The sequence below is a fragment of the Gossypium raimondii genome, chromosome 5 (genome assembly GCF_025698545.1).
Source record: "Gossypium raimondii isolate GPD5lz chromosome 5, ASM2569854v1, whole genome shotgun sequence".
Lineage (NCBI taxonomy): Eukaryota > Viridiplantae > Streptophyta > Magnoliopsida > Malvales > Malvaceae > Gossypium > Gossypium raimondii.
This window is the reverse complement of record NC_068569.1, coordinates 46,076,613-46,148,701: the sequence shown is the minus strand read 5'-3', so window position 1 is coordinate 46,148,701 and position 72,089 is coordinate 46,076,613. Positions and strand designations below refer to the sequence as shown.

At 32.1% G+C, this 72,089-nt stretch overlaps 2 protein-coding genes and 1 long non-coding RNA gene across 4 annotated transcripts; all 3 read left to right on the top strand.

Annotated features, from left to right (window-relative positions):
• The first annotated feature begins 6,154 nt into the window (after window positions 1–6,154).
• Window positions 6,155–8,448, top strand: LOC105766225 (uncharacterized). Of its 2 annotated transcripts, XM_052630761.1 has the most exons (4): window positions 6,155–6,415; window positions 7,091–7,279; window positions 7,528–8,066; window positions 8,213–8,448. In XM_052630761.1, the coding sequence occupies exons 1-3, from the start codon at window positions 6,236–6,238 to the stop codon at window positions 8,053–8,055; spliced, it is 897 nt and encodes a 298-aa protein (XP_052486721.1). In that variant the 5' UTR covers window positions 6,155–6,235; the 3' UTR covers window positions 8,056–8,066; window positions 8,213–8,448. The 2 variants fall into 2 exon arrangements, with proteins under 2 accessions (XP_052486721.1, XP_012441057.1); XM_012585603.2 differs by having other exon boundaries at window positions 6,156–6,415; window positions 7,528–8,448.
• Window positions 8,449–19,961: 11,513 nt separating this feature from the next.
• On the top strand, window positions 19,962–28,718 carry LOC128041228 (uncharacterized). The gene is made up of 3 exons (XR_008195939.1): window positions 19,962–20,030; window positions 27,704–27,784; window positions 28,555–28,718. It is a non-coding gene; the product is annotated as an uncharacterized LOC128041228 (long non-coding RNA).
• Window positions 28,719–48,913: 20,195 nt separating this feature from the next.
• LOC105767679 (uncharacterized) lies at window positions 48,914–50,381 on the top strand. Its single transcript, XM_012587251.2, has 4 exons — window positions 48,914–49,444; window positions 49,545–49,688; window positions 49,785–49,943; window positions 50,095–50,381. The coding sequence occupies exons 1-4, from the start codon at window positions 48,989–48,991 to the stop codon at window positions 50,167–50,169; spliced, it is 834 nt and encodes a 277-aa protein (XP_012442705.1). The 5' UTR covers window positions 48,914–48,988; the 3' UTR covers window positions 50,170–50,381.
• Window positions 50,382–72,089: the final 21,708 nt, after the last annotated feature.

Below are 72,089 nucleotides of genomic sequence, written 5' to 3'. Positions count from 1 at the left end.
CTTGAGCTCCGGAAATTCTTTACGTTTCTGATCCAGAAACCTTTGACTAATAAATTTCTTACGAAACTCAAATTGGAAAATTTCCCTAGTGATCCTCTTTCTCGGCACTACAGAAGTCAATGTATTCCACCACTCGTAAGCTGAATCTTTTAGTAGAGATACTACACAGTTCACACATTCAGTCAGTGAACAGGATAGCTCGTCAAAAACCTTGATGGTATTCTCTAACCAGAATTCAGCTCTCTCAGGATCATCTTCAGCAATTGCTCAAAATTTTTCAGCCCCATACTTACGAATCTTATCAACAAGAGGCTTACTAATTTGGATTGGTTTTGTACATTGAGGAATAACGGGAACTGATTGGGGAACATGAGTGGATGGATGTTGTTGAGTAGCCGGGTTCATCCGTACGAACTCGGTGAATCATTCATTCATCATCTGGAAGAAGGCTTTCTTAGACTCTCTCTTTGGCCCTCAGATACGGGCCTAACATTGCTTGAAGCTACCTCGTGAATAGGGCTTAAGCGTTACTCTCTACTTCATCAGAATCAGCTCGGTTGGATGACATTGCTATATGAAAACATGTTTTAAAATGGTTAAAAGATATCGCACTATCACAGGTTATATAATGGCATGTATAGCAAGACTTATATACGCTACGTTAGCCCGAGAATCAACTAAACTGTAGCTCTGATACCAATAAATGTAACACTCTAACCCGTATGCATCACCAGAACAGGGTTACGGAACATTACCAGATTTACAGATCAGACATACAGAAATTTCAAACATTTTATATCATTTAGCATTCATGTCAAAAACCAACTGAAAACATGCATAATGTCCCTACAACAAGCCTTTGAAGCCCAAAATATAACTTAGAAACAAATCGGTACTAAATTAAAATTTCAAAAAATATTTCAAATATTTCTAAAATTTTTAAAACTGTAGGGGTCACACGGCTATGTGGCCAGGTCGTGCGACTCACACGGCCAAGAGACACGCCTGTGTCTTAGGCCATGTGAGCATTCAAAATAAAGACACACGACCGTGTCTCAGCCCGTGTCCGTACCCGTGTAACTCTTTGACTTATGCCACACGACCAAGCCGTGTCACTTGGTGAGCATACAGACTTGTACTTTTAAAAGATACAGAGGACACATGGCTATGTCACCTGGTTGTGTGTCACACACGGCTGAGACACACGCTCATGTCTCTGCCCGTATGGACGAAAATAGGTCATTTTTCAAGCCATATTTCTCACCCAAATTGGTACCAACCTAACCACAACAATTATTTTAAATTTTATGTACATGTAACATCTATACCATGTATCTGTATATCATATATAAACCATGTCCATGTAATTCATGTAAATACTTGTACTAGTTCGTATCAAACTCATATAAACTCGTAACAAAACTGTGCCCGTTGAGCCATTTAGAATATCGTTAGATACGCAGATAGTACACACGAGGTGTACTGAACTATAATTCGACAATTCCTGTACATGTATGTTCATACGAGCTATAAACGGTAACCTCATCCGAGCTGAATAAGGGTAAGCTCATACAAGCTAAAGATCGATAAGCTCATAAGAGCTGAAATCGATAACTCTAATGACATGTCATTTGTATCCTACGAATTCCTAAGGTTCAAACGGGGCTGTTACAAAGGTTATCTTCCCAACCACCTACTTATAGACCGAAATTATCTATATCGACCAAAGGCGAACCCCGACAACCACAATCTCGCCTGAAAGCTGAACCTAGAAAGAATCCAACGCATAACCGTCGATCACCCCAATATATTCTAACTGGCATATGCACTGATGAATTGTATATTGTATCATTTAAGAAAATAAATGTTCTTTTGAATCTTTTGATTATTGTACCATTAAACCCTAATCAAAATAGAAATTTACTTTGATTAGTTTTACATAGCATAGCAATAAGATTTGATTTGAAAAGAAATATAAAATGTTTTTGTTCAAAATTCACATAAAGAAATATCAATTTTAGTTTGGATTAACAATGGCTAACAAATCTCATGAAGACATATACTATAATGTTTAATTTCAATGTGGACATGACGACATTGTATGGCCCGAGTTCTTACACCACTTGCATTACCTTTGTTGGTTTGAGCACTCTCGAATATCCATGTTGTCGTGTATTCTAATCAAGTACAGTTGACCTTTTAGTTTGTGACGCAATTCTCTATCAGGTAACAACTTAAATGGAGCAAGCAATATAGGTGGTCACTTATATTTATCTAAGACTGGTAGAAATACATGTCTCCACACGTTGTACAAGTTTTTTAATTTGTACACTTTGTCAACAAAGCTCATGGGATCCAAATGGAGATTCATACAACCTGCAATTGTATGAGTGCATGAAAAATGAAGTGCGTCAAATATCCTATAGTCGTAAATCCTATGTCTCAGGTGTACCCGGTATACTTCCCCGATATTACCTCGATTCGGCTTGTCAAACTTTATCACTCGAAACCATAGGTCGTCACATGAGTGGCAAACTACGTGCATATAGTTGGCTCTTGTCTTACCATTATTAATTTGTTTCAGTACCGTCAAGCACCATACATGACCTCACTGCAATTGCCAGATATAACTCGCAGCTCGCTTTGGGAACAGTTCCACCAAACGAAAGTATGTCTCTTTCACAACCGAGGTTATTGGCAAATGATGCATTTCGCCAAGTTCTAGGTCATATGGCCATATCGTAGCCCGCCGTCATATACTTGTGTCCACTATTTGAATGGTATGTTAATGAGATATGTTGCCCCTGCCGAGTTAGTTGACCGTAATATTTCTAACATCTGGTGAAAATGGCCATTCATGATCTTGTACCTTGTCAATATAAGTGCATAGCGACGATTACATACCAAAAAATATAAAAATACAAATGAAATATTACAAACCAAATAATATTGGTGGCGGTTAAGTACCTAGGTTGGTCACTTATCATCACTCAGTGGTAGACCATTATTGCTGGTAGTAGTTGGACACAACATGCCTTAGACAGTACCGATGGTGTGTGTCCCAAAGGTTTTCCTGTTGTTTAATTGCAGATATTATTCCAATTCCCCAATCTGAAATGACGCATATATCAAGTTGGGGGCAGACATGCCTCCTCAACCTAGACACAAAGAAATCCCAATCGTCTGTTTTCTCTCCTTGTGTTATTGCAAACGCAATTGGAAGGATCTTCCGATTACCATCTTGTGACACAGCCAACAACAGTCGATGGGTATATCTACCATACATAAGGTATCATCTATTTGTACCAACGACTTGTAGTACTAGAATGTATCCCGATTTTGCTTGAAGGTCCAAAACAAACGCTTGAACACTCGGCACCAACAGAGCAAGTGATCGTTGTAGTATGCGAGACTCGTTTCAAGATTTGTTATGCAACCTGGTACGTACCTCTCTAGCACCTGACACCACTGCCATGCCTCGTTGGACAATACGTCCCACCCACTGTTCATCTTCTCCAAGGCCTTCTGCTTTGCTATCTATGCCTTGCGGTACGAAGGCGTGTAATTGGATTGACTACGAATATTGGCAATTAAAACCAACAAAACAGTTCTCAGATCCGCTTTCACTATTAGTACTATTAGGCCCACGATCATATCTGAATCCAACTTCAGATGATCCCGTGAAACACCTACAACCCCACGAGAACGTTAAATTAATTAGAAATAACCCTAAACCCTAATAACCCAGTGATACTATACTAGAGGCAACACATGCATACGGATCAGTGAACTTTTTTATCGTCTATAACCCCTTCTTCTTCTTAACAAAAGCCATGATTTTCCATGAGCAACTATCATCTTGCATTATACACTTCCCCTCAAACTTTTCAAATTTGGATTTAACCACATAGAAGTTAACCCTGTTCTTGATTTTGTATTGGTTCAATACAGCGAGAAAACCATATTTACTGGAAAACTCGTTGCCCACTTCTAAATCACTCGAATCTAACGATGTACTTTTGTGGCCAAGCCTCTTGTGTTGTAGTTCTGCAAACTCCAATGCATCCTCTGCCGAAAGATTGATATTATACATGTAGGCTGATAGTGAGTACACCGTGAATCGTAAATTTTTTTCTTCTTCATTTTCACCCCTTTCACCGTCATTAAGTTCAGTTGGAATTGGCTTCGGTTCAGAAAATAATGCAACTTCTGAACCTTGACATCGGGCCCCTAGGATGGATCCACATCAGATTCATTGACATCTTCGTTCTTCGACCCATCAACATCTGCCACGTAGAAGTCCCCTCGCAGGTGGACGTTGTACAGAGTACATTATCTCTTCTCGTGTACGTTTCAGAATGTCCAAAATCACATGTTGATTGCCAACCATTAGAAGATGATGTCGTTTCCTAGTAAGTATTCCCAGCGTTGAACATCGACCCACTTAGGTGCATATCCCATCCGCTAATTAAGTGTCGTACATGGGTTGTGTATTCCGTTCTACCACCAAAACCTAATGGTTCGGTGTTTTACCTCCCGCGATTGAAATCTAGGGCTGAGACAGATGAGTGGCTTCCCATTGATGATTCCTGGATATCATAATGGGAACTTTCTAACAAAGTGGTTGTCCTATTGACATTTTCAACCGTCCTCGCCTCTTGAACAGGAAGAGATGTTGAAGTCGCAAGTCCTTCATCTGGTCTTAAAAATTCCACATAGAACTCAAGAAACAGTGATCCACTTTCGAGGTGCGTCTGCACCATCGTCTCCAGGCCCCGAGCACCTTTGATATCAAATGAGTCATATCTCACGAGATTGATCGAAACACAAAATAAATACATAATAGATGAAACTCTCATTGTTATAGATCCGAAGATTTTTTTCGCCTAATTCTTTTACGAAGTTCTGTCAACTCTATGTTCTGGTTAAAATCCAATTGCGCTGTGTTCTCCGATAAAAAAATCACGTCGTTCTCGGTATCATGGACCTCACCGTCGCAATAAATAATATCACTAATTCGTCCAATTGTTTTCAGCCAATTTATTTATCGAGAAAAATTTGAAACACGAAAAATTAACACGAAAAATCAAAACATTATGCAATAAATATAATGCTTCATATAAATATTAACATGAAAAATAAACTTATACCTTCAACCCCAACATCTATTCTTCTGAACTTCTTTAATTTCTATTGCTCCAACTTATGCCACCAAATGCTAAAATATAGGTCATTTATAGCCTAAGGGATAGCATTCCACTCCTTTCTGTAAAATACCTCGGATAGTAGGGGTTGATATTTGTAGAGGAAAAATGCTCCAAGCAGGACGCACTATTAGAAGCAGTATTGAAAAGGGCGTCCAGCTAGAAGCGTTTTCAGTACTTTTGCTGACAGTGCATCTTGCTTGGAGTGTTTTTCCTCTACAAACCTCAACCCCCACTATTCGGGGTATTTTTCACAAACATTATCTCAAGAATTTCAGGATATTTTTTCAGAACCATCTCTTCAAATTTATTTTCTCAGAAGCAATAGTACTGAAAAGGGCGTCTAGTTGAAAGCGTTTTCAGTACTTTTATTGATTGTGCATCCTACTTAGAGCATTTTTTTCTCTACAAAACTCAACCCATATCGTCAAAATTACTTTTTCAGAGCCCATCCCCACAAAATTATTTTTTCAGAACCCATCTTGTACAAATTATTTTTTAGAACCCCTAAAAATTAAATAAAACCCTAAACACTTAAAAACTAAAAAAACCTTAAACCCTAATTGGTACTGAGAAAACACGAGTAAAAGCGCGCTGATGTGGGCGCGTTTTACTGGTCATCAGGGAAAAAAGCGTTGAGCTAGATACGCTTTTCTGCATTTCTCTTGAAAATGACGCCAACTCAACGCATTTTAGGGAAATCGATCCTTTCCAGTAATTTTTTAACAAAACAGCCCATTTCTGTAATTTATTTGGCCTTTTCTGATCATTTAATCAACTAAAGTATACATTTTCTTAATAAAATTGTTTACAATTTTTTATCACCTTATCAATAATTTTCAAAAAAAAATTATATAAATAACCTAAAAAATTATATAAATAAATTATATAACAATAACAATAATAATAATTTACGGAAACTCCAACTCACTTTTTTTTTTGTCTTTCTCTATATCATTAAAAGGAAATCTGTTCCATTGAAAATCTCATAACAGATTAAGCAGATCGGAAGAACTAGGTGACGGGTGATTATGGCGACGTCGTCGTTTAACAAGATCGAGAGGGCCCACCAGATGTATCGAGAAGGGAGGTATGAAGAAGCCCTTGCTTACTACACGGAGGCGTTGGCGGTTGCTAGGACCAAGCCTCAAAAGATCGCTTTGCACAGTAATAGAGCTGCTTGTTACTTGAAATTACATCATTTCAAAAAGGTTTTCCCTATTTTTGTCAATTGCCTATGATTTCGCTTCTTGGGTTTTTTTATTCAGTAGTTTTTTTGAAATAATCTTGGTTCTGATTGAAGTATTCGGACCTCGGGATCACCGAGAATTTCTTTTTTCATGGGCAGAAGTTGGTTTTGTGAGAGTTTTTCCAATCTTATTTTGATGGATGAATATGAAAACAACAAATCAATTTTAATTCTTGTTTCATGTTTCATTTGGGATATTATGTATTATAATTTCAATGCTTTTGGATATATGTATGTATATATATGGGTTTGTATTTGATTTTGTATAAATTTATAAACTAAAATCATTGTCATGATGTCGTAGTATTAATTGATACACATTGCAATTATATATGCTTCGTCATTGTATAAATTCATTGCCACATGTTTATTCTTTTTACCTATTTATTTTTGTACTATATCTTAAGGTCATATGTTGTCCTTTCAACATTGCATTTCTCATGTGGGATTGAGGCAGCCTTTCAACCTTCTTCCTTTAGAGGGTTTGCATAACTTAAGATGATGTGGTAAAACTAGTTATGAACAAATTATGTTTGCTTCTATGTTTTTTCCTTTTATATGTGTGGCATCATAGACCGTTTTACTTCAATGCGTGGAAAATGTTGTCTGCAAACTGATGTTAGTAATTCAACCTTAGGCAGCAGAAGAATGTACCTCTGTTCTTGAGCTTGACCACAAACATACTGGAGCTTTGATGTTGCGAGCGCAAACACTAGTCACGTTAAAGGAGTACAATTCAGCTCTCTTTGATGTCAACCAGCTCATAGAGTTGAATCCCTCTTCGGAAGTTTATTATAACCTTCAAGCTCGCTTGAGGACGCAAGTGGTACATCCTCTCATCACTGTTTGGTTGTAAATCTTTCTCAACTATTTTGTGTGGCGTCTTGTTTGTTATTGCAGTACTTTTTCGTATCATTTCACATAGACTCTGCCATTATTTGCTCTTGGCGAATATAAAATCAATTGTTTGTTCATCATCATTTCAAACGCTATTGCTTCATTTGGTTCCGATAGGTCTGTTTTAAGTTGACATGTATTTGATCTTTAGATTTTGTTTTCTTTGTTTAAGGGAAGGCTCTTGCTCCAATACCCGAGTCTGAAGCAGAGTTGGAAGAAGAGGAAGAACATGGGGAACCCTATGCAGTGGAGGAAGGAGAGGAACAAGATGATGCAAAGGAAGATATTGTACGGCCAGCTGTTCGGGAAGATCAGAATGCTGAGCCTAATGAGGATCTGGTAAAAGAAACAATGATTTTCCCCAATGCTAAAGGATCTGCTGAGCAGGAAGTAGTTGCTACACCTGAAGGACCAAATGAAAAATATTCCAAAGGACACGACAAGATACCTAAACCCAAGGGACACTCAGAACAGAAGAGTGTGGCTCAAAGAACTGTAGTTGCTGCTCCTATAGAACAGGGCATCAAAGATTCCAAAGGATGGCAAGCAATCCCCAAACCAAAGGGACACTCGGCTTTGGACTATGCACGGTGGGATAAAGTTGAAGATGACTCTAGTGATGATGATGATGACGACAGTGAAGAGGAGTCTCAGCCTCAATACCGGTTCCGGGTAAGAACTGTTGGCGTTCAACCGGTGAAGTGAAACGGGATGAGGTAAATAGATTGATATGAATGAATCTTCCAATTCCTGAACATTTTCGTAAAGTGGTTGTGATTGATCTATGATGTACATCTAAAGCTAGGGAACCATATTTTACAGTTGTCTCCCTGCTTTGAATTCCTCCATTGAAAAATTTCAGGTTGCGTTGGATATGTAGGAAATGGCTGCACATATTTATATCATAGTTGTCGTCGTCTTCGTCTTTTTTCTCCTTTCCTGGAAAGTTAATACAAAATCTGTATCTTATTTGTTTGTATAGTTGGTACTGAATATCTAAAATTCTTTGTTATATGATATGTATTTGATTACTATCTGTCACTAACCATTGAATCTATTGGCATCGCATTTAATAAACAATTCCTTTTCATTTTCATATATACGCCACGCTTATTTATATCATTCATATTTTGCAGTATATCTTATTTAACATTTGCCGTACTAATTTTGATTTGATTGTAGAATACGACAATTTCCATAAAAGCCGATATAATGATTTTATATATTTATTCATTTTCATAGTTTATTGCAATGGAGCTAAGTTTTATTTTTTAAAAATTATAAATAAATTAAATAATCAATTCAAGTTAATTAATTAATTAATTTCGTACCACCCAAACCTATGCTAGACATTACGGTCGAATCTGGAAGTGTTACGAAGAAACATTATAAATCCAACTTCCTTTTTATTTGAAATTATAGTAAACGGTTGTTACTTAGTAAGCCTGATTTGTTTGGAAAACGTGTAGATATACTTATTTAAATTAAAATAGTTGTTTGTTTACATCTTTCAATTAAAATTGAATATTTTGCAGCGGAGTTTCTTAAAACATTATATTTTGGTAAATTAATTTTTCTTCCTTGAAAACCGTTATTTTCAGACAAATTGTCGTTTTCATAAAAATTGTTTAATCGATCGTTATGCTAAACAAAAAACCGAAATAAAAGTTCGAAACCAAAAACAGTCCCAAAAGTCCGGAGAGTCCAAATTATACAAAACTCTCAAAACCGAAATTTAAGTAAGCCAAATTAAAGTAAAAATAGTTTTACGGTAACGTGGACACAACCGAACTCCTGTCGCACCAACCCGCCTAAGTCGGAGGGTTACTTGAAATTTTCAAACAGATAGAGAGTGAGTTTTGATAATTCAGTGTGTAACGCATACATAAACATAAATTCAGATTCAATCTCATGGCAGAACATATATAAACGTAAATCTTTTGCACAATCAGAATTATAACAGAATCACACAGATACAGATATGAAAAATCCTACCACCATCTTCTACACACCAACTCCGACCATCCCAACACACCACATGGGGCATAAAACACCCACCCAGCCCTACACACTTCATAGTGTTCATACGATACTTTTCAGAATAGTCCCAGCTTTGCTACCAGTATATTGGCGAAATATCGCCTTACATAGAATACTTCCTCCTCATAATACATAACCCGCCCTATAGCCAGATACAGATAGAACATTAGATAAAATAAAATAATAGATACCAGAACGTATATCACATGCATGCTCGTATAACAAATACTAAACATGTTCATACATAACAGAACAGATCATACATACCATGCTACACAATACTCATGTAGATATTATTTATGTCAATTTCAATCTAACAGAGTGATAGATTTCATACTTTAAGGCTTATGCCTCACATACCGACCCTACGGAAGGTCCCAAGTTGATTGGGACGATATGTACGACCCTAGGGAAAAATTCTAAAATTTAGGCCCACATGCCCAAAATGGCCTAGTCCGTGAGTCACATACGGCCTCGCACACGGCCTACGACACAACTGTGTGGCGTCGACAGACCCCAATTTCAGCTTTCGCCGATTGTTGATTTTCGAGTTTCTCGTTACACACTTGGTATTTTTCTGATGCTGATGCAACACAAATAATCCCAGAACCTAAATTGATAATTAACGTAACCAATTTAAATGACAATTCGCAGAAATGTAACTAATAACAACCCCCAATCAAACTAAAATAACCCTTCATAACACAACCACACACTTACTGATGAACGAGCCGCCAGTATGCAAATTCTAAAGTGTTGGAGGATCGCCCACTGCCTCTTGCTCTACTCCTAAAATGAATCAAAATTTATACAAGGTCACTAATTTGATTAAACACAATCCAACGACCAACACCTCTAGAAAATCGTATGGTATACTAAACTTAAATACTTACCCTTGAATTGCAAACAAAGAATCAACCTACGGCTTTAAAAATTAACAACAACCCACGCTAAAAGAAATTTCCCAAACAAAAATTGAAGGAATGGACAAGAAGATGAAAGCAAGAAAACTCAATTTTGAAATTGGGGTCTGCGACGTAACTAGGGAAAATGGATTTAATTAATCTTTTTCTTTTTTAAACAAGATGGATGAACACAAAGTAATTTAGATACTTAATTTATTTGTTTATTTCAAAACAAACTCAAGAGACACAATATTTAAAATAACCACTTGAATTATTATTAATATATATATTTTTAGCAAATTCATTTAAAACTCTTTAAAATTATTTTGACAACAAAACATAATTTATTTAAAATCAGATAGGAATTGAACTGAGAATCAAACCCAAGACCTTAGACACAAAATTAAGATACTTAACCACTAATACAGATATTTAATTATAATGAAATTTATAATACAGACTTTAATAAAGCAGAACGTTTATTCTTTTAAAGCTCAAACATAAAAACCAAATTATTTGAGCTAATATAATTATGGTAATGTTTGGAAAATTATTTAATAATTGTATTTGGGTAATATAAAAAAATTAGATGTAAGTGTAATTGTTTGTAATTACAAATGTGTGGCATGTTTGCTTAATCATTGTAATTCATGGATCTTAATGAATTGAGTGTAATAAGAAAAGCTCTTACACTCTCCCAATTATTAGGGGTTGAGAATTGAGGGTAATTATACGATTCATTACGATTAAATACACTTAAATATAAGTATCTTGTGACTTTTCAAACACTTATACATTACTTAAGTTTTGACAAGGGTAAATTACAGTAGAGATCACCCAACTATGGTTTCTTTTTTGTTTGGTCATCCAACTATGAAAAGTTACAAAATAGTTGCCCAACTCTTTTTTGGTTGCTCAACTATAAAAAGTTACAAAATGGTTATCCAACTATTCAATTTTGTCTTTTTTGATAACCAGAAGGCTAACATAACAATAAAAACACCCAAAAATCCAAGATAATTGCGTGACCAAAAAAGACAACATTAAATAATTGAGTGACCATTTTATAACTTTTTATAGTTAGATGACTAAAAGAAATTTACTAATAATTGAGTGACTATTTTAATAAATTTCTCATATTATAAAGACAATATTATAAATTTCTATATTATTCTTGCATGAACACTTATGTTATAAAGCCTATTCCACACTTTATAAAATCATTTTAATAAAGTGTATAATATAAATTTTATGTTATTTTTCTAATTGGCGTGAAATAATACTGATATAAAGATTATAAAAAGGATTTTGAAGTTAGTTTAGCATTGGACACTTCGTATAACCCAACTGCAAATTATGCTTATAAAAGTTAATATAATTGAGAGATACAAAGTTAGTTTGTGATTTTTTTCTTATATAATACTTATATATATTAAAGCAGGGCGTATCGTAAGATTTTTCTAAAATAAAATTTTTTTCATTTAAGTTGTTTATATTTTATAAAATTTTAAATTTTAATGATAAAATTATATTTTAGCCCTTCTAAAATGATAAAAAATTAATTTAATATTTTAAAATTATAAAATATAGACTATTAAAATGACGAAATTATATTTTTACTATCATAAAACATATAATTTAATTCCAAAAAAAGCTTTACCCTGCCCTGAAATCTTATTTCTAAATCCATATAAACAATCTTATTTCTAAATCCATATACTTACTTTTGTAGTTGTTTGACCATGTCTTTATGTATCTCTAAGAAGGTGACCTGAAATTTACAAAACTAAAAACATATTTTTCATCAATTCAAATAGCTAGTGAGTTATTTACTTGTCACAATTTAGATCCTTTTAACCTTGTTTCAATATATTTTCCCTACCTTTTTAACAGCTAGATGAAATGGTTGATATTGGGTACCTATGACCAATCAGTCCTAACAAGGGTATTATTAAGATCCCTTATTTACTTTTTTTTTCTTTTTCTTGTATGACTTTATATTGTTCAAACTCTTCCTTTCACTTAAAATATTCATGTACAAAACTTATGTCTAACACATGAATATGGGATATTACTTCCAAAGGCCTTCCGGGTACATGGAAAAACTTATGATACAAGTATGGGCCCAAATTTCAAGCCAATAACATATTGGGTTTAACCTTTCATAAGTCCATTTGACAAGCTTAAAAAATCACAAAACTTGAAGTCCAATTTTGGATATAATACATGCGTGGACGAGGTAAATCATCGAAGTTACTAATTTTCAAGCTCTAAAGATCAATAGACTTGCAAATAGTTTTTAGATGGGATCCATGAATTTATGAGTTGAGATGTTTTTATACCATTCAAAGAGTTATCTCTTAGTTTTGAAACGCACTTTGAATCACCCAATTTCGAGCTCGAGAGTTCAAGTTATGACTGTTTTAGTGAAAACTACACAAGCAAAATTTATTGACTAGATTATTAAGAAAAATTATGAGTTTTAGGCTTTAATTCAAGTTTAAATTATATTGGGTTCGATTGTAAGACTTACTTTCGGTTATATATGACTCAAATATCATATTTTTTAGGTTTTATATTATTATTATTTATTTATTTTGAATTATAGGTTATTTTTAAGTACTTTAAGTTGTTTAGGACTTTTATGTTTCTTAGTTAACAAGAAAATTTAGTTCCACTAGAATTACTCCTTGTTTAGATTAATTAGAGTTTCATTCTACTTAAGATTTTTATTTTGATGTAATTAGCTACCCTATATAAAGACTAGAGGTGATCATGGGCCGGGCCGACCCGAAATATGGGCATAAAAATTTGTCCAAGCTCAGCACGAAAGAAAATTTCTAAGCCCGAGTCCGGCCCAACCCATATTAAATTTTACAACACCAAAATAACATATTTTAAAAAGAAAATAGCATATTAAATTTTAAAAATAAAATTATATATTTAATATATAATTCGGGTCTGGCCGAGCCCGGGCCAAAAAAGTTTTACCTGAGGCCAGGCCCGTTTTCTAAACGGGCTTGATTTTTTTGCCCAAACCCATATTTCGGGCCTATATTTTTACCCGAACCCTCTCATTTTCCGGGCGGGCCGTCAAGCAGGGCCGAGTAGCCCAATCCATGATCACCTCTAATAAAGACATCTTCATTATTCACTAAACACACAATCATTGGATAAAGTTTATCAACTCTTTGAGTTTTTTGCAAGATAGCTTTCTTGTGATTTTTAGAAGTTTTTTCTTCTTGGTTTTTCTTAGTGAAGCTGTGAGAATCTCCTCACCTTCCAATTTACTAGGTGATTGGCCTAAGGGGTTGGTTAGAACCAAATGTAAAGCTTATTGGAGATCATCTCTTCAAAGGGTTTCAAAGGGCATTGTCTTTCATATTCTTCCATTCACTCTTTCTCCATCTTCTCTATATCTTTTTAAATCATTGTAACATCCCAAAAAATTTCAACTAGACACGTGGCCTTATTTCGGTAATGGATATAAAGAATCGGTGAGCAAATTTGAAAAATAAGTTAGATAAAGGAATCTTATGAAATAAAATATGATAATTGAGTTAAGATTTAATGAAAATAAATTCAAAAGAGGAAAAGTGATAAAAGGACTAAATAAAAATGCTTGAAATGTTCAAGGATTAAAATGCAAACTTAGTTTGTAATGACCTAATTTCCAGTGCTGTCAAAAAATGCAATTTCGAAACCTCATTTTCATAAACTGAGTCCATAAATGTTAAATAGGTATATTTACAAAGTTAGTGTATAGATATATTGAAATTTGGTTAAGCAATTCAGTCGAATATATGGTTAATTATGGTCTAGGGACTAAATTGTAAAATTTTAATTGCTATAGATTTAATTAGAAAAAATGGCTTGGAGACTTAGACAACAATCATCCAAAGGACCAAAATGATAAATAAACCAAATTAAAATAGATGATAGTGGGATTTGATGGTTGATGACATTATATTTAGTTAATTGGTGATTAAAGCATAATTAAGTATGATTAAATTAATTAAACATGTTTAATTATAAATTAAACCAACTATATAAACTAAAAGAAATTGGAAAAAGATGACTAAGTTATCATTTTCTTCTCAAAGCCATCGCACACCATGTTAGAAGAGAAAAAAACTTTAAAACCTAGCTTGATTGTTTACTAACTTTTCAAGTAAGTTTTATCCATTTTCTTTTGATTTTTATAGACTTTTTTTATCATGAACACTTAATTTAGCTAACCTATGTACGATTTGTTCAACTGGTGATATTTTGATAAGTTTCTGATTGAGATTTGATTGAATTAGGCTTGAAATTGATAGGAATTAAGCTTAGATTATGAAAAGGACTAAATTGTAAAATTTAATTATTAGCTTTGTTATATCAAAGATCAAATTGAATAAAATGCAAACATGTTATGAAATTATGGTAGGAATAAAAAGTATATGGTCTCTAATTTATTCTTTCAAGAGGAAAATAATTCTCTCAAATAGAAACTAGTAGAAATTGTAATTCCTAGAAAGTGAAATTTATTCTTAGGAAATAAAATCCCACTAATTTCTAGAAAAATTAAAATATATGAAACTTGTGTGTTAATAGCTCTACTAGTTCCATTATTTATAGGAAGAGATAGAGAATTCTGGTTGAAAAAGAATAGCACAAATAATATTTATTTAATAGAAAACACTCCTCTAGTCTAACTAGGAATAGAGGGGTGGCACACTCTAGGTAATAACACTAGAACTACTTCCCCTCACATGCAATCTGAGGGGTTTTGGATCTCTCCTATATCGGGTGCAATTATATGTACTTTCTGAACTTTTGACCCAACACTTTATAATTTAACACAACTAGATATTTGTTTTCTATTTCCAAAAATAAATATTATTTTATTTAATTAATTTAATTAATCAATTAACTAAATTAATTTCTCAATTAAATAATTTTTCAACCAAATTCTAATTCTGTCAAAGTCATGACAACTTTCTTTGTAAAATAATCTATGAGGAAATATATTTAAATTTCACATTCAAATGATTCATAATGACTAATAAATTTAATTTCATTTTCAAACTTCAATTATTTAATTATAATTAATTAAATAATAATTCAAAAATTTTAAATTAATTCTTAAGTCATTTCTATACTTAATTAGTGAGAAAACACATTAATTTGTGAATGCAACATATTTCTCTAACTTCATCATTTCCATTCATTTATGTTGTTTTGGTTCTACATGCAATTCATTTATGGTTTCAACGAGCTAGTGGAGAGACCAATTGGACATATATAATTAGTGCTCAAATAATTTATAATTAAGTTTTAACTTTTTGCCTATTAATTATAAACTTATTTAGTCACGAAGTCATTTGATCTGTCGTATTCACATATGTCAAATTAGGCTATTTAAACACTTAAAGAGCTTATTCTCGAGTATTTTATAGTGTCTTTTGTTATTTTTCAGCACTTTTTGGATTTCATGTTTAATTTTAGTTTTAACCGCATCTTAATGTTTTCTTGATTAAATGACAAACATATGTCATTAAAGACTTAATATTTGAGTTGAACTTGTTTCAAGTACTTGGTTAATGCAAAAATGAAAATAAATGTTTAATCTGGAGCCAAGGTTGGGACATTGAGGAGTCAATGTCACGACACCAATCCTTTACCATCAACTAGGGAGTTGGACTTCATCAAATGAACAATTTCTAAGGTCGCAACATCAAGGAGTTGGTAAAAGTTAGACTTTTGAAGTTGGATTTTGTTTAGATTTGAGTTGGATTTATCTTTTAGAGTTACATTAGATTTTTAAGTTAAAGAATAAATTTTAATTTAAATTTTATTAGATTTAGATCTCGTGGATTTGAACTTGAATTTAGACTTCAAGATTATTTTGGAGTTCAGATAAGGATTGTAGAATTAGAAACCTTAATTATAAGGATGCTCTAACCTTAATTTTGCAAAACCATCTCTAGACAGGTATTTGTAAGGATGCTCTAACCTTTCACACGTGTAACCGTACTCCCAAACCTAGATTTTGGTGTGAGATAAAGTATTAGTTTTTAGATTTGTTTTAGTACTAATCCTAAAAGTTGAGGCAATAGATAACTTAACGACCTAGTTCAAAATTGATTAATGACAACTTTACTCATTTAGATTTATATGTGTTGCTTGTTAAGTCAAATTATTTTTGTGAAATTATTTTTTAAGAAGTTAAACTTAATAGGGATGAAGTTGAAGTTAATGTTAATAATAACATTACGGAACCTTTTACTTAGTCAGAGGACAAGTTGTGGATATAAATGTTTAGCCATGATATGCTTAGTTTCTTTCATTATATTCCAGGGAAATTGTAGTTGTCAATAGTGAATCCTACCATTTGACCTAAATTCTAATTTCTGTATTCTTAGTTTTTGCCATCCATAAAATGTCCATTTCAAAATTTAGCTAATAACTTTCAAGGTACATGATTGGATATATGAAGTGATCTTATTGGGACTAGGAAGAAAAGTATTAAAGTTGCCCATGAGTGGATCCTCAATAAGTTCGGTATTATTTTTAATCGGAGTTTTGTTTTCTAACTTTGTGGAAAATACTGATGGACTCATACAACATCTTGTAGTACTTAAACAAGAAAATCAAAAGTTTAAGCTAGGCTAAACGAACTAACCCTCAACAAAAAAAAAAAAAGAAAAAAAAAAAAAGAAGAGATTTTCTTTCTTTCAAACTCACTGTTTAAGTCTTTGGAAATCATTTCTCAAATCTTGATAGATTCTTACAAATGTTTGTATGTCTGGTTGTGAACTTGCATATATTCATGTGTACATATATGTGTATATATCTGAAGACTATGACAGGCATCTGGTTTCCTGCATTTTTGTGTACTACCACTCAAAAGCCAAGGGGCAGATTCTTTTTGTGTGCCCTCTTGTTTATTGCTAACTTTGTTTTCTCTATCTACATTTTCGATAAAAATTCAGAAATGATGTAACATTTTTCATTTCGATACATATGAGAAAATCTAAAGAAAATAATGAATTTGATGAGTTGTGGCAATCACTAGCTAAATCTTAATTTAGGATTTTTAACGTTTTCGAAAATCTTATTTTGCTGGATTTCCCTACTTTTTTTTTTAAGCAAATTCTTTTATTAAAACTAATATTTTAGGTGAGTATTTGATACACTGATAATAAACTTTTTATTTATTTATTTTACAAACACTCTTAAAAATTGAGATGTGTATTTTTAAAATATTTATTTTTAATGGAAATTATTTGGTATACCGCCAGCGGAGTTTTTAGATTCCACACATAAACAGGGTCAGGGGTTGAAAAGTATCTTTTAAGGTATATTAAAATATAAAAAAAAAGGCACATTTCAATTTTTTAATATTGATTGTGGAATAAAAATAGTACACTATCAATGTACCAAATACTCACTCTTTCTTAATATTTTACTAAATCTCTATATGATACTTTTTAACCCCTAACATTGCTTGTGGAGTCTAAAATTTCACTAATAGTGTACAAATATTTTCCATATTTTGTTATGCTAACTATTATTAAAAATTTAAAGTTGTAATCCATCTTAAATTAATGAAAGGATAAAACATTGATTTAATTTGCATTGTTATACATAAGTTTTGATTTTGTTTAATTGTATACATTAAATTTTAATTTGATTCACTTTTCACAAACCACTACTACAATTATTGATATAGCATTATTTTGCAAGCAAAAATAATCATATATAATTATCCATTAAATATGTAGAATTGAATTAAAATAAGAGTTTGATGTATCATAATACATATTGGATCAAAATTTTATGTTTAATATTGAGATTTATCTCATTAATTAAAAGCAGTGGGATTTAGCTTTACAAAATTGAGAATGCTTGTATATAATACTGTACTATTTGAACGTGTTTGAGTTTAAATTATTAAGCAAATTTGTTTGGATTAAAATAAATAAATATTCTGTCGTATTCTATGTTATTATTGCATGAAAAGAGATGAAAAGCAAAGCATGACAAATCTTTGAACAAGAATCTTGATCTAGGTTGGCTAAGACAAACAAAAGAAGTGTACTGTGGAATAGAATAGAGAATAACCTTTCTAAAGTAGTTTATGAAAATTTAAAAATAAAAAATAAAGGGAAGAAAAAAATGGTAACAAAATCAGCTAAGATTCAATCCCAGCAACATGCAACAACATGATTGTGTTGGACCATGTTCCCCTTCAAATTCAACTAACGTTTTTATGTTTCTGTAAATATAAAGGGAATTATATTGAATGGTCGGGCCGCTCTTCTTTTTTGAAAAACTTGCCCCCAATCCAGGTTTTGCTTGGCTAGAACTTCAAGTTCATGTTGGTTTGACTCTGAAATACTATTGATGTGATTGGTTACCAGCGTATCCAGTAATGTCTTAAATAATCAATGTAATCATTATATAATTAATAGAAGCAATATTTAATAAGATAAAATATTTTTTTGGTAAAATGTTAACAGAAAATAAGTTTTGTAATTTTATTAAAATAAATTTTTGAACCACTAGTTTGGACCTATCCAAGAGTCGAGTAGCTCAAGTTGGGTAAATTAGCTTGCCTGGCCCAATAGGTCCGACCCAACTTGAGCTGGGCTTAGACAAGGTTTTTTGTACTTCCAGCCGGCCCAGCTTAGCCCGAATTCAATTTAAATAATAAAATATATTTTTAATAGTTTATTAATTTTTGAATAGTAAAATGGGCATTTTAAGTGGGTCGATTCAAAAATAGGCTTGGGCTTGAAAAATATTTTGGAATCAGACCTTGGCCCAACCCGACCCATGTACACCTCCTAGTCAGAACATGCAACTGACAAAACGAGGTGTTACCGGAAGGATTGAGCTCGAAGCACAACATCAAGAGAACAAGGTTTCATTTCTAAGTTTAATAGATGGTAGATAGCAAATAGGTCATGTGTAGCGCCCCAGTTCTAGCGGGTACATGATTTGTCAAATAGTCCTAAGGTATTATGTTTGGTGGAGTGGTATTCACCCAGGTACATTTTGGTGGCGGATACAATTATGCATTTCAGTTAATGAAAATGCTATGTCAAATGACTATGTCAATTTGAATAAGGTAGTGACCAAGTGGAAGGGTATTGAAAGTGTGAGTTCACGCTAGAAGAATAGTGCGCCTTTAATCGTGGTACTATGCAAGTTATGTTACAAGGTAAGTTGGTTAAGAACCAACTAAATGTGAACTGGAATACAGAAAAGATAAAAGGGCACTCAAGTAGGTTTCTCAAAAGTTGTGGACTTTTAGATAAGGCAATACAGTAAAATGTGACACTTGTCAAGTTCCAGTAGGGACTTATATTATATTAATGGATATTCAAGATTTGGATAAGGGAGTTATCTTCTTCCTTTTTATAGAATATTGTTATATAAGGCTTAAGAAGCAAAAATGTATTTTTTTTGAGTTGAAGATGAAAATCGTGGATTATATGGATGATTCTCCATATCAAGGTAAGTTTTATGGCTTCATGTGTGTTATGTAAGATTAGGCTTTTAAGAATATATGAATCGTAAGTTGAAGAAGTAAGGCTTTTTATGTGGGTTATTTGGGTCAGAGATGACGACAAGGTTATTTGAAATGAGTTTTAATGGTGATTTTCTATTTTATAAGGAAGTGGTTACTGCAATCCCTGATTGGATGCTGGATTTAAGGTTCAAGCTGCTACTCGTGATTGTCAGGTGAGTCCCTAAGCTAACTCCTGTGTATGTATACTTGTTTATTCAAAATATCTCTGTGAACAATCGTATGAACTATGAACAGAGATTAGAAAAGGATGGTACGATGAGTATGCTAATATATGAATGTGGATAGGATTTACATGTATAGTTTGTATGAATCTGTCAAGTATATAGTATGTGATAAGAAATCTAGAGTTAAAAATATGATTGTAAGAACATGTCTGAGTTGTATGTTAAGTTTGGTGATAATGCATGAATGATTTGTTACGTGAGTTTGTGTCTGTTCACCGCGGTGGAGTCTAAAAGGGGGTCCGTTAGGACTTTAAACACAGTTGCTTAAAGGAAAAGTCCATGGCTATGACACCATATTGTGTAAGACCATGATTGGGCCATGGCATCATATGGAAAAGAACTAAAAGAAGGTGATTACCTAAAGGGGGTTCTCTACGTGACCCAAGACGATGAGGGGGGAACATCACGAGATGTGAGTCTAGGTGAATCCCTATCGTGAACACGCTAGAAAAAATGGGAAGCCTTTGTGGCAATCTATGAAAAAGGAAGCATTTTTGAAAAACTCCATAAGTAACGCCTTCGTGGCATACTCTTAAGGAACGCCTTTGTGGCATGTTCTGAGTGGAAAGCCTATGGCTTATTCTGAATAGAAAGCCTTTGTGGAGTATTCTAATAGATTCCATTGTGGCGTGTCCTGTACAAAGCTATATAGAGTGCTTAGTATAATTCTGTAAAGGTTTTTGTAAGATCAATATGGTATCAGGTATCTATCAAGTGTATGGAAAGCATTATACAAGGTTAAAATATGATTAAAGTTAATAAACTGATGAATCTTTCTGTAATGGGTCAATATCTGCGTGGCTTTAAGTCAAGATCAGAAAGATTAAAATGGGCTAGAGTATATGATGAATATGAAGAAAGAACTAAATAAATTTAAAGAACAAACCTGAGTAAAGGCTATGTCTGATCATTCGATGAAGGGCATCTATTAGTGAACAACCAAAGCATTTTGTCCAGAAATCAAGTCTTCACGACCCTAAAATAGCTTTGAGGCAATTCGGGACTAATTTGAAACAAATCAGAAGTTTTAAGAAAAAGATGCAAAAATAGAAAAATAGGGGTCACACAGCCGTGTGTCCAGCCCGTGTGACGTCACCCCAGGTTGTGTAACTTTTGAACAAGGGACACATGGCCATGTCCTAGTCCGTGTCCTCACCCGTGTAACTCACTGGGATGCCCCACACGTCCATGTGTCAGGCCGTGTAACTCTTTGCGTTGCCACACACGCCCGTGTGCCAGGCTGTGTGCTAGGCCGTGTAACTCACTGACTTGAAACACCAAGAAACTCCCAGATGACATACAGCCGTGTGACAGCCCGTGTAAACCAAAAATTTACCTAAACTCAAGTCATTTCAAAACCAATTCCTACCTAACCATTCATACCATTTGGGCACACTTTCAAGGCATTCAAATATCAACCAAAAATATATAAACATTCTATTTCAAACAACCTACTTTACCTAACCAATATGCGATTCAAAGGCACCACAATTGTATCAAATCTTTAACTAACAAAACATGCCAATATTGCCTCATTTCATGGATGATAACCTAGTTCAATTATGTGCCAAATATGCAAAAAATGACCATTTCAAAACTATCATCAACATACCAAGAGTATCTTATTTACTAGCATTTTAAAGTACCAAAATGACATAACTTAGTGAGGTGTTAAGGTTCACCAAACCAAATACAAACTTCAAAACATATATATATACCAAAACACCATTAACATATTCACAAGATACCACTACAAAACATCCTATACAAACTATCTATATTCAAAAGATTTTAAATCAACTAATACCTCATAGGTACATGCCAAAAACACAAAAGAGGACATCACTGACGTTGAGTACTGGATTCTTGTAGGATGCTGAGTCCGAGTCCACAATTTACCTAACCTATAAACATGGAAACCAATCCACATTAAGTAAACTTCACTTATTTGAATAACCACAAGTATATCTAAAGCATTTGAATTTATTTCACAACTTTAATAATCTACCTCAATAATATATCATATCTTCCAATGAATAAATATATATACATAAGTAATATAATCTTCTTTAGTAATACCTATAACCATCCTTATTCGATGATTCATATAACCTTGTGGTAAAGTCCAGTTGATACACGACACCCGATGCCTAGCGGATAAACCGTGAAAGAGTTTGCGCCTAGCGCTAATTGGATGAACCGACAATTGTGTGCCCAACACTAGTTAGATAAACTGACAGAAGTTGAGCCCAACACTAGTCGGATAACCCAACAAATAAATAGCGAGCCCAACTCTAGTTGGATATACCAACGATATTTGCGCCCAGCGCTAGTTGGATAAAATGACGAATTAATAGTGAGCCTAGCTCTAGTTGGATTAACCAACGAATTATCATTATTTAATTCCACAATTTCCTCATTCATTAAATAACATCATCATTCAAATATAAATAGAAGATTGTATATCAAGTATTTAAATAACATTAAATAAATAAATAAATAATTAAAAAGATTAAATTCGAGTTTACGAACTTACCAGATTACGGAAGCTACTAAAATCGAAGAGAATCACTCTATAACCTTCTCCTTTCCACGATTAGTAATTGATCCACTCGATTTTTGATCTAAAAACAATAATTTAATTTAATAATCCAACCACTAAGAATATTTATACTCAAACATTTAACCCTTTAAACAAATTTCACTTCTTTGCATTCAATATATATACTATTAATCCTTAATCCAAACCCCCTCCCCCCCAAATTTTAATTTTCCCGAATCAATTCCCATCAAACCAATTTATATTATTTTCCAGCATTCCCTTAACCACTATAAATCACAATTTAAAATATGTTACTTTGAATTTACAACATTTAAGTCCCTAGAAATTAATATCAACAAAAATCACTACCCAATTTGACCAAGTTAGCCTACAAGATTTATACTTTAATCATCACCTCAAGAATATTCAACATTCTACAAAATAGCACCAAACCTTTGAATTTCTCATCCACAGTAACTTCCACGATTATCATTAATTCTCAAAATTTCAACATCAACAATTTAACTCATAACATTAAGACTTCAAAAACATAAATTCCATGCAAAAATAACCAAATTTCACTAACCAAATTAAACATGCAACAAAGCTTTTGGCCGTGCAACTTCTTCCCCCTTTCCTTTTTGTTTCGAAAAGAAGAAAAAAAAAGATATTCTGCTTGGCTTTCTTCTCCCCACTAACTATATTTCTCATCTATTATTATTAATAATATATATTCTTTTATATTAAATTTTAACTTAATTATTATACTAACATAACACATATATAATACTAATAATATTGATTAAAACCGTCCACCATCACATGCTTATATAAACAATGGCTTATTTATTTAATAAGTCCCTTGATATTGATCCACCTTATAATTTAATATAAATTCCTACCTTTATCACTTATTTGATTTAGTCTCCTTACTTTAATTAAACACTTAATACTTAAAATTATCTAACTATCATTCAATTCCCTTCTAAGGCACTTCTAAAAATATTTAATGAAATTATTTACAAACCCGATTCACATAAACGAGGTCCTGAAAGTATGTTTCCCAACACCCCTGACTTTCAGGTCGCTACAATTAGGAATTTTAAAATTTTTTAAAATTTTATAAATCAAATTTACTAGATCTTGAAAATGAGATTGTTGTCTCTTGGAAGGATATCACCTCGATAATTATTTTATAATTCAATCAATTGAATTTATAATTGGTAGTTCTTTTAGGTGATAAAATTGGATAAGTTTTTTTCCAATTATATCACTTAAAATACCTACCAATTATAAATTCCAATTGATTGAATTATAAAATAATTATTGTCGGTGATATCCTTCCAAGAGACAATGATATCATATTCAAGCTCTAATAAATGTGATTTATAAAATTTTAGAAATATTAAAATTTCTAATATTTCTAAAAAATTACTAATTTTTTTTATTTTTATATTGTTTTTGTTGTAACACCCCACACTTGGCCCGGTCGCTAAATCCGAATATGTGATATCATATTACGTTGCAGAAGCAACTTAGGATAACTTACAACAATTATCATATCATTTAGAACATGGTTATCATTTATATCAAAACAAACATCTATTTCAAACATAATCTTACATTCTTAAGTGAACTAATCTAACTCATCAAATTATGAGATGATAAAAAGTCAAATTAAGAGTTGGAACTCAAACCTAAACTCAACTATCAAATTTCAATGATGTGTCTTGAGATAGAGGGCTTCTTCCCTCGAGATGGCTGTCAATTTATTTTAAGTATTTTTGCTTCAAAGTTAGAATGTCTCGAGACATTAAGAATTGTGTCTTAAGGCATGGCCTCATATATTTAGATGCCTTGGGACAAAGAGTTCTTGTCTCGAGACTTGGAGTAGGGAAAAACTAATTTATCTTCAAAGTTCACTTGTCTCGAGACAAAGGCCAATTTGTATTAAAACTTAAATAAGAAGTCTCGAGTCTAAATTTCCAAGTCTCGAGACACTAAGCATGCAAGTTAAAAAATAAAGTAAATTTGGTTCTTATGGTCTCAAGACATGTTCAAGTTGTCTTGAGCCTCAATGGTAAATTGACCCTATTTTCATATTTTCAAGTATCCAAACTATACCAAGTGGAACCTTAAGTACACCTACACTATACATTATATTAATACCATCAATCTAACACATAAACACCATCAAACATCATCAAATCATAACCTTCAATTTATCATCATCTAACCAACTATTTCTCATAATCAAACTCATGTGAACTAACATAGTTATATACTAAGTAAAGATTAAAATTCATCTTATAAAACCATATAGGTCAAGCACCAAGTAAATAAAAGTGACCATTTGGTAAACAAACCCAAAATAACCTAGGTACATGTCATTCCAACACAAACATATATGTATATACATATACATACAATAGAAGTAGCAAAATGATTCCCGAGCTGAGTTGTTGAGAATGGATACCTTGACATTTTCAACCTATGGAAATCCAAGTATGAGACTTGCGAACGAAAATAAACAAAATTGTATGTTGAGTATTGATTTCTCAGTGATTCTAATATAATTAAAATAAAATGCATTAAAAAGAAATTAAAGTAAGAATTTATAACAAATATCAAATACATTAATGTTTACCTATTAAACTCATCACATCATTTTTCCAACATTCTTAATCATTTAACATTTCAATATCACTTTCAATACTTATTAATTTTGGCCCCTATTATCGATAATAGACATTAGGATAGATACTCAAATATATACATCAAGTAAGTCCACAACCCTCTAAAATTAGTTCTATTCTTAAGTAATAGCCCACCCAATGAAGCCTCTGTACCTAGTTACTATTTGGCGTATATTTGGTAAAATAAGGATATATATGAGTAAGAAAAATGTTTTCTTTGGCTAAGTATAGAATTATGTGTATTACGCCATTTGGTGAACTCTTAGTTTTGGCAGTTTTGTGGTTTGGCAGATTCTTCTATTAAGAATTTGCCCAATACAAATGCTTTGGGCGAAATCGTTAAGTTTGCAGCTGTTTAGATTTGTTTATTATTTAATTATGAGAATTTGGTTAGTTAAGTTGAGATTTAGTTACAACGAAACTAGACTATTGTAGGTGATAAAACTTAAATTATGTTAAGTGCACTTAATCAAGAGAATCAAGAGTGTTAGTGGAATTATCTAATTTTTCCACTAATCTTTGTCTCCGTACTTAAGTATATAAGGATAGTGGTGTATATAAGGATAGCGGTGGTCTTTCTGAACACCTTTATGTTTTCTTCTTCTTCATTGATTTCCTTTGAAAAAATTTTAAAAATTGAAGTTTTTATTGGCAATAAAAGTGATGATCCCACTGTGGCTGAGCAGTGGTTGTCTCGATTTTGCAAAGTGATAAAAGAACTTAAATGTACACCAGGATATAGACTTGTGTGCTATATCATTATTGAAAGGAGAAACCAATCAAATGTGGGAAACATTGATTAGTGTGACTCCTAAAGAGATTATCGATTGGGTGCTCTTCCTAGATAAGTTAAAAAAAAGGTATGTGAATCAGATGTATGTAGAACAAATGAAGAAATAATTTATGTATCTTAGACAATGAATGATGTATGTGATAGAATATGAATTATAATTTGTTAGACTCAGTAGATATACTAAAAACATTTTCTAGTCCGAGAAAGAAATGTGTGATAAGTTTGAGTGGAGATTAAAAGATGAAATTCGTGCTTTGGTAGAAGCTTCTGAATGTAAAAGTTTAGCAACTACGACAGCCAAACCTGTAACACCCCTAATCCGTCTCCGTCGTCGGATTAGGGTTATAAAGCATTACTAAGCAAATTAGAACAATTAATATCAATCATATCATTTAACAACAATTACCTAAAACTCATTATAACCCTAGCATACATGTGCATTTGGGTCTTAAATCGAGCCTTCAAGGCCCTTAAAACAGCTTAAAAGCAATTCAGGACTAATTTGAAACAAATAAGAAAATTTGAGAAAAATTTAGAAATTTTGAAATAGGGGTAATAGGCTGTGTGACATAGCCCAGACACTGTAGTGCTCGAGCAGTGGGACACATGGTCTGTAACAGCCTGATTTCGACTCTAATCAGAAATAGTGGTTTCGAGACCACAAATTCGAGTCAAAAAAATATTTTAATATTATATTGTGTGTTTATTATGTGTGAATTTGATTGTGTGAAATTTTCGTGTTTAAATTTTATCGTCTGAATGACCGATTAAAGAAAATGACTTAATTGCGTAAAATGAAAATTTAGGGGTCCAATATAAAAGCACCTAATTGTTGTTGTCTTTTAAAAATGGAGGTTTTAAATGGCAATTAGGCCATTTAGATGATAGTGGGTGGCAATGGTCAACATTAACCTTATATTATATGTTTTATAATTTATTTAAATAAGGTTAAAATAGTAAACTAAAAATACATGTTAATGTATGTTAAATAACACAAAAAGAAAATAAATTCATCATCGTCTTCCTATTGCCGAATTTGAAACAAGAGAAAAAGGATAAAACCTAGCTAGGTTCGGCCATTGATGATCTCAATTTAAGGTTAGTTCTTTGTTCAGTTTTTGATAATTTTTACGTTTTTGAGATCGTTGCTAAGTTATCTTCAAAGCCCATGTCTTAATTTTTGAATTTGATGATGATTTTATGTTTTCCCATTGATGATAACTTGTGACTTTTGTTGTTTGATGATGAAATATTAAAGATATGTGAAAGATTAACATGTTTTGTCTTTGAATTTTTGGTGAATTTGAGTAATTAGGGCTAAATTGTGAAAATAAATTTTTGAGGTACTAAAATGCGAAATAAATGAAGTGTATGGATTTGTATGGACTAGGGTGATATTTGTCGTAAGCATAGTATGGGTAAATTTGGTGTATTTTGTGTTTTATACAATAAGGACTAAATTGCAAAAAGTGTAAAATATTAGATGCAAATTGGTAATTTGCCCATTTATGTGTTTTCGGATTAAATTGAATGATTTGATGAATGAAAGGGTTAATTTGAATATGTTTAGATCAAGAATTGAAGAAAACAGAACTAGATCGGGGGAAGTCGAAAGAAGTTGAGTAGTTGATTGTGTCCGTCGAAATTCGAGGTAAGTCAATAAACATTTGAATTTTGTTTAATTCATGAATATATAATAGATAGATGATAAATTGTGTTATTGAAATTATTAGTGTCCTTAGTTGAATTTGAATATTGAAATAGGGAGGTATTTGAGTTCGATTCAATTTATAAATAATGTTTATAAGCCCGTACGAACCCTAGGAATTTCATAGGATTTTCTGATAAGTGTTTTCGTGTAAGACCATGCCTGGGACGTTGGCATCGACTTGTATTTTCGTGTAAGACCCTATCTAGGACGGTGGCATCGATTTGTGATTACATGTAAGACCACGTTTGGGACGTTGGCGTTGTACGAGCTTTCCAATTATTCGCGTATACTATTTAATTTCGAACGGTTCAACGAGCAATGTTAAACGCAGACGAATATGGAAATGAGTTTTATCTGCAGGTACGTAATTGTTAAATGAATCTATGGAAATAAGGTAAGTTGGTTATTTAAGATTATATATTATAAGTGATTATAAGTTTGAAAATTATCATGTTTATTTATAGATGTAATTCAAACTTTAGTTGATAACTAAGTTGCCAAGGTGAAGGTTTTATATGTATATGTATTAAGGTATGTTCGGGTTAATAAAAGATATATGTGATCAAAGTGTAATCATGTAATGTCTATTACATTTATAAAATAAGTTAATTGCCTTTTTATTTTACTAGTTAAATTATTTCTATGCTGTTGACTTACTAAGCTTCGAATAGCTTACCATGTTTTATTATTTGTTCACTTCTGTTTTATAGATTTTTTTGAAGTTGTTACGAGCTCGGGGATTCGTCAGTAAAGCTCATCACACTATCAAAGAACTACGTTATCTTATAAGCTGAAATTTATTTTGGGACTATGGCATGTATAGGCTAGCTTTGAAGTTTACTTAATTATCTTGTTTTGTTCGGTTTTGGTTGAATCATAGGTTATGCATATTTTGATTATGGTTTAGCATTTTATGAATGATATTATATAAATGAATGTTATGTGTGGCTTGTTTGAATTAGTTATAAGATGAATATATACCATGCTTTATAAGTGGAAGTGTACTTGTGGATGTTGGAGATGATTTACTTTAGTATTATAGATAAAATAAATGAATGTTCAAATGTTCAAGTGTGTATTGTTTTGGATTTGTGTTTGGACATGAATATGCAAATTGTATGTTTAATTAGTGGGGTTTGATTTTAAATGATAGTATATATGTATAAAATCGAAACCAAATGCTTAGTCTATATGGTAATGAAATATAGACCTTTGGAAGTGATTTAAGTATGAGCAATTATATGTATGCAAATTGGATTTGGTATAAATTTAAGATAGGTAAGTACATGTGATAATTATAACTTATATACATATAGTTAGACATATGAAATTCGGTTGAATGATTAGTATATGTATATTTGTTATGCATTGGGGTGATGGATTGATTTGGTTACAAGATTAACTAATTACCGAAAACATATTTATATATTTTGGTTGGTGCTAAATGAAATGTATATGTGAATCGGCATTAGTAAATATAATGTACTTATATTGTGTAAATTGGTTTTGGTAAATTATAGGCTCGGCTATAGTATAAACTTCTTCTTGTATATGCGCATATTGAAGTCGGTTTAAGAATTTGACTTTAGCTTGTTTTATATGTAACATAATTATTTTGTTTGTGTTTGGTGAATAATCTTGGTTAAGATAAGTATATGTTTAACTTATTTAACATGTTTTGATAGTAAGTGAATAATTAAGTCATGAGTATGGTAAATATAAGAATTACATGAAAATTTGAAAATGCTATGTCATTAGCTAAAATATTTGGTAGACAATATTTGGTATATAATATTTATGTACTCAATAACCAAACTTCATTCGGCTAGATTTAAATTCAAATTATATGCACCTATAATCGGCCTTATATGTAGATATCAAATCGGCTATTATGTGCTTGTATTATTATTATTATTTTTGAATAGGTGAGCTATTAAATTTGTCAAATATATGACTTAATTATATAGCATAATCGGTAATAGCATTTAATTGAAATAAGCTTGGTCATATTAATATAATATGCTATTGATTAAATAATTTATGTGCAATGATTGAGCATGTTTATGTAAATTTTATAAAGACTGTAAAATATGAATAGTTGGATTTGTCTAGGCTATTGAGTTTGGTACTACTAAAATGTACATTTTTTTTTATTTTCGTTTGATTGATTAGTTTAGATACTTGAATTAAATTATCTTATTTGTTAACCAAAGTTTGAAATAAGCTTTATATTTAGTAATGCCTCGTAACCCCAATCCGGCGACGGATACGGGTTAGGGGTGTTACATGGTCGTGTCCCAGCCAGTGTCTTAACCGTGTAACTCACTAAGTTAGGTCACACGGCCGTGTTGCAGGTTGTGTACCAGACCGTGTAACTCACTGACTTGATACGCACGGCCGTGTCTTAGGCCGTGTGAAACTTACACCAAAAATAATAAATGGCACATGACAGTGTGGCCAGGCCGTGAGTGTTACACGGCCGTGTAGTTAGGCCATGTGTGTCACACGACCATGTGACAGCCTGTGTCTCAGGTCACGTGCTCCATAATTTGAACCTAAAAACAAGTAATTTTAAGACCAAAACTTGCCCAACCAACTACTTCATTTGTGCATACATTCAATAAACCTATACACACTTTAAACACATACAAACATACCAATTCAATCAACCTATTTCTTCTAACCAATATGGCATTCAAAGGCACCACATTTATATCAAAACAACTTCAATTAAAACAAAGCTATATTGCTACATCTCAAGCACAAAATCTAGTTTAACCCTATGCCAACCATGTCAAAATAACCATTCCAAAACATGCCATCATACCATATACTATCTAAAATCTAGGGAGTATGCATAAGGGTTCATTCACCCTTATTTGCAACAATTGTTCATGCGAACATTTACCTATTTAACCATAACAAGCTTGACACAACTCAATACAAGCAATTTCACTTGAATAACCTTTCAACCCTATTACATGCCGTTTATAACATTAACCAAAATAATCATAAATACTAATATGTTGAATAGATAGTGTGACGATACTCCGATGAGATTGCAACCGGCTGAGCTTCCCAATAATCTATAAGATAGAGGAAATGATTACGCAAGCATTTAATGCTTAGTAAATTTGTATAAGCGAAACTTAAACTTACCAAACATATTAAATTTAACAACCAAACATACTCTCATCATGTCATATGCCAAACTTCCTTTCCTATACATATCACCTCATAAGGTTAGTAAATATATCATTACATATAAATCCCAAGTAACTCATGACATGTAAATGATAAATATTTAGGCTTTATCCATAATCCATCACCCATACTTATATCATTTACACATACTTTCCGTTGAAATCATATGGTTAATAGATAATAAGTAAACAATACATCTATAAAACATAACATATATTAAGAAATGGATTCTATGCATATTTCATCCATCACTCGATAAATTATCATCCATTTTCATTTTGTATATGCATATTCATCTTTCCATATCATATTTACATTAAATATTTATACATGTCTTTCCATTGAACTTTTCTTATCCGTTGAACCTTTTTGAATAACACCGGATACACGAAATACCTTTTTTCATCCATTGGACTAATATGTGTCAGTAAAGTTTTGAGAAGTTCAAAATAGTATTGACTGAAGCTCTAGGTTTAGTACAACTAGAGTCTGGTATAGAGAATATTATTTATACTAATGCATCTCTTAATGGGCTTCGATATGTACTTATGTAGAAGGGTAGGGTTATAACTTATGCATCGAGCCAACTCAAACTTCATGAGAAGAACTATCCTAACCATGATTTAGAATTGGTAGCAGTAGTATTGACATTAAAGATATGGAGACACAATTTGTATGGAGAAAAGTGTCATGTATTCTCTAATCACAAGAGTTTGAAGTATTTGTTGATACAAAAAATATTTGAATCTACGCCAAAGATGTTGGATGAAACTACTGAAAGATTATGATTTGGTTGTAGAGTATCACCCTGGAAAAGTAAATCTTGTGGTTGATGCTTTGAGTAAAAAAACAGTGGCAACATTAACATCACTTCAAGCAAAAGTGAGTATGGTTGATGATGGATCGTTATTGGCAAAGTTAACTGTTAAGCCAACTTTTCTTTCTCAAAATTTGGAAGAGCAGATGAAGGATGCACAGTGTGATATGTATAAGTAATGTATGATGTCTGGTAATGCAGCAAAATTTAGTTTGGGTAAATATGGTAAATGGCTTAAGAAAAGAATTACTAAAGGAAGCTTATCAGAGACCCTTTTCACTCTATCCAAGTAGTATAAAGATGTATAAAGATTTGAAAAGCTTATACTGGTGGCCTGGAATGAAAAGGGAAATCTCAGAATATGTTTCAACCTATTTGACTTGCCAAAAAGTTGAAGTAGAACATCAAATTCCCTCGGGTAAGTTGTATCATTTGGAAATACCAGAATGGAAATGAGATAAATTACCATGGTTTTGTGTCAGGGCTACCTCTCAGTTTTTCAAAGAAGAATTCGGTTTAGGTGATAGTTTTGGCTTACTAAATCAACTCATTTTCTGTCAGTGCATACTACTTATTCTCTGGAAATGTTAGTTGAGCTCTATATTTCTGAGATAGTGCGCCTGCATGAAATTCCATCTTCTATATTTTTATATAAAGATCTAAGGTTTACTTCAAGATATTGGAAGTAATTACAAGGATCATTCGGAACTAAATTATAATTCAGTACAACATTCCACCCTCAGACAGATGGTCTGTCTGAAAGATTCATTCATGTTTTGGAGGATATATTAAGAAGTTGTGTAATTGACTTTGGGCTGAACTGGGAAAAGTATCTCCCTCTGGTTGAATTTGCATATAATAATGGTTATTATGCCAGTTTAAAAATGTTTCTATTTCAAGCTTTGTATGATAGAAGGTGTAGAATGCCCATTTGTTGGATGGAGCATAGTGATAGAAAATTAGTAGGTCTCGGTTTAGTGCATTAAAAAGAAGAAAAAGTCTCTATCATTCGTAGTCATCTAAAAGTTGCACAAGATCGTTAGAAAGCCTATGTTGATTTGAAGAGGAAAGAGATTTATTTTGAAGTTGGAGACAAAGTATTCTTAAAAGTTTCTATTTAGAAGAAGATTATAAGATTTGGTCAAAAAGGAAAGTTGAATCCATGATTTGTAGGGCCATATGAAGCCTTAGAGTAAGTTGGACCAGTCACTTATAGATTGGCTTTACCTTTAGAGATTTCAAAGATTCACAAAGTGTTTTATGTGTCTTTTCTGAGAAGATATAGATCAAATACAAACCATGTTGTACAAATTGAAGAGATAAAGGTAGAACCGAATCTATCTTATGAAGAAGAGCTCATTTGTATCTTGGCAAGAGAAGTGAAAGAGCTTAGAAATAAGAGGATTCCTTTGTGAAAGTATTATGAAGAAATCATAATACAAAAGAGGCCTCTTGGGAAAGAGAAAGTTTAATGAAAGAGCAGTATCCTTAGCTATACACAAGTATGAATTTTGAGGACGAAATTTTCTAAGTTGGGGAAAATTGTAATAGCTCGCCCGGTGAAGTCTCTGTATCTTGTTATTGTTTGGAGTATAATTTGTAAAATAAGGATAGCTATGAGTAAGTAAAATGTTTTTTTGACTAAGTCTAGAATTATGTGTATTGTGCCAATTGGCAAACTTTTAGTTTTGGCGAGCTCTGTGGTTTGGCAAACTTTTCTGTTAAGTATCCACCCAATACAGATGCTTTGGGTGAGCTCGTTAAGTTTACAGCTGTTTAGATTTATTTATTATTTAAGTATGGTAATTTGGTTAGTTAAGTTGAGATTTAGTTAGAACAGAACTAGAGTAATTTAGATGATAAAACTTAAATTATGTTTAGTGCACTTAATCATGGGAATCAATAGTGTTAGTGGAATTATATGATTTTTCCACTAATCCTTGTTTCTATGCTTAGGTATATAAGGATAGATGTGGTCTTTCTAAATACCTTTACGTTTTCTTATTATTCCTTGATTTCGTCTGAAAACTTTTTTTAAAAACATAAGTTTAGAAAACCTCTTAGAAGTAAGTTTGCAGTAGTCAGCTAACTTCTACGTTAGTACCAGCTCATTGGTAATTACTGATGAACCTTAGATTATCCTCTAAATCATTTACGTGTTTCTCATTCTGCATGCATAGATGTTAGGATAGTGTGTGAGAAAGGAAACTTTCTGATTCTAGATTAAGTGTTGTTGATTCTTGCATGCACGATTAGATTTGATCGTTTGATGATCTGATATGTTTAAATATCTTTATTTTAACTCAAGAAGTTAAAGAAGGTCCAAGTAATAAAGACAAATGACCTACTTTATAGACTTGTGTTAGAGTTTTTGGTGAGTTCTTTCTTACTTCCATGTGTTGTAATTTTCTTTATTTTATAATTTGTGTAGGGTAAGTAATCCTCTTTTATAATGGATGAGAGATGTTGCATGGTGTTGTGTGGATAATGGTTATCCAAAGTCTTCATTCTGAGTACAGTCTGTTTTTATATAAAGTAAGCGTTATTCTTCATGCTTAAGCCACTACAATCTGTTTCTGATATGTATGATATGATATGAACTAATATTAGGTGATGGAGATGAGGAGATATGTTTGTGTAGCCTATGGTAGGGCAGCTATATTGAAAACCAGATTGGTAGGTCACAATTAAAACATGTTGTTTTGAATGAAAATGATATGAGGAGTTAAGGGGGAGAATGTATATGAATAAGACTGAATGATATGCTTCTGATTCTGAATTCTGGGTATGTGGCTAGCATGCGAATGAATTTGTATGAGTTATGTTGAGTTGGCATACAGTATACACCCAAGTGATAAGTAAGTTGGCGGTATTTTGTATACGCCATTGGGCATACTATGTGAATGTGTGTAAATCATTCAGAAAGGTTTAGATGTACTATCAGTAATGTTATGTATGATTTCTCTTTGGGAGCTCACTAAGTTCGTATGAACTTACTTTGTTACATTTTCCTTCTCAGGCTTCCTGATTGAAGGAAGGCTTTGTAGAAGGATTACGCTAGAGTGGTACTACTATTGTGAGTCGACTTCTTTGTTTCGTATCATGCATGACTCGTGGGGTGGCGCATAGGTGTATTTGGAAATGATTTGTACAAAGAACTTTTGTTTTGACAAAACTCTATTTTTATAAGATTTTTATGAAGTATTAATGGTTGGTTTTAAATTAATATATTATGTTTAATGAAGTTATTATATTTGAATTTATATGCCATATGGCTTGTACACTATTTTTAAATTGTTGATGTTTTCATTCAAACCTCGGTAAAGTAAAAACTAATATATGTTTTATATTTATAACTTTGTGAGAACTATATATATCTTTCGCCAAAATGTTTTAAAGTTAGTTTGATTTTAAGTAGTGGCACACCATACTTGAATCCTATTATACGGTCGGGTTTGGCGTGTTACATCTTAAATTTTCATCTCGGGTTGCCTAACGACAAGGACTTAGCATTTTATTATTCTACCATCTCGGGTTTCCCAATTACAATGGTTTTCTAGTAATTGTCCATAATTTTTATTCAGTTATCTTAGATTGCCTGGTAACGATGGCTAGAAAATCACTATATTGATGACCTTATGACATGGCAACTATACTTGAACTACATATAACATCGTTTAATGGGGCATTAACATCATAATCGTTATCGTAATCTGTATCATTATAATACCAACGTGCAAATATTCAAAATCACATCCAAAAACAAATTTGAGACATTTATCACATATTTTAAATATCACCAATCGAAGTCACTATTCAAAGATTATAGGAAAAAGATATCGTTACCGAATGCATGGTCATATTGATTATAACGAGTAATCCTTCTACGAAAGCAAATCAAAATTGAATTATAGAAGCATAAACCAGAAGTAACTATTCGTTAACAGCTTTAGCTTTTCCTTTGTCCTAGACAGTCTTTCTTCGTCTTTAGCTATAAAAATTAAACCCAAACACAAAAACTCATTAACCACACAATTTAAATTTTTAAGATTAATCAATTTATTGATGATTTGCATGATCATCATAATTTGGTGATAATTCAATTAGTTTGTCGACCATTTATGTATATTCTATGTTTTTGTGCAAAATTCCCTATGGTTTTGACTATTGAAATAAATAAGAGACTTGTTCATGTATTTTTCACTTATGGTAAAAAGTAATTACATCTCTTTCATCCATCTACTTTCGATCGAAGTACATCATCAATATCTTTAATAGTCTTACTTTCCTTTATTTAATTATGGACTTTTATCCTCTTTAATTCTTCTTTAGGTAGATCTCTCACTATCTATTGCATTAATTCAAGAGTTATTATACCTCTTTCATTCTCTGAGGTTTGGTAATGATCCCACTAGCTAAATTGGCCCTTCAAGGATTTAAGCTCAACGCCCATGAAGTATTAAATTCCAATATTGGAATATTAAGCTATGTTTCATCTTAATTGATTGTTTTATTTACCATTATTTCTTCATAGTTTCCTTCATATGGATCTTCAATGTTTGCTCCTCTATCGATACATACCTGATTATGCTCAATAATACGCTCCTTTTTTTCATTGTTATGTCAGACATTTAAAATCTTTATGCTAGTTTATTGAATACTCCACATCTAATATAGACTGATTTCTTTTGTCTTTTCCATGTTTTCTTCGGTCACCAAAGCCACTTGATTAAGTGTCCATCAAAACTGGAGATAAAAATTAGTCACAATCATTTTATAGACAAAAATAATGCACTCATGAAGCCATCACATCTTTTTATTCTAAAACTCTAACAGAGATCTAAAACATTTCTTTCGCCCCATCAACTTGAGTTCTTGAAACTCAAGAAGAAATTTCTTGCACCAAAATTTTCTTATAATTATGCCTTCCAATATGTCTAAAATAGTTAACTTCTTGTAATGACAATCCAATTTTTGCAAAACTATTTTTTTTTACTCAATCAGAAGATAGCTTGATTCATATAAGAAACAACCAATTTCTTAGATTCCAATAATAAATTATCTTCAATAAACCTATCAAATTGCACGTATATGTTGATTTTCTAGTCACGTCATCTTTATTTGCTTAGCTCTTACGACCCCAATTTGTAGCTAAGAAAAAAATTTACTAAAAATGGAAGATAAGGAGGACCTGTATAGTAATTTCTCCATATTGCGTTGCTAAGAAAATGTATAAGCTTGATATTATATACATAAAGAGAAAAAGTAAATGTAGAATCCAAGCTTGCCCTCGATCATAATTTGCTCTGAAATATGCAGGGTTTAATGGAAAAATAAGACAAGAAAAGCTGGGAATCATTTTTAAGATAATAAAAAAACTATACCTTTTTTTTCTCTTGGGGGAGTAAATCACGTTGAACCAGATACCCTTTAAAGTTCATAAGAAAGCTTCGGAATAAAGTTCCAAAAAGAAAGAAAGAAATAACATAGAATAACCCTTTTAATTCTAGTTGCAACTTATCCTTCTAGGATTTAGATAAAAGCCGATCATACAATTAGTGGCTTGATATGAGAATATTTAATTTCTTTTAAACAATAATATTCATATAAAATGAATTAATATGCATATTTTCCACTATATTTTAGATAGAAATTGAAATTTGTCCTTTGATATTTTCCATTATACTTTTAAACTAAAGCTAAATTTACCACTCTATTTCTACTCTATACTGAATTTTGAAACGAAATTATTTAATTTTACTGTTCAATATTAATTTAAATTAACTTAAGTAAAATGTAATAAAAATATTTTGTTTAAATAATTAATTACCATAATATTAAATATTAATACAAACTTTTATTTAGAAAATATAAAATAAAAAAATTTGTATTTAAAAAAAATTCAAACCTTCCTTCCATTAGATAAAATTGAAATTAATTTAAAATTTTAATAATTTTATAAATTAACTTAATAATCACTGTTAAGTAAAATATTTGAATTAATATCTTTCCCTTCAATTTTGTTTTCAAATCATTAAAATCAATATCTAATGATAAGCATTTATTTAAAAAAATCAAACTTAGTGGCTTAATTAATTAAAATTTAAAGTTTAATAGCTAATTTCAGTCACATAAAAGTTAAGTGATAATTTTATCCGTATTTTTAATGGTTAATATCAGTGAAAATAAAATATCACAAACTTACGTTATAACCCTAGAAAAATATATAATAAACACATATACTTCAAAAACTAATAATTAATAATAACGAATAGCATGACTAACCAACTATTAAGTTAAGGCATAAATTCATACAGTTTCAGGTTTCTACAAAAGGAATCAGCATGAATACTAAAGTAATTGATATGGAAATGGAAGTGTTGCAAAAATTCACCAGCTTGTGATGTTTTTTACTAACATGGTTTTAGATGATGCTGATCATTATCGTTGGTGCTAAAGTTTTAGTAGATTTATTATCTTCCACCTTCCTATGATAAATATACTTAAAAATAATAATAATAAAATCTTCTTCACAATTGGTGTTGGCACTGAGTGAAATTTTCTTCACTGCTACAATGGAACCCCAACTTTTTAAGGGCTAATTTCACTATACATCAAACTATCACTTAAATTTATACTACTACTTAAAAGGTTCAAAACATTTTAATTGAGTCATAAAACTATAAATTTAAGGAATAAATATAAATTTGAATACAATGTGAAGCATTTTTAAAACACATGTATGAAATTACAAAAACCCATGTACTTACCGCTTGTGGACAACTTGAATTTGAATTGTTAAAAAGAAAGTAGATAGTGTCAAATTTTGGGGTTAGTATCAATAAAGGCCTATTTTTAAAATTATTTACGGAAATGGGCCGTTTCAAAAACTAATAATAGGTATGGACCGAAAACTCAAAAACGCGCTAACGTGGACGCGTTTTTAGGGGAAAACCCAGAAAAACGCTTCCACGTCAGTGTTTTTTTCCTTGTGTCAGGTAAAAGAGCGCTGACGTAGACGCGCTTTAGTAAAAAGCGCTGACGAGGATGCGCTTTTGGCCGTGTAATCCCCAGTGAGTTCTTTGTAAATTAGGGCCTAGGTTTAGGGGTTTTGGGTTTGATTAGGGTTTAGGAAAAATTAAATTAGGGTATTAGGTTTTTAATAGTTTAGGGTTTTAGGGTTTAATTTTTTTAATTTCTAAATATTGTTTAGGGAAAAATAGTTTTGACAAGATGGGTTCTGACCAACGGGACCCTAACATGCCAAATGTTCGGATTCTGTAGGAATTTATCCAGAATTACTACTCGAATTGTCGGATCCTCGTATGGTGTCCATTGAAACTATATGAACGTGATAAAAATATTATTTATATACATAATACTAAATAATAAATACGAAATCGACAATGTTATGTATATATAATCCAAAACGAAATAAATACTTACATGCGCTTCTGACTGTTGGTCTAATAGAAGTTGCATATCTTCAAGAGCAGTAGGTATTTCCTCGTAAGTCGGCGAATGATTCCACCTATTTAAATAATATTTTAGCATAATATTTTATTTTAAATCTATTTAATAATTATAAAATCTAATATAAATTTTACCTTGTTACGAGTGAGAATGTATACGGGTGGTCCACTCGAGGACGTAAATATGGAAATTGAAAACGAGCCCATGATTGTAGCAATGAGAGGCAACCTCCAGTTTTGATTTTATTTGGTTGTGTCGCCCGTCACATCTCCCTGTACAATATCGCCAACACAACAGACCCCCAACTGAGTTCGCTAGCTGCTCTAAAATTGATGAGTTTCAACCGCCACCTTAGATGTACGAGGTTTCGTGACTTGTCCGACATAAGATAACCTTCGAAGATCTAAAGGATGTACGCCCGAGCGTATTGTACTCTTTGTAATTTAGTCGAATCATCCCCCAACACCGAGAATGTCTCTTGTATCCAGCCTATATCGATCCAACTGAGAATGTCTTTGCACCCCCGGCCTATATTGGCCACGTGCCAAAAACCTGCTTCCCTCAAGTAATTTTCAATCCATGGTGATGGAGGACTAGGTAGATTATGAATAAAACACTGTAGCACTCGATCTACCAGCTATTATAAAAAAATTATAAAAATTATTAATTAAATTATAAAAATAAAATAAAAAATTAAATAATATTAAAAATGAAATTAACCCTTACCATTTGCATTTGGTCGATAGAGATATGTTTATCATCGAGACGAATTAATTGTCAGGTCATTGCTAACACGATCAAATTTCTTAGAAATTATAAAAAAAAATACTAATTCAGAAAAAAATAAAAAAATTTAGAGAGCTTTGAGAGCATTTTGAGAAATTTGGAAGAATAATAAAGTTGGTGCGAAAAAATGGGTTGGGGGATTTTATACTTTTTTTCTCTTGATCGTTAGGCCCAACGGTCAGATTCTTAAATGCCCATTAGAGGTGACAGCTGGGGGATTACATGGCCAAAAGCGTCATCGTCAGCGCTTTTTACTAAAGCGCGTCCACGTCAGCGCGCTTTTGCCTGACACAAGGAAAAGACGCTGACGTGGAAGTGTTTTTCTGGGTTTTCCCCTGAAAATGCATCCACGTCAGATCGGTTTTGGGTTTTCGGTCCATACCCGTTATTATTTTTTGAAACAGCCCATTTACGTAAATAATTTCGAAAATGAACCTTTATTGGTACTAACCCCTCAAATTTTAGGAGGGTTATTTTTTTAACACATTAAATCCTAGCCATACATGTATTAGGTACACATGTGTTTATGGGGATTCTCTGGTTAAAGAATCTCTTTCTAGTTGCTCTGGAACAATTAGGAGATTCTCTAGTAGAAATACGGGGTTCTGCTTTTGGCGGCAACATGCTATGGGGTGGTGGTCCCGCTTATGGGGTCAAATCAATACATTCTAAAAAGAAATATTTGAATATCAATCTCATCGATATCATTAATCTCATAAGTATCATACCAAATCCCATCAATCAAATCATTTTTTTGAGAAATACGAGACATCTAAGTCATACAAGTAAAGAGATCTATTCATTGATAAGAAAGAGAAAAAACGTGAGTGGTGATTGGGTTGTTGAGAAAATAGAATCTTGGGTCTCGAACAGTGATTCGATTGATGATAAAGAAAGAGAATTTTTGGTTCAGTTCTCCACCTTAACGACAGGAAAAATGATTAATCAAATTGTATTGAGTCTGACTCATAGTGATCATTTATCAAAGAACGACTCTGGTTATCAAATGATTGAACAATCGTGACCAATTTACTTACGATACTTAGTTGACATTCATAAAAAAGTATCTAATTAATTATGAGACAACCACTTATTCACAAACTTCGTGTGGGGCTAATAGTTTTCATTTCCCATCTCGTGGAAAACCCTTTTCGCTCCACTTAGCCCTATCTCCCTCTAGGGGTATTTTAGTGATAAGTTCTATAGGAACCGGACGATCCTATTTGTTCAAATGCGTAGCGACAAACTCCTATGTTCCTTTCATTATAGTATTTCTGAACAAGTTCCTAGATAGCAAGCTTAAAGGTTTTTCTTATTGATGATATCAATATTGATGATAGTGACAATATTGATGCTAGTGACGCTATTGATGATAGTGACGCTATTGATCGTGACCTTGATACGGAGCTGGAGCTTCTAACTATGATGAAATTAGATCATATATTTTAATTATGCTCTACGTGAGACTTGAGCAAACATTTAACACCCAATCTAATAGCTAAGTTGATGGAAGGACCTGACATGGTACTGATATATTTTGAGGGTTCAATTAGGCCGTTTTGAAGTTTGAGGACCAATTTGACATTTGGATAATAGTTTGGGAATGTATAGTGGAATTATTAATTGGCTTAATACATAACCTGATATATGAGTTTGGCACTTTTTTCTAATGTAATATTTGTGTTTTTTTTTTCTAATGTGGTACATGTATTTCACACAATTTATATATTTTGGTACATGAAATTAACATTGTTAATACTTTTTGTGTTTAATTTGGGTTTTAAAGTTGATTTGATGAAAATTTATAATTAGCTAATAATATTAGCAATTAACTTTGATCAAATTAATCAACTCCAAAACTCAATTAAATCACATTCACCAATTGTATTTGACAAATTAAACAAATTCACAATTAACATTAAATTTATTCTATTAACAAAATTATGAAAAGTTTAAACCTAATAATTTTAGGAATTAACTTTCATAAAATAAACCGTAAAACCTGAATTAAACACTAAAAAGTTAATACCGTTACAATTGTGTGCTAAAATATATAATTTTGTCAAATACAAATATGATATTAGACCTAAAATAATATAAATACCATACTAGAAAAAAAATTACGTCTTGTTATTTTAATCATACATGACCATGATATGATGTTTTAAGTTATGAAAAAAGAGAGTAAAATTAATGCATTCTTATATTACACATGTACCAATATTTGATACCCATTTTTGAGTCCTAAAAATATAGGAATAGGATACAAGAGTAACTATGAGTGCTTTTTAGATATGCTGCATGAATTGGATAGGAGGGAACAAAAATGGTGGCAGCAAGAGGAGGAGATGATTTTATATTCCCTCTTTTGGTAAATAGAAGGTAAGTAAAAAGTAGAAGGGTAGGCTGATGAAGCTAGAGAAGTTGAGCAAGAAATTTTGGACGAAACTAAGGAAACAAAAGATGTAAAAGAATTTACAGTGATTAGAGAGCTTTAACTCAATCACAATTTGGTAGTTGGTGTCAATACTTTGTCAGAATAAGCCTCCAATTATGACCTCGTCAACCACAACTTCACTAGTAGGCATCGCTTCACAAACTCCCTATTTTTATGCCCTATACTTGTTTTCTCTTTTCATTTGTGACCTTCAATACTTCCCTTCATATGAACCGTCATCTTTCGCCTCTTCTCTCCATTGATCTCAGCAGTACTATTGATTATCCAATATAACAAAACATTAATTTGATTTCAAAAGCAACTCAATTAAGACCTTGTTTGAGGAATCTTACTCTTACTTTTTATATGTATAAAAGAACCAGTGGCACTTAAGAGCTAATTCCATGTATATATATATACCGACAAAGGAGAAGGTAAATATTACTGTATTTAGGTTTGAGAAAGGCAGATTTGCCAAGTTACTTCATGGGTTATTGCCATAAAAAGGTTTAAAGTGGTTGAAGGAAATTGAAAGAATATATAAGGGTATTTTGATGTTATTGTGAATTTGAAGGCAAAATCTTACAAGGCATGTGTGAGATTCTTTAGCTATATTTGAGTAGGCTATAGAGAGCTTTAGTACTATTTTGTGGTGTACAGCTTTAATGGTATAAGGAATAGTAATCTCATGCTCTGCCTCTTTTATTTAACTTTATCTGGGTCCCTTTCCCTTTACCCTTACCTCTGATCATGGAAAAAAACATGAACTTCACTTTTGCATCCTATCTCTAAATACCAACTTCCTCACTAATCTAATTATAGGAGAAATGGTTGCATGAAACTGTAATTCAACATTATTCTTATCTCTTTCTAATAAAAAAATGATAAATCAAATTTTTCTTCCTAATTTTAATATTTTTAGTTGAATTTAAATTTTTAAGAGGAAAAACTAAAAATCAGGAGAAAATCTGATTTCTCCTAAATATATAGTTGTTTGATTGAAACAAAATTGAGTGAAAAAAGTGTGCTATTGAGTTCCTATTTTGTTTTTATTTGGTATAATTTCTTTTACACATTTCTTAAATGACTTAATATTTTTTAATTTAATTAAGTGTTTGTTAAAAAATATGGTAAGTGTTTAAATGCGAGCTCAGCATCCCAAATTTACTGCCACCGCAACAATTCCTACTACTCAATGGGTTTATATCAATTTATTAAACCACTGTTCCAATAAAATTTTATGTGGATGGAAAAAATTGATGCCACTTGTGATTTGATTAGTTAAGTCTTGCATTTAGGTTTATATATGGACAAAATTAAACGAGATATATATGATAGCTGCACAATTTTTTTTAAAAAAAATAGTAATATAGAATATTACATAGTAATTAGTCTAATAGTAGATAAACCATTAAGATCTTCATGCAGTGTATTCAGAACAAAATCAAGGAGTTAGGACCAACAATGAATATTGATGTCTATTCTGTCTGCAACCAACCTATTACATTCTCGATGTACATGTTTTAAGTTGGTATCTCAATCACGGTTCAACAAATCTATTTGAAAGAAAAAGGAAGATTCTTTTACTTTTGTTTTTCTTTTAAAAAATAACTTTTTAACTCTATTTGGAGGAATAGAAAAGTGAAAAAATAAGAAAAAAGAAATAGGTAAGATTTATATTAAAAATGGTGCACCAATTTTATCATGAAATAAATAATATTTACTTGAACATTTTTATACACCAATAACAAATATATTTTTACTTTCTCTCCCCATCCACTATTTTAATATATTTTCAATTATTTTTCTACCATATCAAACAAAACCCTAGGGTTTCAATTTATTATAATTATCTATTTAATCATAATGGATTTAATTGATTAAAGCCTGGCTAATTTTTATTTATTTATAATAAATGCCATTTCATTTGAACCCAGTTGGCACAATTGAGATGTTAAACATCTATGCATCTTCCATTAAAATTTAGCAGCTAAAAATTGAGGTTTTGAGAATTTTGAAATTTTAAGTATGTATTCTTGAATTATGTATATTTTCATTTTAAATTTATTTTAACTTAAATTTTACAATGCCTAAATTTTATCTAAGTTTATTTTAGTTTAAATCCAAATAAATTTAAGTTATCATATTTTTATATTCACCGTTTAAATTTCACAACAAATTAGAGAATTTAAATATTTTAATCATATCTACTATTTTTAAGAAAATATCTAGAACTACTCATAGCTCTTCCGACTCATAAATAGGAGGATAATGGAACCCACATCTGCTAAAACTCAATTTGTAAAATTTAAAATTTTTTATCCAAAAGAAAATTGCATTACTCTATCCATTATTATTTTTAGAAATAGTATAAAGTTAAATATATGATTGAATTGAATTAAATGGAAAAATATTACAGCAATGCTAAAATGTTTTGAAGAAGCCAATTATGACACACACATACAATAATTATTGATATATCATTATTAATTATTTTCTGTCAAATCATAATGGGTTTTACTGTCATCATATCAAATCATGTAACTTTGTATATGCACTAGAGCCTGTATGATTAATTTTGTCCATGAGTCAACCAAAAGTTTAACAAAATTGAAGCTAATGAGTATAATGACAAATTTCATATTTATTCTCTTAATATTTCTTTAATTTTGCTTTATTTTTAACTGGGCAAATAAAGATAAAAAGAAAAAGGAAAGGAAAGGCTGCATTTGATTGTAACCGTAAAACATTTCAGCGAAATTCGCATTTTTTATGACATTTACCCTAAAATTCTCGTCTTTTCTATCTGTTTCTGTAGTTTTACTTTAACAATAATAGATAAAATAATGTCATCTCTTATATATTTCTTTTTACAATTAATATATCTTTTATGTTTGATTAAATTTCCTTTTAATAATATGGTTTACAAAGTTGGAATTTAAATCTACGACTGCAACCGCCAAGAAATTTTGGACGAAACTAAGGAAACAAAAGATGTAAAAGAATTTACAGTGATTAGAGAGCTTTAACTCAATCACAATTTGGTAGTTGGTGTCAATACTTTGTCAGAATAAGCCTCCAATTATGACCTCGTCAACCACAACTTCACTAGTAGGCATCGCTTCACAAACTCCCTATTTTATGCCCTATACTTGTTTTCTCTTTTCATTTGTGACCTTCAATACTTCCCTTCATATGAACCGTCATCTTTCGCCTCTTCTCTCCATTGATCTCAGCAGTACTATTGATTATCCAATATAACAAAACATTAATTTGATTTCAAAAGCAACTCAATTAAGACCTTGTTTGAGGAATCTTACTCTTACTTTTATATGTATAAAAGAACCAGTGGCACTTAAGAGCTAATTCCATGTATATATATATACCGACAAAGGAGAAGGTAAATATTACTGTATTTAGGTTTGAGAAAGGCAGATTTGCCAAGTTACTTCATGGGTTATTGCCATAAAAAGGTTTAAAGTGGTTGAAGGAAATTGAAAGAATATATAAGGGTATTTTGATGTTATTGTGAATTTGAAGGCAAAATCTTACAAGGCATGTGTGAGATTCTTTAGCTATATTTGAGTAGGCTATAGAGAGCTTTAGTACTATTTTGTGGTGTACAGCTTTAATGGTATAAGGAATAGTAATCTCATGCTCTGCCTCTTTTATTTAACTTTATCTGGGTCCCTTTCCCTTTACCCTTACCTCTGATCATGGAAAAAAACATGAACTTCACTTTTGCATCCTATCTCTAAATACCAACTTCCTCACTAATCTAATTATAGGAGAAATGGTTGCATGAAACTGTAATTCAACATTATTCTTATCTCTTTCTAATAAAAATGATAAATCAAATTTTTCTTCCTAATTTTAATATTTTTAGTTGAATTTAAATTTTTAAGAGGAAAAACTAAAAATCAGGAGAAAATCTGATTTCTCCTAAATATATAGTTGTTTGATTGAAACAAAATTGAGTGAAAAAAGTGTGCTATTGAGTTCCTATTTTGTTTTTATTTGGTATAATTTCTTTTTACACATTTCTTAAATGACTTAATATTTTTAATTTAATTAAGTGTTTGTTAAAAATATGGTAAGTGTTTAAATGCGAGCTCAGCATCCCAAATTTACTGCCACCGCAACAATTCCTACTACTCAATGGGTTTATATCAATTTATTAAACCACTGTTCCAATAAAATTTTATGTGGATGGAAAAATTGATGCCACTTGTGATTTGATTAGTTAAGTCTTGCATTTAGGTTTATATATGGACAAAATTAAACGAGATATATATGATAGCTGCACAATTTTTTTAAAAAATAGTAATATAGAATATTACATAGTAATTAGTCTAATAGTAGATAAACCATTAAGATCTTCATGCAGTGTATTCAGAACAAAATCAAGGAGTTAGGACCAACAATGAATATTGATGTCTATTCATCGCAACCAACCTATTACATTCTCGATGTACATGTTTTAAGTTGGTATCTCAATCACGGTTCAACAAATCTATTTGAAAGAAAAGGAAGATTCTTTTACTTTTGTTTTCTTTTAAAAATAACTTTTAACTCTATTTGGAGGAATAGAAAAGTGAAAAATAAGAAAAAAGAAATAGGTAAGATTTATATTAAAAATGGTGCACCAATTTTATCATGAAATAAATAATATTTACTTGAACATTTTTATACACCAATAACAAATATATTTTTACTTTCTCTCCCCATCCACTATTTTAATATATTTTCAATTATTTTTCTACCATATCAAACAAAACCCTAGGGTTTCAATTTATTATAATTATCTATTTAATCATAATGGATTTAATTGATTAAAGCCTGGCTAATTTTTATTTATTTATAATAAATGCCATTTCATTTGAACCCAGTTGGCACAATTGAGATGTTAAACATCTATGCATCTTCCATTAAAATTTAGCAGCTAAAAATTGAGGTTTTGAGAATTTTGAAATTTTAAGTATGTATTCTTGAATTATGTATATTTTCATTTTAAATTTATTTTAACTTAAATTTTACAATGCCTAAATTTTATCTAAGTTTATTTTAGTTTAAATCCAAATAAATTTAAGTTATCATATTTTTATATTCACCGTTTAAATTTCACAACAAATTAGAGAATTTAAATATTTTAATCATATCTACTATTTTTAAGAAAATATCTAGAACTACTCATAGCTCTTCCCGACTCATAAATAGGAGGATAATGGAACCCACATCTGCTAAAACTCAATTTGTAAAATTTAAAATTTTTTATCCAAAAGAAAATTGCATTACTCTATCCATTATTATTTTTAGAAATAGTATAAAGTTAAATATATGATTGAATTGAATTAAATGGAAAAATATTACAGCAATGCTAAAATGTTTTGAAGAAGCCAATTATGACAGACACACATACAATAATTATTGATATATCATTATTAATTATTTTTCTGTCAAATCATAATGGGTTTTACTGTCATCATATCAAATCATGTAACTTTGTATATGCACTAGAGCCTGTATGATTAATTTTGTCCATGAGTCAACCAAAAGTTTAACAAAATTGAAGCTAATGAGTATAATGACAAATTTCATATTTATTCTCTTAATATTTCTTTAATTTTGCTTTATTTTAACTGGGCAAATAAAGATAAAAAGAAAAAGGAAAGGAAAGGCTGCATTTGATTGTAACCGTAAAACATTTCAGCGAAATTCGCATTTTTTATGACATTTACCCTAAAATTCTCGTCTTTTCTATCTGTTTCTGTAGTTTTACTTTAACAATAATAGATAAAATAATGTCATCTCTTATATATTTCTTTTTACAATTAATATATCTTTTATGTTTGATTAAATTTCCTTTTAATAATATGGTTTACAAAGTTGGAATTTAAATCTACGACTGCAACCGCTCTTACAGGTTAATATTTATGATTTTTAATCTGATATGTTTTTCCAAAAGGAGGGGAAATTTTGCTCGATTTGTAGTTCTACTTCGTAATTACGCATTTACAACCAAAACAACAGGGGCGAAGCTAGAATAAATTTCTAGGGGCCGAATCAACTCTATATCTTTATAACTTTTAAAGGATTAAATTAAATTTTTATAATTTGGGGGGGGCAAAGGACAATTTTACCTTTATTAATTTAAAAATTTTTAAAAATAAAAGGCCTAACTAGCAATTTTACATTTTAGGGGCCGGCCCCTCCCCCCGCCCCTAAATCCGCCTCTGTTCCAAGCTTCTTCAGTTTGCTAGTAATATCTTCACAGCCACAACAAGTTGCAAGAAGAATACAGTCCACTTTTCACAACTGACTATGTATATATATAGGAAGCTTTTAAAGCTTCAAGTGACTCAAAAATCATAAACAACTACTTGGCATTTAATTCCCTTTCGAACCATCTTCCCTATTTCTTTCCTCAATGGCTTATTCTATTCCTAAGCTCTACTCTACTTATTCATTTCCCAATGATTTTTCTCAGTTTCCAAATCCATTGACAGTTTCCCAAGAAAACTACACAGCTTGTGGTGCTATCCCTGGTACATCATGGGATCATGAAGATATTAGCTTCCCAACGTTTTTAGACAATGGTGGGGTCGATGTTTTTCAACAAGATTCTAATCTAACATCTCCAGTTTCAGTTCCAGTTCCAGCAGCATTGTTTCCTGAACTAATTGGGATTTCATCAGATTTAGATGTCCCAACAGCATTGCCCCATCATTTCAATAACGTTGCTGCTGGCTTTTGTGGCATTGGAACCATCCAAAATCTTGGTGCCAGATATCAACTGCAAGATGTCTGTGAGTTTGGAGACGAATGCACTGGATTTGTTCATCAGGATTTCAAGCCAATTGATCCAACTCTGGGACAAAATTGGGTATTTCTTTTTTTTCTTTCTTTAATTCATGCATTGCATGGTTTCCTCCAATTTCATGAAAACTAATGTTTTGGGTTCTTTATTTTTGTTCTTCTCACAGGGAATTCAAGGCAATCGAATGCGACCGCCGGCCATGGAAGACAGCAATCTTAAGGTTGGTCGATATTCAGTGGAAGAAAGGAAAGACAGAATTCTTAGATACTTGAAGAAGAGAAACCAAAGGAACTTTAACAAGACTATTAAGGTCTCTCTTCCTTAATTTTCTCTGATATGATAAATGTTTTATTATAGACAAAAAAAAAAAAAAAACGTAACATTGACTGATCTATTTAATATACAGTATGCTTGCAGGAAAACCCTAGCTGATAGAAGAGTTAGAGTCCGGGGAAGATTTGCAAGGAACACTGAAATTTGTGAACATCAAGACATGGTATTGAAGAGAGAAGATGATAATTTACCCAATGACAAAAACTTGTATAATTGCTGTGAAGCAGTCCAGGTATCTCTCTCTCTCTATGTATAAATACATACATATATTTGTTGTTGTCACGAGCATCTCATGCACGTCAAAAATGGTTCAGTTATTTAACATTTAGATGGAAGTTTGGGGCAATTAATGATGTTTGGTTATTTTGGTTTTTGGTTTGCAGATGAAGCATGATGAAGATGATTGGCTGCAAGAGGCTATGGCAAATCTTATGTATTTACCTTATATTGCTGGTTGATAAATATAGATATGTTAGATGTACTTTGTATGTGTACTGGGTTACTAATGAAAAGTCTCAAGAAGGCGATGCCGCCTCTTTTTTTTTTAAAAAAAAAACCACTCTAACCAAGCTCATTGTTGTAGCAATAGCAATCTCTCTTTCAAACTGATTGCTCTCAAATAACCTTTATTGTCATACACAAATACAATGCAAAAGAACTTTGAGTTTAACCATATATGTTCATGTGTTTGAATTTTCGAGTTTAATCTAATTAGTTCATGCATTGAATTGATATAGGACAAATATGAGTTTGATTTAATTAGTTCATGTATTGAATTGATATAGGGTATGCATGAGAAGCCTATTTTGAAACAAAAGGCAAGAAAAAAAAAACATGGAATTGAATTATATTTTGAATTGGTGTATAGTAGGGGTTAGTGTTCGATTGAATCGAGTGAAAATTTTTCGAATTAATCGAGTTGGCGAGTCCTATTTTATCATCCTAACTCGATTTGAAAATTTTTTGAATCGAGTCGAGTGAAATGAAATTCGAGTCGAGTCGAATCGAGTGAAATTGTTCGAATTAACTTAAAAAATTAAACATGTCAAATTTAAATCTTGCTACAATATAACTAATTACATGTTAGAGTACATCAATTTGAAACCATATATATTTGAATTTTTTTTCAAAGAAAAATAATAATAATAAAAAAAAAGATACTTTAGTATGATAAACTTGAATCATTAATTAATTTATTTAGGTCCCAAAATTATTATTTTAACTTTTTAAAAATTTTAAGTTTTTTATGTGTTCTTTAGGATTTTTAAAAGTTTTATAATTTTTTAAAATATAAATTTTGCAATTTTTATAAATATTTTAGTTTTGAAAATTATTTTGATTTTCTTTTGTAATTTTTGTTGAGAGAGAGACCAATTTGCTCATTTTCAAAATTGACGAGGACCAAAGGGGTATTTACACCAATATCTGTTATTCGAATTGTATAATTCAATTCGACTCGAACTCGAAACTCAAATTACTTATTCGAGTTGACTCGAATAATTCAAATAACTCAGTTCGATTAACTTGAAATTAAATTTTTTTTTTTAGATTTTTTCAAATTGAATCGAGTTTTGTTCAGTACCCTCTTTTTATATATTTTAATTAGTTATGCATAAAGAAATTATTAAACATGTTATGTTTATTATAATATTTTCCATCATGTGTTTTTGTATATACTACAATATTCAAAAATACTAAGGAGGTGGAAGTGAAAGGATTAAGAGAGTTTAGTTGACTGAAGGCTAATTATTTGTGAATTAAGCTAAGGTAGCACTTGAAGGGGATTGAAAGTGATTGAAATGTAATCGCATTTGATGCTAAAGGGCAAATCAATATTCTACTTTATCCTTCTTACAAGGACAAAGGTATAAAATCAAAGAGTAAGTCTTAATTAGCAAGATTATGAAATGAACCAAACCAGAATATATACATTTGACTAGCTTATTTTATTTATATTTAATTATAATAATATATCAAATACAAACATATTGTCAAATTTCTCAATATGAAAAGAAATCAGTATTTAGAAAATAACAAGAAACAAAGAGGGAATATTTGAGGAACTGGTGTGCTCTTTGGCTTGTACTTACTAGTTAAACTTGTGGTTCTCTAGCAATGCATACAAGATCAATAGAACAATACCTTCAAATTTCTACACTCACTTTAATTATTTGATGCCAAAATCATCACTTGTTTGATTTTTCAGATATATAGGCCCCCTCTAGGGTTGTTCTCCACGTCTTTTCAAAAACTCCCCACATGATAACCCGCCGCAATTAACTATATATCTTCAAAATCCTTTTTTCCCCCACTGAAAATTGAAGTATGTAATAAGGGTGAATAAGGTGTTTCAGAAGGTAAAAGATACAATAGCACAAGAAACTGAAATGTCTGTGTATTTCTCTCTTATTGTTATTTTTTTACACACGTCAAAACCTTTGCATGTGGAAACAAGAAATGGCCATTTAGTGTTTAGTTTGAGGGTGTTTCATTAAGAAAAAGAAAACTGTCTTTCTTGCTTAATTGTATACTTCTTTGAAGAGGTTCGATATTCCAAGTTCTACTATATTTCCTTTCATCATGAAAATACTTAATTAATGGATTAAGATGTTAAAAGTTCCATATGCAAAACAATATTAATTATAATTTGTATAATATTGTTCATTACAATAGGTATATCCATCTATGTGGCTTGAAAATTCCTTTGTATTAACAAGCTAAACATTTAGAGTGTGTTAGGTTGTGTGCAAAAGTGGAAGGATGGAAGGAGAGATTAGAAAAGTGAAAAGAAAATAAATTTTAAGTGTGCTTGGTAAGAAAGAAAAGTGAGAAGAAAGAAAATGAGGATGATCATTTTCAATCGTACTGCATAAAAATCAATCCTTACAAATTTGAATGGTGAGATCAAAGGAAATGAAAGAGATGTGTATGTTGATTTAAAATTATGTAATTTTCAATTTATTTTATTTTATTTTTCAACTTTATTAAACAATGAATGGAAAGGATTATTTTTTCTTTCTATTTTTCATCTTTCTTACCAGGTATATCTATGAATAATTTATATTTTCAATTTTCTTTCCAACCTATCAAGAAAAACTTTGTTCATGTCTTTCAACTTAGGGACCATACAACAGACGGAGACTAACGCGTCACGTTTCTGTCAAATGTGCACTTTACCTTGTCAAAGTCGCCGGTTGAGGATAATAGGAATGAACCAGCGCTCAAATATTCTTCGATTCCAAGCCAAACCCTCAAAGTGAAGCATAAGTCTAGTATTTCTTTTACCTCATATTGGGATCAACCCGATTAAGCAACAAGTAAAAATAGCGAAATAAATTGAGAAATTAAACACTCAAATTTAATGTGGAAAAACCTCTCCAAAGAGGATAAAAAACCACGGCAAAAAATAATTTTACTATAATGACAAAAGAATGAAGAGTACAAAAGATGGAGGTAAAAAGTAAACCCCAAAACCCCGAAAACAAAGAACCCTCAAAACGTAAACACAAAATTCTCTAAATGTATTATGAGTTCTAATCTCTAATGGGTGTATTTTGTAAGGTAGTAAAAGAGCCTATTTATAGGCTAAATTAATAGGTAAAATAATAATAAAATAATCTAGACTAATCAGAGTTTGATTGAAACAAATAAATAGAGTTTAACTGAAAGATTATTTCTCAAATTTGACTGAAATAAGAGTCATACTCAACAAATCTCCACCTTAACTCATATTTCCACAATGTCATCTTTGCCAAAGCCCGCCACGAGCCTATCTTGAACTATGCAGGGAATTAATTGAGTTGAATCTGTGCTTAGAAACTGGAAGACTTCTAGCCTTTGACTTGTACACTGCCAAATTAAAAATAACCCGAGTCTGATTTTCACGAACACAGTGCCCTAACTTTTCAAAACCTGCATCCAAAAGAGAACCTCTCTTCAGCGAAATGGTCATACATTTTTCCCTCCTATGACCAAGTTGTCTCTGCTCTAAACGAGTTGACTTTGACTCCGTAACGGACGAGGGACGTCCGATTTCATCGGTCACTATAAAACCTTCAAGAATATCAAGACTGCTGGTTCTTTTACCTTTTAACAAAATGAGAGCTCTACGAGATACTAGAATGTCGCTCGATTCAATGTTGATTCTGCATCCTTTCAAGTCTAAAATACTCAAGGAGATGAGATTCTTTCGTAAGTCAGGTACATACCTGACATCTGAGAGTGTCCTAATCGTCCCATCGTGTATCCTAATTTTAACAATACCAATACCAATTACCTTACTAGATGAATCGTTTCCCATGCGCACAACTCCACCTTCAACTGAACTGTATGTGGAGAACCATTCTCTGTTGGGACATATGTGGAAAGAACATCCTAAATCTAGGATCCACTCAGACGTGAGCTTGGAGTTATCGCTCGTTGACACTAACAAGAAATCATCACCGCTTTCATCGACCAAATTAGCACCAGCTACATCTTCCTCATTACTCTCAACAGCTCTTTTATTTCACAGTTTATAACAATCTACTTTGATGTGACCTAACTTTTTACAATAGCGACACCTTTTGTATTGTTTCTTTGATGCTACCAAAACAGAAGCTTGCTTATCTGCCTTGCTATCCAAACCAAACTCATTGTCGAGTTTGTCTCTATTCAACAAATAACCCTTCACATATTCGAACAAGATTTTGTCTCTGCCATAAATCAAGGTCTCCCTAAAAGACTTGTATGAACGGGGTAAAGAGCACAATAATAGCATAGCCTGATCTTCATCGTCAATATGAACCTCAACGTTCTTTAAATCATTTAAAAGGGTAATTAACTGACTGATGTGATCTCTAAGAAGCTCACATTCGTTCATGCGAAACGTAAATAGACGTAGTTTCAACACTAAACGGTTAGCCAGAGACTTAGTTGCATAAAGAGTTTCTAACCTTTTCCACAATGCGGATAAGGTCTTCTCCATCAATACCTCCTGCAATACCGTATTCGCGAGGTACAACTGGATTGCAGGCAAGGCCTTTTCATCAAGATCTTCCCATTCTGTTTGATTTAGATTCTTAGGCTTTTTCTCGGTAACAACCTTTTTCAAGCCAGTTTGAACTAGAATTGCCATCATCCGAACTTGCCACAGATTGAAATTTGTCTCACCATCGAACTTCTCAATTTCAAATCTTGTTGCTGCCATCTCTGAATGGGCTGATCTATGAAAATTGAACTAGCTTTGATACCACTTGTTGGGATCAACCCAATTAAGCAACAAGTAAAATATAGCGGAATAAATTGAGAAATTGAACACACAAATTTAACGTGGAAAAACCCCTCTACAAAAGATAGAGATAAAAACTAAACCCCAAAAACCCGAAAACAAAGAACCCTTTAAACGTAAATACAAAATTCTCTAAATGCGTTATGAGTTCTAATCTCTAATGGGTGTATTTTCTAAGATTGTAAAAAGAGCCTATTTATAGGCTAAATTCATAGGTCAAATAATAATAAAATAATCTAGACTAATCAGAATTTGATTGAAACAAATAAACATAGTTTAACTAAAAGATTATTTCTCAAATTTGACTGAAATAGGAGTCATACTCAACACCTCATCATTTTTGTTACTCATCAGAGAACAATCAAAATGTCTACTCCGATGTCCCATAACTTCTCTCTTCCAAGACTGTGAGAAGCCTCTTGAATGCTTGAAGCACAATTTCCTTCTTGTGTAGTCTAACTCCACTTCAAGGAAAAAAGACCAAATATTACACACAAGTATTTGTTAGGATTGGGGTTGACCCAAATTGACAAAACGTTGGGTTTTTGGATCTGAAATGCTAATTATATATTATTCTACTGTAACACAAAGTGTCAAATATTTTATAAGCTGGTTTTTGACTAGCAAAATCGTGAGAGCCTACATGAACAAAATGACAAAGCAATGACAGTATTTTTTAAACTAAGAGACAATAATCTGGACTAAAACAAATTAAGAGTTTTAAATATTGAGATTTGAATTTTAAATTTGTTGATGTGTTTTTTTTTAATAGATAATAACGTGTGAATTGTACTAAAATTTTTTAGTTGGAAAACTCTCATTTCTTTGTTTAGACTTTAGACTTTGTGCTGCTTAAAAGGGGAAAGGAAAATGAAAAAGAAAAAACCGGCAAATGGGTGTCACAAGCTAGCCTTCTTACTATCGTAAGAAACCACTATCCCAAAGTGATGTGAATTGACCCCATTAATATTTTATTTCTTCAATATGTTTTTTCCTTTCTCATTTCTCACTGATGAACAATGTGGAAATTAATTTTTTCTCATCAATTAGCTTTGACTTTGATGGTTGGAATTGACTTAATATAAACTAACAAAAGTTTTATTTATTTATTTGTTATTTTAATTTATAGTTCAAAATTTCATGCCAATTAAATTTTGATTGAGTTGACATCATTATTATTGTAACAATTTAAAAATATGAATTCAGATTGAAGAGAAATTGTGAAAAAGTATGCATTGTATTAAAAAAAAACAGTTTAGAGGCTGCATTGATGGCTTGTTACCCTAATAAGAGTAAAACCAACTTGAGTTATTCCATAAACATTTTGATGATATTACTTCGATTCAAAGCTTTTCAAATTTTTATTTTGTACAAATACCTAAAAATGAAAAGTCAAAGTAAAAGGATTTTAATTACATAGAATGGATTATATATTGATGGGATGTATTGTTTGATATATATTTACTGTTAATAGACCTCAAATTTTCAATGTAAAGTTGACTTTGCCTAAGATATAAGGACCTTACCCTTTTAGTCTTGCGATTCAAACATTAGAAGTTAAGAAGTCCATAATGGGGCTTTGGCTATAACATTTTTGCCACATATCCAACCAGGAGAGGGCTCAAGCTGGACTCTCTTCTGTCTATAGGTCATTCATACTACTAAAACGCAAAACTAACGTGGGTCCTTGAAGTTTGATACAAGAGGAACCTGCTGCTGACTTGTAGTCTTTTTCTTCCACATGGACTTAATGAATGGTACCTTCTTATTTTTTTACTTGAAATGGTTTCAGTTCCTTCCTGTATTCAGTAGAAAAAGTTAGGTCATTTTCAATGCAAATTGACAAGTGGTCATGCTGTTGGTAATGAATACATTCTTTTCCAAACTAAACTCGTACAGACGTTTATATACTCTTCTAGTTCACATAACAAAACATCAATACTGTGTCCTTTGAAGGGGAGGGAGAGATAACATTTGGTAGTGGATTCATGCCAAGTACAAATTCAAGACATAAATAATTTTACAACTGTTGTTGAAATGCAAGGCCTTGGAATGAAGCAGAAAACTTAGATCAAATCAACGGATCATTCTCAAAAGATTTGTCGGTCGATGAAGTGCTTATCTTTCAGAATTTGATGTCCCACAAAGATTATGGCAAAGGCTAGAAATTACTGCCACATGATGAAGGGTGTTGGGCCCCATTTGGGACATGTGGTGAAAGAGACTATGTCTATGTATAGGGTTGACCTTCACTATATCAGATTAAATTCTCCAAACTTGGAATTTGAGGACAACATTGTTGCAGCAAATTTGGAGCTTAAATGATGGAAAGTTTCTCAGCTTTTCTTTCGGTGAAGCTTTAGATTCTGACACTACTGTAGATTATGCCATTGCACTTGAAGTCAAGTAGGATTACTAGATCTGATGCCATATCGATGTCGTAATTATAGCATGGAAACCAATATAGTCATACAATGATGATTAACAAGGAAATTTCGTCATACAACGATACAAGCTAGAAGATTAAGTGCCACAGAATATGGAGCTTTCTTTACTATATTTAATGATACATGTCTCTTCAACACCAGTTCCTTTCTGCCCTCCACATATGTTAGATTTCACCAAGTAATTGAGTTTTCGGTTTTCTTAAGAGAAATTTTTTTAGATTGAAACAAGTTATTGGAATTTGATTAGACAGTAGATGTATTGCTATAAGATTACCTAGGATGCAGGATTTTGATTTTTAATTAATGTACTAGATTGACTTCTTAATTCACAATTTTTTAAGCTTTAATTCGTGTAGGCAGGTTGTGCTTATTTGATCACATTTCATGGTCAGCTCTGTAATCACTGAATTTTGTCCAGTTCAGATTTCGTGTTTTAATTTTTTTAAATTACGAGTTAGGACTTGTCTCATATGGGCCCAATGATTGGACCTATGGGGATTGGATAATTGGGCTTTTAATAATTTAATTTTGGATTTGTTTGGGCTTTAGCCCATTAGTGTTTTTATTTTTTGTTTTTTATGATATATTAATTTTAAATAATAATAGAATAATAAAAAAATCAGAAAAATACAAAAAAATTTAAAATTTATATTTTGGCCCCCCAACTTTTCCTAAAATTACATTTTGACCCTTTAACTTTTCCTATTCACATTTGGCCCCCAAATTTTCCTAAAATTATACTTTGACCCTAAAAGTTTTGCATCCTCTGCAATCTGGTCCTTCTGGCACTAAATTAGATCAAGCCCATAACTTTGGGCTTTTGGTAAACTCTTGATTTTTTTTCATTTTATCCATGTATTGAAATATTATCCTATTTTAATTAAATTAGTATTTTTAAATAGTTTTTTTAGAAATATTTCATTTTACACTTTTAATTTAAATAATTTTAATATCTAAGGCATTGAATCGATTTGACATTAAGCTATTGATTTCATCGCTTTATTGGGTGAATACCATTAGTTTGTGCTATATAACGGAAAGCTCATAAGAACTGTGGTGTGTCCACAACACATGCAGGACATCAACCAAAATCAGTAACCCTAATGACATTGTTATTTGTATCCTACGAATTTATTAAGGTTCAAACGGGACTCGGTAATTGTTGGATATACAACCGGTAATTATTCATGGCAATAGTACAATTCACAAACAATAAATCAATTTAATACCTATGAATGTACAATTTAATTACACGAACTTACCTCGACAAGTGTACGTAGATACGAAGGCGACTAATCAAATATTTTCTTTTTGCCTCAATTTAACTCTGTACGATATCTAACCGAATCTATACGAATGAATTTAACTCAATTCAATATAATTGATATACAATTTAGTACAACATACACTTTTGGAAAAATTACTATTTTCCCCTATACTTTTAATTCTTTACAATTTAGTCCCTAGGCTCGGAAAATGACTTTCATGCAATTTAATCTTACTCAAGCCTAGCCAATTTTTTATCGTATTAATAGCAGCCCATATATTTCATAAAATTCACCATTTTACCATAAATTTATCATCTTTTCAATTTGGTCCCTAATTGATAATTTCATCAAAATTCTCTTTACAAAAGTTGTTTATCTAACAACAACCTTTCATTTTCTATCATAAAACTTCAAAACTCAAGTATGTTCATACATGGCAAAACCCTAATACTTTAACGATTTTGCAAATTAATCCTCGAGATAGCTAGATTAAGCTACTTCGATCTCGGAAACATAGAAATCATAAAAAACGGGACAAGGATACATACCTAATTGAGCAAAATAAGCTTGCTAATATCTCAAGCTTCCATGGCTATGGCTTTTTTCTTCTTCTTCTTTTACGATAGATGATGATAATAGATGATTTTGTTTATTTTATTAATTTATTATAACTTTAATCATCAATTTCCAAAATTAACCTTAATAATTCATGAAATTCCTATGATGACTATTCATGCTTATCCACTAAGCATTTTAATGGTCTAATTACCATATAAGGACCTCTAATTTCAAATTCTACAGCTGTTTAATACCAATAGCTATTGGAACTCAACTTTTGCACTTAAAGCAATTTAGTCTTTCATCAAATTAGGTATGTAAACAGTAAAATTTTTTAACAAAATTTTTATACTGTATTTCTATCATACTATACACCATCTAATAATTTAAAATAAAATTTTCTCCAACTTCAGATTTGTGGTCCCGAAACCACTATTCCGATTTCATTGAAAACGGGTTGTTACATTGATGGTTACTAAACTAACTACAAATACGACTAAGGCAAGCGCACCTATCAGACAATAGTATAGCTATGGTAAATAGGGAATATTGAATCCACAAGGACTAAAAGTATTAGTAATTACTGTTTTTTTTTTGTTATTTAGTTGACAATTTGGAGTGATGTGTTTTCATCTAAAATTACTAAACTAATTTATCTAAGAACGCAACAGAAAATGAATCGAGGAAATAATTGAATGTTAACCAATGAGATAGACAATACCCAGGAAAGAATCCACCTAGACTTCACATTTTATTATGAATCTGAATTAAATGATTTATTCACTTGTGTCTTGATCCATAGGAATCCCTAAATTAAATTAATATCTCTTTCAAAAGTAAGAACAATTGACTCTAGGTTGCTTAATTGAAATCTCTTTCTAATTAAAACCCCTAGTGTCGTATTAACTCAATCTATGGATTCCCCTATTAGATTTTACTCTAATCCGGTAGATTTATGTTATCCTATTTCTATAATTGCATGTAACTCCACTCAATTATGCTAGATCTACTCTTAAACAATGACTTTGCCCCACTAAAATAAGCACATTAAAAATGAATTAATATCCCGAAAATATTAAAACAAGAAATAAACATACGTAATTGAGAACAAGAAATAAGTATTTATCGTATAAAATAGAAATTAAATAATAGGATTCATCATAGATTTCATCTCCCCTAGGTATCTAGGGGTTAAGTTCATAATCCTGAATGAAGACATCTCAAACTCAGAAAAACAATAAGACATAAAGAAACTTAATAAAACTTCGAAAGAAATTAAAAAGAGATCTTCAATCTTGATGGAGATCCGCTTCCAAGTTGGCTCCGAAGGTGTTCTTCGAGTGTTTTCTTCGATCAACTCTGGTTGCCCCATTAAGTCTTCTTCTAATTGGTATTTATACACTTTAGAATGCTTAGAAAGCCCAAAAATTGGGCTTTTCTACATATTTAGAAAGCAGGGTGCGAAATCGACACAAGCTGGCCCATGGGCGTGTTCCTAGCTCGTGTGGCTGACATGGGCGTGTGCTCAGCTCGTGTGGAAATGCTCAAGCCATGTGGATCCTGAAGACAACTCTTTTTGTCTGATTTTGGCTCGTTTTTTGCTCCTTTCACTCTAAAATGCTCTCCTAAGTATAGAAACATGAATTTAAAGGATTAGGAGAATTAATTTCATTAATTTTCATAATTAATCATCCAAAAATGCATTAAGAATGGGATTAAAAATATGTTACTTTTATAGCTTATCACGTACGTCGCCGACATAGTTGGAGTTTCATTCTCGATCATGATAAAAAAAAGTAATCTAAAGATAGAAGAATAAGGAAATCAGGTTAAGACTTTGAAGCATTAGATTAGTTTCGACAGGGATTTCAAGGTTGGCTCTCTTCTACAAAAAATAAAGAGGTCATAACTAACGAATTAGTATCGATGGAGTGCAAATGGAAAATGAAACAAAGGAGTACATTGGCAAGGAACTAGTACAAATTATAATGCATGTCCCTTGGAGGATATTTCTTGGCAGGATATGTGTCTTTTCATAAGTTTGAGTAGTCAAGGTTTTTTGTTCTTAAAGGCAATGTGAATTTAAATTGTATAAATACTTTCAAGGAATTGAGATTGTTTCAATTTCACACCACGCGAGAACATTCCAATTCCACATTATTGAAATGAACTTAATATTTATAATAATGATATTTGTGTCAATTTAAACAATGTGAAACAATATCTAATGCTCGATTTGAGATGGTTTCCGATTTTCAATGCTATAAAATTTAAAATAATGGCATGTATAAAATCATAATGTATTAAGTAATGGCTTCTCTAGAACCATTTAATTTCCATACAACTAAATATAATTTAACTAGGCTTAAATTTAATAACACATTTTAATGAAGCTTTTGGAACAATATAAAAAATAAAGACAAAAGAACAATTTTGGGCACGTTAAATCTTGTAACCGTTTGTCAGCTTAAGCAATCTTATATCCTTAAGATGACGGAGATGGTGAATTGATCAATGCAAGGCAATTATTCCATGTCTAAATGCTTTTTGCTATAATTGTCGCTGGGTTTAGGTATTTGAATACAGGATTTTCAAGAGTCCTCTTTACTATTTATAAGTGGCAAACTTTTCCCTACATAACAAGTTCACTGTAATACTTGTTAGAAATACTCCCTGTCTTGAAAATACTTGTGAAAGCTTCTAGAACATAAGGCAAACCTATTTTAGTTTCAAAATTATTTTCCTTAATAATCTGGTCGTTCTCCTTTGTAGCCATTAGTGCCCTGCAAGTTAAGAATAAAACCACTAGGACAGAGTAAACATTAAGGCTTCCTACACTGTACTATTACTGTATTAGGCTGAGGCCCACACTGTTACATTTATTCAAGGTATCATTGGAACGAGTCACATTTATTCAAGGTATGCAATGACAACATTATTCAGTGTTGTGTTCTGGAAGAGGAGATGCTTTCAATCCTAAAGCACTGTCATGATGTCCCTTATAGAGGTCATTTCAGTGGCATGTGAACTGCTACTAAGGTTCTCCAGTTAGGATTCTAATGGCCTTCATTATTCAAAGATGCCTACAATTTTATGAATCAATACGATACGTGTCAGCACACTAGTTCTATATCTCGACGCAATGAAATGCTGCAGCAGCCAACTATGGAGGTTGAATTGTTTGATGTTTAGGGTGTGGATTTTATGAGACCATTTCCAAGTTCATTTGGAAATCTTTATATATTAGTAGCTATTAACTATGTCTTGAAGTGGGTTGAAGCTATTTTAGTCCCAAAGGATGATGCAAAGACAATACTTAAATTTTTTCACAAGCATATACTCACTCGCTTTGGCACACCAAAGGCATTGATTAGTGATCAGAATACACACTTTCATTGCAACCAAGTGGCAGCCACACTAAAAAGATATAGAGTTAATCATAGAATGGCTACTACTTATCATCCATAAACTAATGGACAAGCCGAAGTATCGAATAGTCAAATTAAAAACATTCTTGATAAGGTTGTGAACCCTTCGAGGAAAGATTTGTCTTTCAGACTGGATGAAGCATTATGGGCATTGCAGATAGTATACAAAACTCCATTAGGGATGTCATTATATCAATTGGTTTTCGGGAAAGCATGTCACGTGCCAGTTGAATTGGAACAGAAAGTAATGTGGGCAATTAAGTAAGTGAACATAAACTATAAAACTGCTGGAAAGACAAGGCTACTGGATATCACTGAACTAGAGGTGATTAGGTGAAATGCTTATGAAAATGCTACAATTTAAAAAGAAAAGACCAAACGATAGCATGACAGAATTATTTTGCAGCGACAATTTATTGCGGGTCAACAAGTTTTATTATTCAATTCTATACTGAAACAACACTCAGGTAAATTGCACTCTCTTTGGTCTTAACCTTTCGAAGTTGTCGAAGAATTTCCTCATGGTGCAGTCACAGTTAGATATTTAAATGATGGACACCAGTTCAAAGTGAATGGCCAGTGATTGAAACATTATCTTGGGAATATTGATCACAAGCAGGCAGAGACCATTAAATTGGTCAAAAAATTTTAATTATTATAAAATTTATTATGTAATTTTGTTTTTATTTTATTTTTGTTTCTAATCAAGTTTGTTTTATTTTTTATTTATTTCTATTTTTGCAGAATAAGTATGTACCATTATCGATGCACTTGGGCTTTATTGTCAATGCAGTTCGTACTATTGTACTGTCACTTCTGACTCAGCAAAAATGAGGGCAGATTAGAAATTTTAGATCCCACCATTTGATCAGAAGTCACCTAGTCGTCTGATTTTTCTGAGCGAGCATATTCCTCATTGGACATAATTATTCCCGCTAGCGTTATTTCCCTTCCGAAAAATCACGCCTTTCCATCTTATTCTTTCACTCACTATAAACCTCTCTTCACTATATCGACTGTAACACATACAAAACAACCATTTTTAATCAATTTTCCTTTCCCAAGCTCATACCATTACAACTTTAAACCATCTTTACTCTACAAAACAACCAAAATATAGCAAGAATGAAAGGATCAATGAAAAAAGCCACCAAGCCTGTTGAAGACACTCATCCTCTACAACTGCAGTTCATGAGTCGGAATCTTCTATGCCAATGGAGAAAGCAGCCAGAGACCAATTTCAGAAACAACATTTTAAAGAAAAAATTCCACCCAGAATAGAGCATTCTCCTTTCGCAATAGTAAGACTTGGGTAAGCAAGTCTCCAAAACCATCTCTAAGTTGAAGTGGGAGACTTGTTGCACACATCCTGGAAGTTATTTTCCTTCATTGGTATGTGAGTTTTTCGTTAACCTTTATGACCATGAGTTGGAGTTTATCTTTGTTCGAGAAGGCTTAATCTCATGGGATGCTACAAAAATCAGTGAATTGTACAACACTAAAGTGGATATCGATGAACATTCTGAGTTTATTGAGGATATCATAGATGACTAAAGGGACTTGTTGGTGAAGGATTTATGTGTCGGGGGAACATTGTGGACGGGTTCACATCAAAAGAATTATATGATGCACCGCCGCTTCCCGACACTGCAAAGCAAAATCTGGTTTCATTTTGTCAACTTCAAGCTACTACCCTCTACTCACAGCACCACAATCGACCACGATAGCATGTGCCTGATACATTCAATTTTCAATGGTAGAAAGATTGGTGTCAGTGTAATACTCTACTAGGAAATTACTGATTACGCCACAAGGCAAATTGGAATTTTGGTTTTCCCGTTGTTGGTGATGCTACTGTGTAGCAGAAAGGGATCGTGCCCCGTGATGATGAAGAGGTACTAAAAAATAAGGGTCCGATAAATGAAGCCTTTATTGAAAGAATAACTCATAGAAAAGATACACTGACAATAAAAGGGGCAGATACCAGTAAGACAAGGAAGTCCAAAACCAAGGCAGAAAGCAAGGGAACAAACCTGACTACAGAGACATCATCGTTGAGTAAAATGTAGGATATCAAGATTTTGGCCAATTCCATCAGTAGTAAGCAGAATAGGCTTGTCGCAACAATAGAGGATTTCGACAGATTACAAAATTTGTTCTATGCTTATACTAGGGCTTATAACAACTTTATTATAGCTACATTAAGAAAGTTAAGCCTAACCCCACTCCCATAATTTCTAGTGTTCCCACCGATCATCCGAGATTATGAACCCTTATCTGAGAAAGATGAATTTAGGGACTGAGACAGATCGGTGGAACCCCCTCCCATTGTGCACGTCTCTGATGTTGAGAAAGAAGAGGACTCAAGGGACGTTGAGAAGTACATGTGAATGATTGATATCCTGCTCGAGGGTGACATCATTGCTGGTTAAGAGGCTTCTCCTGTTGAGGAGAAAGTTGTTGTGGAAGAGGAGGACGTCCGTGTTGAAGTTGTGAATGAGAAGGCTGAGGAACAAAATACTAGGACAGAAGCTACTAAGAAATAATTTGTTGAGAACATTGTCAATACATTCGAGTTTATGGATACAACTAATTATAATCTGGAGCGAGATGGAGATAGACCAGCGGAAGCTACAGAGGTAACAAGTGCGGAGCACGACAATTCATTGGCGATAGTGGTCTATACCAGACCACTCAAGGTGACCCCTCCTACACAAGAAGTAGCCGATTATGCTGGGGCAGCACCAGAAACTGAGCGATCTGAGGACTGTATGGAGCCCAAAGGAAAGAAGAGAAAGTACTCCAAAGACAAAAAGTGCAAGAAGGAGGAGAAAAAGAGGAGGAAGAAGAAACATCATGCAGCCACATTGATGGTCGAGGAAAACTGAGTTAGTTTATTTTAAGTTTTAGCTGAAGTATTCATTCATTGTATATAGTTGTAATTTTCATTTTGTTAGTAAATATTGTCATTGCATTTTTATTGTCATTGCATTTTAATGTTAGTGCATTGGAGACAATACAAACTTTAAGCTTGAGGGAATGCATATGGGGTTTGGAAATACACCCACATTTCAAAATATACTTTTTATGGTTAAAGCCAATGTGTTTGACAATTTTTGTTACATTGGATGTTTAAATTTGATTGAATGTTGTATCTTCAATTCTTTGATGAATGATTTAGGTCGCATTAGTAATGGATGACTAGTAGCATTCCTTGTATCTTAAATGAATCTGCCTTTTACAGCTACTCATGTGTATATATATTTATGAATAAGAGACACTCCGAAGTGGGTGCATTGTGAAATGTTAAAGAGGGAACACCCCAATGCAAGTGTTAACAAAATGAATCTGGCCAAAGGCTTTCGCTGCACGAGTTTGTGTCGATGCAATTACGTACTCCCTAAGGGTTTGTTGCAGTTCATCATTACTTATAAGGAACAAGGGTACAGTAATTAAATGATATCCCTTGTTCATTAAAAAAACATATATTGTACAATAAATTTTGTATTCATAGATAGAATTTAAGATTTGAAGCATGATATTGGTTTTGACGAAGATGCAATCTTATTCCTTCATACTTATGTATTTTCAATGCAATATTCTATCATTTAAATGTGAATCATTCATTGGGATTTTAGGTGACTCAAGTTGCTAAAATGATCATTTGTCTTAGTGAATTCTTGTGTAGCCTTGACAGTTTCAATTTTACTTAAGGACAAGTAAAAACCTCAAGTTTGGGGGTGTGATAGTACTAGAAAGAACATATGTTTTTTCCCTACTTATTGGTTAATTTGTTCCCATTTAGTTATCTTTAGCACATACTTTAGCATTTTCAGTTTAGTAATTTACATTTTATAACACAGTGGATCTTAGCTTATTTATCCTTAATTTTGACATGTTTTGATACTGATGTCGCTGCATGAGTATTTTTAGATTGCTCCCAGAATTGTCACCGCACTGACAGCTGTCCAGATAAGAACAAAAATACATGAGCTATCTAGTTTGGTACAACTATCTTGTACGTACAGAGGCAGCATGATTTTGATGAAAAGACACCTGGGCTATTTGGGGAAAATATAAATATTCACATAAAAAGAAAGAAAATGAGAGCTTTGGGGATTATCATCTTCTTCAACCTATCATTTGAATTTTTTGGTTATGGCAGCTTAAGTCTCGTACGGGTGAACCGACGTGAAAGGGATGCAGACTAGCTCTTGATGAGGAGCCCTGAGTGCGACACAAGAGGGAATAGAGAGATTCAAGTCAAGTTGTCTAGGAATAGTATTCTCTAGTTGTTTCTTTTATTTTTCTTTTCTAAATGATGGTGATTACTTTCTATTTCATGTTAGTATAGAAGTACACAGTGTTAAATTTTATTTTATTCAAACTTGCTTCTACTATTTAGTCTTTGGGTTTGAATGTTTTTAGCACGAAAGTGTTATTGCGGTCACTGACACTGGAAGGTGCAGCGACAGTTCAGCTAGCAAGCAAGACAATGGAAGCTGCTTGAGGATTAGAGGAACTTCATCTACATGTTCTTAATAGTGTTCCATAGCCATCATCGGAAGGTGTGGCTAATGTGCATGTTTAAATCTTTGATTAAATATAGAAGTTAAGTTTGGTAAGATATTCATTGGAATTTATTGCATCGACAATCTCCTAACTTTTCATACCTTGTGAGCACTTAGCATTTTGTTGATTATTCACATTGGGGATCCCATTTTATCATTATCATATTTTATCTAGCTGTTTTCAAGTTATCGCTTCGACAACTACTCTCACAAATTTTCTCCTCCCTATCTATTTATTGCATTGAAATTGATAGACAAAAGACAACCATCCTCGTGGGATTGATATTCGACAGACTCATATCTGTCTACTGTACTTGCATCAATAATGTATGCTTGAACATTATTGTTGTGACGTTAAACAGCTGATCAGGGACTTGTTTGTAAAATTAGTAAAAGTTAAAGTTAAATTTATGAAATGATGGTTTGTATGAGTTGATATAGATCCCTAATGAAATCGGGTAGCTTGAATAGGGGATGAAAACTCTTATATTTCAATTTATGAGCTTAAGGACGAAATTCTGAAAATTTAAAATGTTGGCTAAATTAAGTGGGTTAAATTTGTCTATTTAGATTAAGATAGATCATGTACGAATCTAGATCGGGGAAAAGAAAAAGCCTCAGATTAGTCGATTACTTTTCTATGCCTTAGTTGTCGGGGTAAGTTTGTACATACGGATTACAATATTCATGTTATGTAATTGTATGTTATTATGTATTTATAATGCTATTAAATAATGTATATCCAAATAATTGTCATGATGGTTATTGAGTCCCAGTTGAGCCTTAGGAATTCGTAGGACATAAAGGACATGTCATTAAGGATTTCATGTTTCGGGTAATGGTTGAGGTCTGTATTTGTTGTAGATACTCCACAACTCATGTGAGCAGCGTCGCTTAGCGTACGGTCTGACCCACAGCTCATTTGAGTAGGCCAATTTCACAGCTCGTGTGAGCAATGGTGTAAATGAAAGGTTACGATTATATGTTTAAGCACACTTCGTGTGAGCTTTCTTGAGTATCTGATGTTATTCTAGATGGTTCAACAGGCATGAAAACAAATTGGAAAGGTAAGTTTGCAAATGGAATAATGCATATGCACATGAAAAGGTGAATGAATCAAAAGAAGTATGTTCATGTAGAAATAGCTTACATTATGTTTAATTCAAGTAAGTTATGAAATAATGCACTATCTTGTGTATTGTTGATGATAATGCTTAGGCTTGTGCCAAGCTTGTGGTTGGATTACATTATGCTTATACTTAATGTCATTTAGATGAAGTGATAAGTTATGTTTCATGGTCTATAAACATACTATGCATTATGTGCTTACATAGGTTTCTTTCTTATGTTTTATAGATTATCGGAAGCTCGATTAGTTTGGAAGCTTGTTTGAGATCTATCATGCTATCCAACATAAACTTTAGTAATTTTTGATGTTTTGGCTAATGTTATAATGGTATGTATAGGTGGACTTATGATGAGGTTTAGTTGAATGCTTATATGTTAATTTGGTATGTATAAGTTGATCTCTTTGGTACATTTGATGCCTTACTAGTTTGTGAATGACTCAAATGGCATGATTTTGTGATGGAATGGTAATGGCCAAATTGTGGCATATTTGGTAAGTTTTGAAGTTAATAGTTGATGAATGAGAAGTGGTAAAGTTTGTATGTTTAGGTAAGTTTGGATGTTAGCAATTGAGGTGTCGTAAACGGCATATTGGTTCATTGATTTTAGAAATTTTGAATTGGTCATTATATGCATGTTTTGGCAAGGTTTTGATGTCTTGATTATGGGCACAAAATGCCTGTAGGTGTATGTATAATTTGGTGTTGGAATTGGCTTGATTTTTGGAAAATTCATCTCCACACGGGCATGTGACTCAGCCTTGTGTGACACATGGCTTGGCGACATGGTCGTGTGTCCCCTGTAGGTTCTATTGCATGCAACTCAACTATCTATGTGACCTAGAACACGACCGTCTAGGGCTATTTCGAGAGTTACACAGCCTGGTACACAGGTGTATGACACAGCCGTGTGGCCCTACTCAGAGTGTTATATTGGTGAGGACACGGGCTAGGACACAATCGTGTGTCCCTAGTTCGAAGGTTACAAGGCTAGAGACACGAGTGTGTGTCTCAACCGTGTGAGGCACCCGGCCTGGTCACATAGCCGTGTGACCCCCTGTAGTCAAAATTTTCTAACATTTTCTTAAATTTTCCAAATACTTCCAATTTAGTCCCGAACTGTTTCTAAGGTGTTTCTAGGGCTTCGATGGCTCGATTTAGGGATGATATGTATGTGGATGAATTTTTATATTATGTTTATATTTCCAACCCGTGTTCATGCCCGTTTAACTCACTAACTTGGGTCACACGCCAAGCCACACGCCGATGTGCCAGGCCGTGCTAGGCATGTACCTACAAAAAAAATGCATATATATGAAAGCCATAACAAGGCACCAAAATCATGCATTATCAACTTATACATATAGTATAATCACATACAACCAATATGCCTAAAGGCACCTCAATTGACAACATTAAAACATGTAAAGCCATGTACTCAATTTAGCCAAAAAAATCAATTAACTTCCAACAATATTTGTATCAATACATACCATAAAATTTACTTACCAAAACACAAACCATTTAGTACCAAAATGTCATTCTATCACTAGTATCAAATGACCATATAAATCATACAAAATAAGATACCAATTCACCACATTTCCAACAAGTTATAAACCATATAATATGCATATTCATACCATAATTTCATCTTCCATACTTCAAGCATATCAAGCCAAACATCATCCATATTAAGGCTAATATTTACATGCCAAAAAGAAATTCATTTGAACACCAAAATACCATAACACAAACCAAACCAAATTGCCATTACAACAATTAAACATATAGGCCAACATTAGCCAAAAATACCTATACATGCCATTATAACCAAAAATGAAAACAACCGAAAGTACCAAAAGAGCCGATGGATAGTGTGATATAGCTCCGACAAGGTTCCAACCCAAATGAGCTTCCGATTCACTATAAGATATGGAAAATAACACAGAGTAAGCATATAAGCTTAGTAAGTTCGTATAATGTGAAAAACAACTTACCAATTCAATTCAATATAGGTAAGATAAATATGGCATAATCCAACATAAATTGGCCAAAACCTAAACATGTACATCAAACATGTTAGCCATGTAAACATATACATAGAAAAATAAACATGGATGAGCACAACATTGATTAAGTTTCATATACATGTATCATCCAATTCAATTCTCTATATACCTTGTATCAACATTTCAATATAATTCACATGTGTCCTTGTAATAGTCCGTATCAAACTTTTACCATCTTCCATCAAAACATTGCTTGTTGAACCATTTAGAATACCTTTGGATAATCGGGATAGCTCACACATAGTGTGCTACATCATATAACTATAATCCGTCAATTCCTGTACATGTATGCTCACACGAGCTGTGAATCGGTTTGCTTACATGAGCTGTGAAAATAGGTCTGCTCACACGAGCTGTGGGACAGAACGTAGCTACACGATACTGCTTACACGAGCTATGGAGCATTAGTAACACATGTCGAACCTCAGCCATCGGTAGGACGTTCAGGACCAGCACCCGAATCATGTAAACCTTAATGACATGTCATTTGTATCTTATGAATTCTTAAGGTTCAAACGGGGCTCGATAATAGTCATATGTCATTGGATATGCAACCGTTATATTTTATTCAAAAGCATATATACACAATTCAATTACACGAACTTGCCTCGACGAGTATACGTAGATACGGAGGCGTCTAACCTGAGACTTTATCTTTGCCCTGATCTAAAGCCATATGAGACCTGTCTTGATCTATTTGAATAAATTTAACTAAATTTAATATGAAATTTATTCAATTTAATCCAAAATCATATTTTGAAAAATTACCATTTTGCCCCTATAGTTTTAATTTCTTTGCAATTTAGACCCTAGCTCATAAAAATGGAAATTCATGTAATTCATCCTCAACCCATCATAAATGATATTAAATAGGTCCCTAGCAAGCCCTATATTTCATTTATTTCATAATTTCACCATGTAAGATTTTATATTTTTCAATTTAATCCTTATCTGACAATTTCATCAAAAATCACATAACAAAAGTTGTTTATCTAACAAAAACTAACCATTTTCTTCCATAAATTATCAAAACTCATACATATTCATTAATGGAAAAACCCTAATACTTAAACAGTTTCACAAATTAGTCTTCGGGCTAGCTAGATTAAGCTACAACGATTCCAAAAACACAAAAATTAATAAAAACGAGACAAACAATACTCACATGGAAGCTAAATTGAGAAGGCCGAATGTTCAAGCTTCCGTGGATGTTTTTGCTTTTGATTTTCGGTGGTGTTAAACCATTAAGGAAGATGACATGTTTTATTTATTTTGTTTTTAACTTAATTATTAATTTATTTACCATTTACATATACATACCTTTAAAAACATTTATAATTTTAGTTATACCAAGCCATCCTATTCCACTATCAACATTTATGGTCTAATTACCACATAAAGACTCAAAATTTAAGGTTTTATAGCTATTTAACACCTTTAGCTACTAGAACTCAACTTCTGCACTTTATGTGATTTAGTCCTTTTTATCAAATTAAGCACGTACATGGTAAAATTTCTTAAAAAAAAATTTATACGGTACTATTATCATGCTGTAGGAAATAAAATAATAATAAAATAATTTTTTTTTTCAGATTTGTGGTCCCGAAATCACTACTCCAATTTCACTAAAAACGGGCT

Bases quoted from the DNA above. Each gene is read 5' to 3' on its own strand.
- LOC105766225 (XM_052630761.1), top strand. From the start codon at position 6,236: ATGGCGACGTCGTCGTTTAACAAGATCGAGAGGGCCCACCAGATGTAT. The intron at 6,416-7,090 runs GTTTTCCCTATT...ATTCAACCTTAG, and splicing joins AATTACATCATTTCAAAAAG to GCAGCAGAAGAATGTACCTC. The intron at 7,280-7,527 runs GTACATCCTCTC...GTTTAAGGGAAG, and splicing joins CTCGCTTGAGGACGCAAGTG to GCTCTTGCTCCAATACCCGA.
- LOC105767679 (XM_012587251.2), top strand. From the start codon at position 48,989: ATGGCTTATTCTATTCCTAAGCTCTACTCTACTTATTCATTTCCCAAT. The intron at 49,689-49,784 runs GTCTCTCTTCCT...TTTAATATACAG, and splicing joins ACTTTAACAAGACTATTAAG to TATGCTTGCAGGAAAACCCT. The intron at 49,944-50,094 runs GTATCTCTCTCT...TTTGGTTTGCAG, and splicing joins ATTGCTGTGAAGCAGTCCAG to ATGAAGCATGATGAAGATGA.